Source organism: Harpia harpyja, chromosome Z (genome assembly GCF_026419915.1).
Source record: "Harpia harpyja isolate bHarHar1 chromosome Z, bHarHar1 primary haplotype, whole genome shotgun sequence".
In the NCBI taxonomy this organism is placed as follows: Eukaryota; Metazoa; Chordata; class Aves; order Accipitriformes; family Accipitridae; genus Harpia; species Harpia harpyja.
Window position 1 is genome coordinate 27,254,943 of NC_068969.1, and position 63,101 is coordinate 27,318,043.

At 56.9% G+C, this 63,101-nt stretch overlaps 1 protein-coding gene across 1 annotated transcript; it reads left to right on the forward strand.

Annotated features, from left to right (window-relative positions):
- The first annotated feature begins 25,353 nt into the window (after positions 1–25,353).
- LOC128136634 (endoplasmic reticulum aminopeptidase 1-like) lies at positions 25,354–38,435 on the forward strand. Its single transcript, XM_052776559.1, is given in 17 exon segments — positions 25,354–25,663; positions 26,311–26,321; positions 26,518–26,691; positions 28,452–28,604; positions 28,822–28,868; positions 29,792–29,882; positions 32,316–32,450; positions 33,033–33,159; positions 33,509–33,660; positions 34,231–34,344; positions 35,189–35,320; positions 35,857–35,988; positions 36,139–36,222; positions 37,247–37,404; positions 37,897–37,976; positions 38,259–38,316; positions 38,318–38,435. Coding segments are annotated over 17 exon segments (2,076 nt in total).
- Positions 38,436–63,101: the final 24,666 nt, after the last annotated feature.

Sequence of the window (63,101 nt, forward strand, 5' to 3'; positions counted from 1 at the left end):
GGGTGGAAATTGTAGAAGTCTTTGTAGGGGCATAGTGGTTCTGGTGGGCAAGTTTTAAAACTTGTGTTCCTAATTCTGATAATATTTTTATGCAAATGTTTTAGTAACTGGTGTATGAGAACTGTTAAGTGTGTGCTCTAGGGTCCCTTTTTGTGGTCATTTAAGTAACTGGGATGAAGAACAACTTCTGTCAGCTTTTGATGCTGGTATTGGAAGCGCTGCCTTCTTGTCTGCTGTAGATTTCCATGTCCACGGTGCCAGACAAGATCAACCAAGCTGACTATGCGTTGGATGCGGCAGTGAAACTTTTAGACTTGTACGAGGATTACTTCAGCATTCCATATCCTCTACCTAAGCAAGATAAGTGTTAAATAACTTAATGTATTTGAGAACATTATTAAGCATAGAGAGTAAAATAGCAGTAAAAATCAGTAATTTAGAGTGTTAAGACTGGGCAAAGTTTGGCTCACAGACTTTTAAACTGGCTGCTTCACAGAACTTAAGGACAGATTGAAAAGCTTCACTGAGAACTTCAAATCCTTGTGCTCTGTCTGGAGATTTTTTTAAAGTATGCTTTTGTGATTACATTTAAGAGAGCCCTTAGAAGTGTGTGTGATACATGTGCCTGTGTGGGAGCAATCAGGAAGTGGGATGAGCGAGCTCTTTATGGATTAAAATGATACTAGTACTATTTTAATGTTTTTTCTAGGTTTAGCAGCTATTCCTGACTGTCGGTCTGGTGCTATGGAAAACTGGGGATGGCCCACATACCAGGAATCTGTGTTGTTGTACAACCCTGAAAAGTCCTCAGCATCTTCTAAACTTTGGATTAGTAGTATGGTAATAGCCCATGAGCTGGTTCGTCAGGCGGGATCTGGGGAAGAATAAGGAGTTTGAATGGGCATGAGGAGGGGTCAGGGACGATGGATTCTGTGTGGGTAGGGGGATCTTGGAGCTATAAGCTGAAAATAGTTGCTTTGGCTTGAAGGTGCTCTTCTGTGAATCATGAGGACTGTTTCTGGTGAAGGAGTCCCGGCAGGCTGCATAGACGCGGAGGGCTGTAAACGTAAATGTGTTCAGTTCAGCGGCTGCAATGCTGCGGGGCCTTTGCACCACTGTCAGCCCTTGAAATTAATTGCAGGCCACCAAAATAGGCACATAAAAGTTTGGAAAGGTTAGCTGTTTCGTATGTGGCTCTCCTGCCAAAAGTGGTTTCTTTACAAGGTTTCTTGGAACGTGAGTGGAAGCCAGTGTTTTAGCGTATTACCATTAAAATGAGAAATGCAGTGGGAAGACGCCAGAGCAAGCTGTATCACTACAAAAAGTTCCTTAGAGGTCAATAGCATACTATAAATGCAGTTTCTTACAGGTCAGTAGCAGCTTTTAGGATAAATTGTGTATTTAATTTCAGAAGCTCTTCCCCCCTCCCTCCCGCAGGGGTTTGGCAACCTCGTTACCACGGAGCGGTGGCATGATCTGTGGTTAAATGTAGGGTTTGCAAAGTTTATGGAGTTCGTGTCAGTCAGCATTACCCATTGAGAACTGAGAGTTGTAAGCAGCAGTTATGGTATTTTTATTTTGTAACTGCCTTCTAAATCCACTAGTTAAGGATAAAGACCAAGCAGATTTTTGCTGTGAACTACTTTTAAATTTCTGTTTGTGAGGATTATCTGATGTTAACTCTGAAGAGTAGGGATGTTGATTTGCCTACATGTACATGTTTTCAGGAACTTATGATGGAATTTAATGATTGCAGTGAAAGTGTATTCTTTTTTCAAAGACATTTAGACTTCCAAAAGTGTAACGAAATTATTTTATCTTATTTCATCAAATAGGGTGAGAGTTGAAAAGACGAAAATCCTTCCACTAGCTTTATCAGAGATCCGATACATGAAATTTTCTACCAAAGTGAGAAGAACAATGCATCTGGGCAGAATTTTGCCATAGCACTGCAGTGGCATGATAATAGGGAAATTCACCATTTGGGGGGGGGGGGGGGGGGGGGGGGGAGTAATTTGTTTTGTGGTTACTGACCACTCTATCGGAATGTGCAGGTGTCTTTAAGTCTCACTAGCTCAACTAATTTTAGAATCACAGAATGATAGAATGGAATCACAGAATGGTTTGGGTTGGAAGGGACCTTTAAAGGTCATCTTGTCCAATGCCCCTCCGCAATGAGCAGGGACATCTTCAACTAGATCAGCTATTTAAGTTAGTTTAGAACACTGGGACTTATTTGGCTGTATTATTGTTGGGGGGGGGGATTATGCTCTGGAATAAAAGAAAGATATGGTTTGCTTTCTTTGTATGATTTAAAGATCACGTGGAATGGACTGAAAAGTGAATGAATAGGGGTTCAGTGGTCACTGAGCAAAATGTAGTAGTAATATTTGGTTTTGCCTCCTATTAGGAAGACTATTTCTTAAGGAGATGTTTTTATGCCATGGCAGTGGATGCATTAAATTCCTCACAACCTCTGTCTACTCCTGTGGAAGGTCCAGCTCAAATTTTAGAGATGTTTGATAATGTTTCTTATGAGAAGGTAAAATACAAAACTGTTACTGATTTCAGTTGTACTGCTTGTACTATACAGTTGTATTTTACTGATTTCGACCCTACATAGAATACCTGGCACACGGTATTAATGGGTTTATGACTTGAATAGTTCCTTGTCCAAAACACCTGGGTGGATTCAAATGGCAGTTGCCTTTTCGATTTCTAAAATGAGGAAGCCTTTACTTCTTCTATCTGTTCTGTAACAACTTAGTCTTAAACCATTCTGGGGGGCTCTTAACCCAAGGAGCATTTTTCACTGGAGCATTATACGGTGCTGGCTTGTATAGTAATTAGAAAAATAATAGCGTAACTTACTCAATCAGTGATATTTTTAAGAGTGACGATCACACAAACCCAAAGAAGTACTGTTTCAATATACATAAAACCCAATTACTTTTTAATCAGAGACACATACAAAAGTGTACCGTTATGCAGATGAGTGGCACGCTGAAATTCTTCTGAAGCAAGCCTCTTGCTAGCGAAGGAGTAGTTTTGTAAACACTTTGTCACTCTTTTTCTCAGGGATCTTGTATATTAAATATGCTGAGGGACTACCTGACTGCTGATGTGTTTAAAGCTGGACTTGTGCAGTACCTGCAGAAATACAGCTATTGAAATACAAAAAATGAAGATCTGTGGAACAGCATGATGAATGCAAGTATTCCTCATTTTCTTATTTGTTTTTTTAGATTTCATCACTTCTCGTGAATGATGTGTCTCTCTAATGTATTCCTGAAGACTGCGACCAGTACTTACGATTATGACATCAAAGAAAGATGACCAAAACTTTTTTTTCCCTTTCAGATTTGCCCTACAGGAGGTACTAACAAAAATGAACCACAAGGTGATGGCTGTTGCAGAAGAAGCCAACAGTCATCTTCATATGCAGTAAGCATCTAGTTTTTTATCCGTCAGTATTTAGGAATTTGACACGTATCTGTGCCCTCACGTTTATTCTGTGCTGTGGCATTGATACATGCACCTTCCAAAAGCATTCTTTGCCACTTAAGCATGGTTCTGGGGAGAGTGTAAGTTTCTTCAGTTCCATTGGAAATCTGTATTTTTCTGTGATTGGACAGAAATTCTGCTCCTGTGCCCAGGGCTGACTGAAAAACAGCAGTACTTCAGGAGTTGCCATTAACTCCATGAAAGTGTGCACAAGAAAACCAGATGGAGACGTCATGATATCCAGTCCAAACATACCTCTATAGAGCTTACAAATACCCAGCAGCTTGTACAGAGTTCTTACACACCCATTTCTGAGGCAAGGGGAGTCAAAAGAATCTCAGTAGACATAATAAGGGGGGATGAAGGATGATGTTTAGCGCTTACATTGTCGAAATTAGCTGAGGCAAAGACAGTCTTTGATAAGAAGAGCTAGTCCCAAGGACCAGCCAATGAGGTAAAGACAGCTCCCGATAAGAAGCAGGAGCAGGCCCCAAGAGCCAGCTAAGACTGGTCTTGCGGCTTGGGTGAACAGCAAGAAATGGCTGAGCCTGCGCAAGAAAAAAGGTTACTAGCGGTGACGAAGAGGAGTCATCTATCTTCATCTCTGCGACCACCAGACGACCACCATAAAGAGGCACTGCGTGAGCGCAGTTGAGAGGAGACTATGGAAATGACCTCTCGGAGCTAATTTTAATAGGAAGCGGGGATAGGTCATGCATATGTATAGGCGTATTGTGAATATGTAACACTTGACTGTATAAACTTGAGACAAACTGCCGAGTCGGGCGCGCACGACTTGGGTGGGACTACCCCCCGTGCGGCCCAACGCTGAATGAACATACCTACTTTACGATCTCACTGATTGCGGAGTCTGTTTTCTGCACGTCATTTCTGTTTCACTGTCAGTGTACTCCCGTCTTCCACTTCTTACTTGTCTGCTTTTTCCCTTGCTACTAAAAACAAGCACTGGACTAAAGGAGAAACTCTTGATGTGAGGGCAACGATGGGCACTTGGACACTGCAGAAAGGTTTTCCCCTGCTAACTCTCACAGTGAGAGGGAAGAATGTCCACCTGCAGCAAGAGTACTACGTGACAGGGGTAGATTCTCCTTCATCCACAGGGTAAACAAAATGGGGAAATCTCAGCACGCAAACGGAAGTACTCTCGAATGGCAGACAGTGATGTATGCTAAGAGCTTTTACTGTTGTTTCTTAAGGAACGCTCCCTGAGCTGTTTGGTTGTGAGTCTGTCCCTGTGTAGCTCAGGATCAGCAGCACTCGTAGGCGTCGTTGGACCCTGCGTGCCTGGCCGAGGTGCCAGCAGCTGCAGAGCTGCAGTGCCTGGGCTTCTGGGTGAGCCTGTGCTGGAGACGTGCTAGTGGAACTAGGCTGGAAAGTTCATATTGTGGCGGCTTCAGTGTCAGCGATCTGCCAGGCAAACTAAATGAAAGGTAGCGAGATGCACCTGGCACTGCACTGAAGTCAGAAGTGCGAGCGCAGCCTGTTGCTGCTACTGTGTGGGCAAAAGATTTTACTCGGTGGTTAGACTGGGACAAGTTGGAGAAACTTTTGCAAAGTTCTTCCATTAAACAAAGCACTTCTGTTTTGCAGTAGGTACCTGTGGCACATTCCACTAACCTCCACTACCAGTAAATCTGACACTGTTCAGAGATTTTTGATGACAACTAAAGCAGGTAATTTCTTTGACTAATTAGGCGATTAATTTATTCAAAGTTTGTTTGCAAGCCTTTTAGTTTTGCAGGTTTTTTTTCAGAATGCGGAACTGGAACAACTAGTCCCAGAGAAGCAAATACTTGTCAGCTCAATAATATCACTATAACGATCTCTTAATATTTTCAGAAACCGTGCTGCTGTGTTCTTTAAATCACTGAAATGAGAGTAACAGTATTACTGGGTATAGTACTAGGATGTGTTTGAATCACTAAGAAAAAAAGGAGTTACCCTTTTGTTTCCAGACGTTATTATCCTTCCGGAAGAGGTGGAGTGGGTTAAATTCAGGGGGGACATGAATGGGAATGGTGCACTATGAAGATGATGGGTGGGATCATCTGATCAACCTTTTGAAAGAGAACTATACAGTGATTAGCAGCAAAGACAGAGCAAGTCTCATTAACAGTGTATCCAGGTCGTGAGGTAAGGCCTTCTGTCCAAGTCTGAAAAACATACTAATTCTGTATTTGTGAGTATATACCACTGAAGAAGGAAGTGTTGATAATGTATATAGTATTCATTAAATCTGTTAAATAGACTGAGAGCATATTCTTTTCTTGCTTACAGCAGTGTAAACCCAGGATTTCTCTTGGTTACAGTGGACTTATCTAAGCCGGCTAAGTGAAACGTGTCGTCTTCAGTAAAGACATGTTAATGGAAGGATGCCAGTGTGAAGTGATGGACTAGGATAATGTTTTTGCACCTGGAAAGGTGCTGCTGCCGTTTCTCAGTTAGAAACAAGGCTATTACAGTCATAAAGATGTGACGCAATGGTGATTAGAGCTCAGCGCAACGACATGCTTTGTTGCCCATAATCTCACGGTCACAGTGGAGTACGTAGCACGCACAGCGTGCGGCGTCTGCGCTGGAGGAAGAAGCGATCGCTGCTACCAACTCCCAACTACGTTTTCAGAGCTCTGCCCCCCGAAATACACACTTGAAGCGTGACCTGTAGATTCTGCAATAACAGTTAATCCACACTCGCGTAAACACTAGAGCGGTTAGACAGACCGCACGCACCCGTTTGCGTTCACAGACCAAGCCTACCTGTTCCAATTGTTTCGTGCAATTCGTAGTACTTGAGAATTTCCCCACAGTCACCTGCAGACATTCCGAGAGGAACAGGGATCTGGCGATTCTTCTCAGCACCTGCAAGGAGAAAGCGGGAGCAGGCGTTCGCGCGTTTCCACTCCCAGCATGAGCGGCGGAACGCGCCTGGGGCAGCTCCGGTGGCCCGGGGAGGTGCCGCTTGCTACAACCCCAGCAGCAAACTCACTAAACGAACAACTCGGAAGGCCCAGAGGCCGAAGGCACGAAACGCCAGCGCCGTTCACCGGAGCTCCGCGGCGGGGGCCCTCCGGCGGCCGGGGCGGCCCGGCGAGACGCGTAGAGCGGGCACTGCCTGTCAGGGCACCGGCGAGAGGCCGCTGCTGCCGAGGAGGAGCGGGCACCGGGGGAGAGCAGCGCTCACCAGCTGGGCGGCCGCCGCCTGCGCGGCCGTTAGCGTTCAAATCTCCCCGCTTCCGGCCGGGGCCCCCCCCGCGGGGCCAATCAGCGCTCAGCGCTTGACCGGAGCTAGGCGGGGGCGCGGCGTGCATGACGGGAGGGAGGTCGAGACGGAGGGGAGGTGGTGTGAGCGCCGCCATGGCGGGAGGGTCTCCGCTGCCATCTCGTTGCCGACGGGGACGGCCTCGGCCGCGCCCGGCCCCGACAGAGACGGGGAGCAGCGCCCGCTCCCATCGGGAAGCCCGCTCCCCCGTACCGACGGCGGGGACTGGCGTGGGCTCCGCGCCGCCGGGTCTGCTGCCACGCACAGGATGGCCGCCCGGCCCGCCGCCCCGGGGAGACTACGTCTCCCAGCATGCTCCGCGGGTCCGGCCTTCCGTGACGGGAGGGCCCTTCCGCCGCCAGGCCCGGCCCGGCCCCCGGCCGCGCTGCAGGCCCCGCTCCGCCTCGGAGCAGCCCGGGGCAGGTGAAGGAAGCGAACAGAAACACGGGGTTTGCTCTCTTCAGGCAGGGGCTGGCGGTCTGCCTTTGCTGCGGCCGGCCGTTCCCCTGCCAGGCCGTTCGCCTCACAGCATACCAGAGGCCTCGGCCTACAGCCACAAGCAAAACCAGGAAAACGGGGCGGGGGGGGAAGGTTGGTGAACGTCTTAGTTCTGTAACCTGTCTCTCCTTTGGAATCCTCCCAGACAGGTTAAACCTTTCCTGAATGAAGACCCTGTCCTGCTTTCAGCTGGGGTAGAGTTAATTGTCTTCCTAGTAGCTGGTACAGTGCTATGTTTTCGCGCTAGGTATGAGAAGAATGCTGATAACACACTGATCTCTCCACTTGTTGCTAAGTCATGTTTAGTCTGAAGTCAGGGATTTTTCAGCTTCTGATGCCCAGCCAGCAAGAAGGCTGGAGGGGCACGAGAAGTTGGGGGGGGCCACAGCCAGGGCACCTGACCCAAACTGGCCACAGGGCTATTCCAGACCATGTGACCTCATGCCCAGTACATAAACTGGGGGGAGTGGGGGTGGGGGGATCGCCACTCAGGGTCTAACTGGGTGTCTGTTAGCGGGTGGTGAGCAATTGCATTGTGCATCACTTGTGTATTCCAGCCCTTTTAGGATTACTGTTGTCATTTTATTAGTGTTATCATTATCATTATTGTTTCTTCTTTTCTGTTCTATTAAACTGTTCTTATCTCAACCCACGAATTTTACTTTTTTTTTTCCAATTCTTTCCCCCATCTCACTGGGGGGGGGGGAAGTGAGTGAGCGGCTGCGTGGTCCTTAGTTGCTGGCTGGGGTTAAACCACGACAGACCCTCATTTTTGAGAGTAAGGTTTGATTCTCTCCTGAATAAAAAAGAGGAAGAAGGATGTTTTGGGGAGAGAGAATGGAGCCCTTCCTTGCGGGCAAGACAAGTGGTGTCTTTTCTAGATGGGGTGTCACCTTCTGTTCTTCATCAGCCAATTAACGGTTCCTTGCGTCCCCATTCATACAGTCACCCACATCAAAAACCATTGACTAATTTCACTCCTGTATTTTCCGTCATCTCCTACATGGCTATCGCAGGTGGAAGACACTGAACGGGAGAGGTGAGTGTGGCTCATTACCGGTGTTGACTGACAGAAGGCAGAAGACCTTGGTGCTGAGGGTTAACCCCGGCAGGCTGCGAAGCTCCAGGCAGCAGCTGGCTTGGATTGGGGGAAGAGGAAAGGGAGGGTAAAAGCAAGCAGCCTGGTGAGTCAGGATGAAAACAGTTTCACAAGCAAAGGAGAAGTGGAAGAAGAGAGAAAGAAAAGAAAACAAAGCAAGTAATGCAAAGGCAAGAGGCAAGCACCTACCACCACCCGTGGGGTAGACCTGTGCCCAACCACTTGCCAAGCAAAAGCTGGCTAACCTCCCGAAAACCCCTCCCCTCCCTTTTGACTGCTGAGGGCGGCGTGATGTGGCACGGAATATCTCTTTGGGTAGCTGGGGTCGTCTGCCCGGTTGTGTGCCGTCCCCACCTATTCACTGGGGCGGCAGAGCGAGGTGTGGAGAAGTCCTTGAGGCCGTGCAAGCACTGCTCGGCGGCAGCCAAACCATCAGTGCGTTATCAGCGCTGTTATGGTCACAAGTCTAAACCACAGCGACACGGGAGCTGCTGCAAAGAAAATGACCTCGATCCCGTGCACTTGGGAAAACAGGCGACGACCTTTGAACATCTCACTTCTGCCGTACACCCCAGAGATGTGTGTGAACATTGTCTAGTTGTCCGGGCGGTAACGCTTCTGGGGTGTAGCCACAGGCTCAACGCCTGTCAAGTGCTCATCGTGTTTGAGTATTACTAGTCTTAACGGACATGCCGAAACATGGCAATGAAAAGAACGAAACCACGTTGCTCTGAGCTTCCGGCACTGAGCATTTCCGAAACACTGATAAAACTGAACTTCGCAGTAATTGTAAAAAGAACTGAAAATGTAAGCATTTTAAGCGGATGAGAATGTCTGGCGATAGTGATGGAGCAGCTGGGCCTGCACCTGCCATTGAAGCGTTGTGGGCAATTGCTAGCCTGCTGGCAGTCGCCAGCTCTGCTTGACGTGCCTTCTCGAGAAGGTGTTTTGGGAACAGTTGGCTTTCTCTGAGCTGCAGCTCCTGAGAACTCATGGTGTCTAGCTGTGGTCTGACCCTGCAGGGTCCCGTCCCTGTCCCCCTGAGGGTCCAGATCCCATCCCCCTGGGGGGCCCTGTCCCGTCCCAGGGACAATGGACAGCGAGGTATTGTCTGACATCGAGAGGCTGCTGTCATGGCGGGCCACAGGCATGGCTGACTATGGCTCCATTTCGTATTGGGGGCCTCCACCCCTGCCCACACTCCCACTGGTGGGGCCCACTCTCCACACGTCGAGCACCCCATGGGTGCCTGGGGAAGCAATGCCGCTCAGGTGAGAAGAAGGTGGAGAAGCAACGGGCACCAACATGCACAATTTCCTACATGTACAGAGCTAGCGGGCTTGCCCGGGACATGGTCAGGGACCTGCTGCCGAACACAGAAGGCCAGGGCATCTCACAGCCCTAGCAGGGGCACGCGTGGGGCCAAGCACACCCTCCAGAGAAGCCCAGGGTTTCTCCAGAACCTCTCAGGGGCACTCGTAGAGCCAAGCAGACCCTCCAGAGAAGGCCAGGGTTTCTCCAGAACCTCTCAGGGGCACTCGTAGGGCCTAGCAGACCATCCAGAGAAGCTCTGCATTGCTCCAAGCCCTCTCAGGGGCAAGCGTGGGGCCAAGCAGACCCTCCAGAAAAGCCCAGGGTTTCTGCAGAACCTGTCAAGGGCACACGTAGGGAGAAGCAGACCCTCCAGAAAAGGCCAGGGCCTCTCACAGCCCTCTCAGGGGCACGCATGGGGCCAAGCAGACCCGTCAGGGAAGCGGCAGAGTTTTCCAGAACCACTCATGGGCACACATAGGGCCAAGCAGACCCTCCAGAGAAGCTCTGCATTGCTCCAAGCCCTCTCGAGGTCACGCATGGGGCCAAGCAGCCCTCCAGAGAAGCCCAGGGTTTCTGCAGAACCTGTCAAGGGCACACGTAGGGAGAAGCAGACCCTCCAGAAAAGGCCACAGGGCCTCTCACAACCCTCTCAGGGGCCCGCACGGGGCCAAGCAGACCCTCCAGAGAAGGCCAGGGTTTCTCAAATCCCTCGTAAGGGTACGAGTCAGGGCAAGCAAGCCCTCCAGAAAAGGCCAGGACCTCCCACAGCCCTTGTACGGGCACGTGTGGGGCCAAGCAGACCCTCCAGAAAAGGCCAGGGTTTCTCCAGAACCTCTCAGGAGCACTCGTAGGGCCAAGCAGACCCTCCAGAGAAGCCCAAGGGTTCTCACATCCCTCGCAATGACACGCGTGGGGCCAAGCAGACCCTCCAGAGAAGCCTATGGTTTCTCCAAACCTACTCAGGGCTACACGTAGGGCCAAGCAGACCCTCCAGAGAAGCCTGTGGTTTCTCACAGCCTTTATAGGTGTACGCGTGCGGCCAAGCAGACCCTCCAGAGAGGGCCAGGGCCTCTCACAGCCCTCGCAGGGATAAAGCCTGAGCGAAGCAGATCCTCCAAAAGTCCCAGGGCCTGTGCAGCACCTCTCAGGGACACGCGTGGGGCCAAGCAGACCCTCCAGAGAAGCCTGTGGTTTCTCACAGCCTTTATAGGTGTACATGTTGGGCCAAGCAGACCCTCCAGAGAAGCCCGTGGTTTCTCACAGCCTTTATAGGTGTACACGTGGGGCCAAGCAGACCCTCGAGAGAAGCCCAAGGGTTCTCACAGCCCTCGCAATGGCACGCGTGGGGCCAAGCAGATCCTCCAGAGAAGCCTAGGGTTTCTCCAAACCTACTCAGGGCTACACGTAGGGCCAAGCAGACCCTCCAGAGAAGGCCAGGGTTTCTCACAGCCTTTATAGTTGTACCTGTGGGGCCAAGCAGACCCTCCAGAGAGGACCAGAGCCTCTCACAGCCCTCAGAGGGGCAGTCGTAGGGCCAAGCAGACCCTCGAGAGAAGCCCGTGGTTTCTCACAGCCTTTATAGGTGTACGTGTGGGGCCAAGCAGACCCTCGAGAGAAGCCCGTGGTTTCTCACAGCCTTTATAGGTGTACATGTGGGGCCAAGCAGACCCTCGAGAGAAGCCCGTGGTTTCTCACAGCCTTTATAGGTGTACGTGTGGGACCAAGCAGATCCTCCAGAGAAGCCCGTGGTTTCTCACAGCCTCTATAGGTGTACATGTGGGACCAAGCAGACCCTCCAGAGAAGCCTGTGGTTTCTCACAGCCTTTATAGGTGTACGCGTGGGGCCAAGCAGACCCTCCAGAGAAGCCCAAGGTTTCTCACAGCCCTTGCAGGGGCACGCGTGGGGGCAAGTAAACCCTCCAGAGAAGTCCAGAGCCTCTTACAGCCCTCGTAGGGGCAAGCATGGTGCCAAGCAGACCCTCCAGAGAAGCTCTGCATTGCTCCAAGCCCTCTCGACGTCGCGCATGGGGCCAAGCAGCCTTCCAGAGAAGCCCAGGGTTTCTGCAGAAGCTGTCAAGGGCACACGTAGGGAGAAGCAGACCCTCCAGAAAAGGCCACAGGGCCTCTCACAACCCTCTCAGGGGCCCGCACGGGGCCAAGCAGACCCTCCAGAGAAGCCCGTGATTTCTCACAGCCTTTATAGGTGTACGTGTGGGGCCAAGCAGACCCTCCAGAGAAGCCCGTGGTTTCTCACAGCCAAACCCTGTCAGGTGCACACGTAGGGAGAAGCAGACCCTCCAGACAAGCCCAGGGTTTCTGCAGAACCTCTCTCGGGCACACGCAGGGCAAAGCAGACCCTCCAAGAGAAGCTCAGGCCCTCTCCAAGACCTCGGAGGAGCACGCCTGGGGCCAAGCAGACCCTCCAGAGAAGGCCAGGGTTTCTGCAGAACCTGTCAAGGGCACACGTAGGGAGAAGCAGACCCTCCAGAAAAGCCCAGGGTTTCTGCAGAACCTCTCAGGGGCACACACAGGGCCAAGCAGACCCTCCAGAAAAGCCCAGGGTTTCTGCAGAACCTGTCAAGGGCACACGTAGGGAGAAGCAGACCCTCCAGAAAAGGCCAGGGCCTCTCACAGCCCTCTCAGGGGCACGCATGGGGCCAAGCAGACCCTTCAGGGAAGCGGCAGAGTTTTCCAGAACCACTCATGGGCACACGTAGGGCCAAGCAGACCCTCCAGAGGAGCCCAGGGCCTCTCACAGCCCTAGCAGGGGCATGCGTGGGGCCAAGCAGACCCTCCAGAGAAGCTCTGCATTGCTCCAAGCCCTCTCGACGTCGCGCATGGGGCCAAGCAGCCTTCCAGAGAAGCCCAGGGTTTCTGCAGAAGCTGTCAAGGGCACACGTAGGGAGAAGCAGACCCTCCAGAAAAGGCCACAGGGCCTCTCACAACCCTCTCAGGGGCCCGCACGGGGCCAAGCAGACCCTCCAGAGAAGCCCGTGATTTCTCACAGCCTTTATAGGTGTACGTGTGGGGCCAAGCAGACCCTCCAGAGAAGCCCGTGGTTTCTCACAGCCCTCGCAGGGGCACACGTGGGGGCAAGTAAACCCTCCAGAGAAGTCCATGGTCTCTCACAGCCCTCATAGTGGCAAGCATGGGGCCAAGCAGACCCTCCAGAAAAGCCCAGAATCTCTCCAAACCCTGTCAGGTGCACACATAGGGCCAAGCAGACCCTCCAGAGAAGACCAGGGTTTCACAAATCCCTCGCAGGGGCACACGTAGGGCCAAGCAGACGTTCCAAAGAAGCTCAGGGCCTCTCACAGCCCTCGCAGGTCACCTGCAAGGTTCTATAGGGACGCCGCAAGGGTCTGGGGAGAAGCCTGGCTCCACAGGGCCATGTGCGGGCCCTGCTGGGGCTCTTGTGGGGGCCTGTGGGACAGCAGGGCTCCCCAGGGGTGCAAGTGGGATCCAATGCGGTCCCTCCATCCGTCTGGGTGGCAGCAGGGCTCCACGGCTCCTCGTGCGGGGCTGGCGGAGTAGGTCTCCTACGGGTGCCTGAAGGGTGACAGGGAGGTGGCGGTACGGCGGAGAAGAGCTCAAACAGCACGTGAAGTTCCACAGTCTCTTTATCAATGGCGGGGAGACACGCGGGCTGGCTGCGCTCGGGGCTCTACTTGTGCCCTGCAGGATGCGCGTTTTCTTCCTGGGTCGCAGTCCAAAGCGCCACCGCACGTGGCTGCTGCTTGCGGCTTCACAGCCAGCACGCCCACGGGAGCCGCGGGCCGTGGCCCTCCCGTCCGCTTCCCCATGAAACGGGAGTGCTGGGGAGTGCGGGCGCCCATCCAGGCCGGGATCTGGAGAGGGCTGGGCAACGCAGGGTGCGGTGGTGTGTCCTGCACGGCCCTGGGCTGCTGGCAAGCGGGCAGCTCCAGCTGCTCAGGTGGAGCCAGCGTGCAGAGCACCCCGGGCTCAGCTCTGCACACAGCTCCGGCAGCACAGCCAGCCATCTCCCAGGGTACGGGTCATCCTCCTCCATGCGCTCCGGAACCGGTAGCGCAGCGCTCGCAGGCTGAATCCGGAGGGAGGCTCTTCCACCGCAGTGCCCAGCATCCGCAGGGTTTGAAGCGCCAGGGAAGAGACCGAGGGGCTGCTGTCGTTCGCCTTGCCTTGAAGGGCTGGGACGAAAAGGAACGGAGCCGAGGTCAGAGCCCGGATCTGCGGGGACCTAAGGAGCCCCTCCAGCCAGGGCCACCCCCGCCCCCGCAGCTCTTGCCAAGACCAGCAGGGAGGCAGGGGCACCGGCGTCGGCCAGGGCCAGCAGGGAGGCAGGGGCACCGGCATCGGCCAGAAGGGGCTGCCCACCGCTGCCCCACGTGCCCCTGCAATCTCCCCCGGCTATGTCCACGCCACCCCTCACCCGCGCAGGGAGCAGAGCCCTCCCCGGCCGGGGCAGGGATTTGAGCTCCCTACCCAGGGTCTTTCCTCCTCCCTGCCAGCCCCCACTCACCCTCGTAGATGACCTGCAGCTTCTCCTGGTGCCCATCCCTCAGCCGCTGCCCAGCGAGCCCTAGGCACACGCAGCCCATCACAGATCCCGCTGGCCTGCCCGCCCCAGTGGCCCAGCTCCCCCCCACTGGCCCCACAGGCCTGGCCACGCGCCCTCCTCCCCTTGGGCAAGGCTGACCCCAGGGCGGTCCCCTGAGCGTGGAGCCCAGGAAGGCTGCCAGGGACCCGATGAGGCTCCCGCCAGCCCCCCCTGCGTGGGCAGGAGTGGGAGAGGGCGGCAGGAAGCCCCGTGGACGCCCAGCCCCGCATCGGGCAGCCGGGGCTCTGCAGCCGCCCGGCGGATTCGTCAGCAGCCGTGGCTGGGGCTAAGCCACCGGCGGGCAGGGAGGGACCCTCGGCGGGCTCGTGGCTCACCAAGGAACCTGACGGCTGCCTCGCGCAAGGGTTCCTGTGGGCTCTGCAGGTACGGCAGGCTCTGGTCCAGGTACTCCTCCGCTCTGCTGCTGTTCTCCGCCGGCTGGTGAGAGCACCAGGGGACAGGGTTGGCGCAGAGCCTCCCCTGAGGCCCAGGCTGGCCTCCCCGACCTTCCCGTGCCCGGACACCCACAATGTCCGCCAGCAGTGGGCTGGTGCTGGGCTTTGGAGGGAGCAGAGGACAGGGTGCTCCCCAGGGTGCTGCGGTGCCACCCTGCCGCCAAGGCCCAGCGGGGCACCCCTGGGCTCTGGGGGGGGAAAGGGAGCCTGTGTGCGGTGCAGGCAAGCGGCGCAGGGGCACGGCTGCCAGCAGCGCAGGGGCACGGCTGCCAGCCCCACGCGCTGGGCACCGGGGGAGAGGGGCTTCTCCAGGCTGGCTGTGGGGCTTCGGGGCCGTCCTTACCAGGCACTCAGCAACCCTCCAGGTCTGCTCCGTCTCCAGCAGCTTCCGGAGCTGCCTCCGCTTCAGGAGCTTGGCAGCTCCAAGGAGGGCTTCCCGAGAGGCCTGCAGAGCACCAGAGACTGGGAGATGGCACCGCCGCCCAGGGGCCAGGACCTGGCGGTCCCTGGGCAGAGCGAGAGCGGGGGGGCTGGCAAGGGGTGGGGGTCCACACCCTGGCCTTAGACACCTGCAGCACGCTGGGAAGCCCACAGGGGCTCCGGGGCGTAGGTCTTTGTGGCTGCGCACTGCTGCCAAGCTCTGCTGCGTCAGGCAGGGCAGGGGTAGGAAGAGCCCCTGCCCGCCTTCTCAGCTGCTGCCAGCTCTGCGGCCGCAGGCAGGGAGGGGCTCTGAGCCCTCCCCAGGGACTCCGGAGGTTGGGCCCCGACTGAGGCACATTCCAAGCGCTTGGAAATGCCCACCTGAGCTACGCTGTGGTCCTCGTCGTGCAGGTGGAAGAACAGGGGCATCAGGCTCCTCCGCACCTCCTTGCTCATCTGCTTCGCGTGGGTGCCGACTGCGACCTCCACCGCATCTCTGCAGAGGAGGATGGAGTGCTCGCGCACGGAGCTGGACTCCTAGGAGGAGAGAAGGAGGAGGGGAGGACCTCAGTCCTGGCTCCTCCAAGCCCACGGTGAGGAGACGAACGCTTGTGGCCCTCCCTCTGCGGCGAGGAGAGGAACTCGCAGGCCGGCGGGCACGTGCGGAGAGGGATGCACCGGCCCCGGGCCGCGCACGCGAGCCCCCCCCTGCAGGCATGCTAACTGAGCCTCTGTTCTCCCGCCGCCTTACATTTTCAAAGAGCGGCAGGAGCGCCGCCAGCAGCTGCAGAGCGATGGGGACAGCCGTCTGCCTGTCCACCAGGCCGAGCGTGTTCCTGAGGACAGTCAGGGCCGCCGTCCTGATGCCGCAGTCATCGTCCTGCAGTCGCTGCGTGACCTCTGGCAGCAGGCCTTGCAGAGTCGTCGCCTACGCCAAACAGGCGATCTCATTTTGTGGCCGCAAAATGAAACCGCGCTGGCAAACCCGCTCTGTGTGTAGAGGGTGCGGCGCCGGTCGGGCAGACGTCCGTGTGCGGCACAGCCCAGGACCTGGCCTGAAGCGCTCGGGGGGCCGCCCGACGGGGGACGGGGGACGGGGGACGAGGGGGGCAGCGGTCACCCTTCCTGCCGCTCCCACCGCTCCCACCGCTCCCGCCGCTCCCGCTTCCCGGCACAGCCCGAGCAAGCTGCTGCACACACCACCACCCGCAGCCCAGCCCCAGGCGGAGACCCTCGCTGTGCCCGGCTGCCCCTGCTCACCTTCTCGGGTCTCCCAGACAGCATGGCGAGGCCCGTGACTGCCATCCTGCGCAGCACCAAGCTCTCGCTCCGCAGGTGGAACTGGAGGATGTGCAGGGCGTCGCCATCGACACGCTCAAAGTCGTCGTCGTCCAGGAGCTGAAACGCACCAGGCAGCGGAGTGAGAGCCTGGCACGGCCAGCAGCAGAGCTCCCGGGTGGCTTGGGGCAAGGCCCTCACCGCCTCGCCTCTGCCCTCTGCCTCATGCCCGCAGCCCAGCTTTCCCCCGCCTGCCCTCAGAGAGGCAGCACTCGCCACCAGGCCCACCTCGATGAAGACGGCCATGGTGCCGATGTCCTGGCAGGCCCAGAGGCCTCGGAGCACCTGTGCGGACAGGGAGGCGCAGCAGGCCAGTGCTTCACGCCGCAGCACCCTGGCCGGGGGGAAGAAAGGCATTGGCGGCAGCCAGCTGGGCAGGCAAACCTCTCTGGGACTGTGCCGCCAGCCCCAGCCATTCACCCCCAGGCCAGGCCAGGCCAGGCCAGGCCAGGCCAGACGGGGCAAGGCTGCCTTCGTGCCTTGCCTTGGCTGCTTGTGCCCCACCGCCCGTGAGGAAGGCGATTGTTGCGGGGGGGTCCTTCAGCCCGAGGGTAGAAACGCCGGGGGAGACGAGGACAACTGAGAAGGCTCTCACCTGGTCAGCACGGCGATACCGCTGGAGTAGGTCTCGGGGCTCAGGAGCGCGTCCCAGGCGCCCTGCCTCCCGACGTCTTCGGCCAGGGAGGCGCCGCCCAGGCAGTGGAACAGAGCTCGCATGGTGCTCACCGTGCTCCTGCACGCAGAGCAAACCACGGTCACCCGTGGAGCCCCGGCCCCAGCTCTGGGCCCGGGGCAGAGACCAGGGAGCGGGGACAGAGCACCTGATGGGGCGGACTGGAGGATGGCTGGCCTCCCTGCTCCGGCTGCCAGCGGTGCAGCAGCCCCGCCCCGGGCTCTTCAAGCTGAGGGAGGTCTGGAGGACCACGGCCATGAAGAGCTCGTCGACAAGTGCACGCACGCAGTCTCGGCTGGAGGGCACCAGGAAGATCTCGTGCATGGCACCAGCTACCTACGGAAAACAACCAGGGAGCGCTCTCGCCGCAGAGATGTCCCGCGGCACTGCCTGGGGCTGGGGGCCTCAGGCGCTGCCCTGAGCTGAAGGAGATAGATGCCAGGGCAGAGCCCGGAGGCCAGCCGTGGGGGGCTCTCGGGGCTCGGCTCCCTTTCGTAGCGCAGGCACGCAAGCCGAGCCTTCGTGCTCCAGAGGGAAGGGCCCAGCCGGCCCCACGGGCCCTGCTGGCTGCCCGGGGCTCGCCCTCCCCAGCGCCACAGCCTGCTCTACCCAGGCAGCCCCCCCGCCCCGGGCTTCCCGGCGGCCGAGCAGGCAGGTGGCGGCGGCGAGGAGGGAGGAGAGCTGCCGAGGGCAGCAGAGGCAGGGGCAGGCTGCCTGCCCGTGTGCTGCGGGGCCGAGCAGCACGTGCTGCCCTGCCCGGCTGTGGCCCCGAGGCCCCTGGCCCAGGCGCCCCTGGGGAGGTCCGGGTTTGGGGGCAGGCGGAGAGGGGGGGACAGGCTGGAGAGGGGCACGCAGCCCCGGGCGGGGGGAGCCCGCCTCATCCAGACACTCACAGCCAGGAAAGGCCAGCGGCTGCATTCTTCCGTGTGGCCGCGCTGGCTGGCGTCTTCCTGCTGGAGCAGCAGCCTCCTCAGCACGCTCTCCACCAGGCAGGGCTCAGAGGCCAACATCCTCCACATGGCCCTGGCAGTGCTGCAGAGACCGAGCGTGCCGTCAGGGGGGCCGCCTCGGCCACCTGCCCTTCTGCCCGGGCAGGCCCCAGAGGTCCTGAGCTGCCCCCGAGGCTGACGGGCCACCTACCTGTCACAGTGCGGGGAAGCCCGCAGCAGGCCGGCGGTCACCTTCCAAGGGTTCAGGTGGGCCACCTGGACGAGGGTCGTCCTCAGGATGTCCTGGAGCGGCTTCTCGCTGAGGTGCACCAGCTGCACGTGGATGGTCTGCGTGATCTCTTCCACCTGGCGGAGGCAGTGGGGTGCAGCGGGGTGGAGCGCAGCCACGGGCCCAGCTGCCACCGAGAACCGCTTCCCTCCCGTCGCTCCTTGCTGGCCGCAGAGGCCGCTCGCCCGCCCGCCCGCCCACCCGCCCGCCCGTCGGGCGCTCCCGAGCCCGGGACTTGGGGTGGGGGAAACGGCCCCCGCAGGGCACGCGCACAGGGCGACCCGGCCGCACGCTGCCTACCTCCACCAGCTCCGAGCACGAGTGTCTCAAGACCACCTCCAGCACGTTGGCAACCGTCTGGGTGTCAGAGACCCTGGGGTGCCCCATGTTGCTCAAGACCGTCAGGAGGAAGTCGCTCCTCTCCTTCGGGAGGAGGAAGCTCCCAAACACCTGAGGGAGGGAGGGAGGGAGGGAGGGAGGGAAGAGGTGTCGCAGTGAGTGCCCTGCTGGCGGGGCACGGCTGAGCAGCGGGGGTGGCTGTGGAGCGAGGAAGCGGGGGCGGCGCTGGCCTCCTGCCCCAGGACAAGGGCCGGCAGCAGGGGCTGCTCCGGAGGGATTGCAGCCATGGGGTGTGTGGAGAGGAGAGGGAGCTGCCCTGTGGGCCGAAGGAGGGGCACGGGGGGGGCGAGGTCACGGTGCGCTAGCTCTGCTGGCCACCAGAGCTCGCGGTGGCCAGGGCAGCTGGAGCTGCTGCACTGATGCTGGGTTAAAGCCTCAGGAAAGCTCCTCCCTGCGGAGAGGCGGTGGGACCCCACAGCCCGATCGGCGGGAGGCCGTGCCGTTCCCCGCGACGGCTGACGCAGCGGTTCGCCCGAGCAAGGAGAGAAGCGCGGGAGAAGCTCGTTACCGTCGTCTCATCAGCGGGCTCCTTGGGCCAAAAAGTGCTAGCGCTTTCCCGCTGCATCGGTAGCTCTCGATCCTCCCGTGCTGCCTGGCAGCCTGGGCAGGAGGGGAAACACACGGTGAGCTGGAGGCAGCAGGCGAGGGTGCGAGGGAGAGCTCTGCGCCTGGCTCTCCGTTCCGTGGGGAGCCAGACACGTGGCAGTGCGCCCGCTTCCAGGGGGAGGAGGGGAAACCCTCCCTCTTAGGCTGCAGAAGGGCACGAGAGCTGGGTCTGGCTGCCTGCTCGGGAGGAGGAGAGAAGCCCGGGAGGCTGCTGCCGCAGGGTCTCCAGCCCAAGGGTTCTCGGGACGGGCCCCAAGCCGCCCGTCCGAGGCGGGCTGCCTAGGCCCTGGGCTTGGCGCAGCACGGCTGCTCCCCTGCTCCAGCCTCGCAGGAGTTTGCCGCTCCTTCCTCTAGCAGAGGAGGGGGGCTGAGGCGGTGCGGCGCCTCGCCTGGGCCCGTGTGGCTGGAAGGCCCCAGCATCTCTCACCCTGTCGCAGCAGAATGAAGCTGTGCAAGGCACCGAGCGCCTCCGCAGCCGCGCAGCTGATCTCCTGGTCCTCCTCGGCACAGCACAGAGTGACGTGCCCCATCAGCTGCCCCAGGATTTCCACAGGCTCCTCTTTGAAGAGGAAGAAGTCGCTTTTTCTGAAGGGCACGGCCTGTGGGAGAGAGGAAGGAGCGGTAGCAGGGCCAAGCTGCAGCCGATGGGACGAAAGCCCTCGCCCCTGTGAGCGGGCCCCGGGCCGAGTGCCGCGTGAGCCAGAGCTCTGGAGGGCTCTGCCCTGCGCTGCGCCCCGCGGAGGCACGGCCTGCGGCAGCTGTGGCAGGGCAAGGAGCGTGCTGCCTCCCCACGCAGGGAGCCCTGGAAGGGTTTTGCCTTCCCTCCCCGTGAGCCCGTGGGACTGGGGTGCCTGCTGGAGACTTGAGACCCTGGCTCTGCTGGTCCTCCACACCCCCATTCAGCTGCGGGAGCCCTCCTTCCCCACCTGCGGGACTGCCCACCTCTGCAAAAGTGTGCAGCCACGCACCCTCTCCTCCTGCCGGGTCCTTCTGGCAGGCTGTCTCAAGGCCTGGCACCGTCCTTCCCGGGAAGGGAAGGGGAGGCAAAGCGAGGCAAGGCAAGGCAAGGGAAGGCAAGGCAAGGCGAGGCGAGGCAAGGCAAGGCAAGGCAAGGCAAGGCAAGGCAAGGCAAGGGAGCACCTGCGGGGCTGCAGCAGGAGCCCCGGGGCCAGGGGGCCGGGAGCGGGCAGTGGCAGTGGGGAGGGGAAGGGCCTGAGCGCCCCGCAGGCCTTCCACGCTGAAGCAGCTGGGCAGCAGCCCAGGGGAAGGAGGGCTGCCGGAGCTGGGCCTGCAAAACGCTCCCACGGCCCGGGACGGAGCTGGCTCCCGAGAGAAAAGGCACGGGAGAGAGCAGCTCCCAGGGAGAGGGGCAAAGAGGCTGGCACACGGCTGAGCCTTACCGAATGCCCTGCCCTGCGGCCAGGCTTCCCTTGCAGGCAGCCCAGAGCTACCGGCTACTCTGGGGCACCGGGGAGGGGCGAGGGGTGCCAAGAGGTGGCCTGCGCCACAGGCCCCTTACCTCCAGCATCAAAGAGGACATCCAGATCTGGCTCAGGCGGACAACCCTCCCCACAGCCCTCTGGCGCCTAGCCACTTCCTGGGACGCCATGAAGGGCAGCAGGACCTGAGAAGGGAAAAGCTGTTGGCCTTGGGAAACGACGGCGGCTCCTGGAGCGGTGGCTCTGCCAAGCACCTGGCGGGGCTTCGGCAATGTGCTGCCAAGGCTTCCCCCGGGCAGGAGGAAGGCCTGGAACGCGGCGCGGCCGCCCCGCCACCTCAGGGACCGCTGCCGACCATTGGTGACCTGCTGCGCTCAGGGAGGCAGCCGGATCCCCAGCCGCCTCTGTCCCCTTCCATGCGCTACCCCAAAAATAGCCGCGTGTCCCTTCTCCAGGAGGACGGGAACCTGCAGGGGGGCCTGCGCCAGGGAGGCCGGGCCACGGCCCCTGGGGAGGCCAGAAGAAGAGAGCTTCAGGGCCGGGCTCCCCTTGCACCGCGGCCACGTCCTGGCAGACCTCCGGCCTGCTGCTGTCTGGGGAGGAGAGCGTGAAGGGGGTGGGCAGCAAGGGCAGTGGCTCGGCGGTGCCAGCTGCCGGAGCAGGGGGCCTGGGAAGGACGCTCAAGACTCTTTCCGCTGCTTTGGCTCGGGGCTGGGGCACGCACGCTCCAGAAGGTCGCGTCGCTGCAGGGTAAGGCAAGCGAGAGAGCCCGCGAGCTCTGCTCTCGGCAAGCGCCTGACCTGCAGGATCCTCTCCGCTGTCACCTCGCTGGAGCTCAGCCAAGCGCCGTACGTCAGCACCTCCAGCACGCTGTCCAGAGTTCTTAGGATCTGTGAGGGGGCACAGCGGGTGAGGTGCTTGCACCGGCCCTTCTTCCTTGCAGGAAGCTGGCTCGAGTTGCTTGCATCTGAAGCGGGCCTCAGCCCAGGACAGGCCTCCGGGTCTCCCTGCTCTTCCTTCTTCTCCTGTCGTCTTCCAGCAGCCAAAGCCAACTCGGAAGACGAGCACAGGGACTGACCGGCGGGCTCTCCGTAGCTCAGCCCACGCTCACCTCAGCATCGAGCGAAGCATGTTCGCTGTCCATCTGCTGCGCTGGAGGAAGATGGCAGATGCTGTGGATGCAGGGGCCGAGGTGCTGTGCCAGCAGGCCTTCCGTCTCTTTGCTGCAAGGAGAGAAGGTGCCGGGTGGACGCCGAGGCTTCCACGTCCGGCAAGGTGGCCGCAGCCATCGGGGCTGGCAGTCCCCAGGGTGGTACCCATACGAGGCGGTGAAGGGACGCGTGGAGGCAATCTCCTCCCTCCCCTCTGCCGCTAAGCCGGGGACAGAGGGCAGTCCCGGCCGGCGGAGCCCGAACGCAGCCTCTCAAGCCGAGAGGCACCAGGGAGCCCCGGAGCACCCTCCGCCCTCCCACCTGGCCCACCGACAGGCCGAGCGCAAGGGAGAGCGCCGGCCCCAAGACAGTGCCGCCGGGGTCCTGCCAGGAGAGGGGATGCCTGGTGCCATCGGGCCCACGCCGTGGGGAGGCCCTGGCCCGGCCAGAGTCTGGGGTAGGTACCTCACGGCAGCGACGGCAAGCCCGGCTTGCTGCCACATCACGGCGTCTGTGCTGCGAGGGGCCTCCTTTCGCCGTAGCACCTGGGGAGGGAGAGCACGGCCGGGATGGGGCACGGGAGCTGCCGGTGCCCGGCCCCAGTCCGCAGCCGGCACCGGCACCCGGAGCGGTGGCCCCGTGGCAGGCAGGGCTGTCGCCACGGAGGCCTGTCTCGCCCTCTCCCTGTGCCCAGATGCCCGAGTGCTGGCTGCCCTTAGCGCCGGGCCGGTGCTCGGCCAGCTTTGCCCCCCTCCCTCAGCCCCACGGGGCGCTCCCTCACCTCTATTTTCTCCAGCAGCTCACGTGCTGCCGAGGAACTGGGCCGGTACCTGCCCTGCAGCCAGGCTCCGCAGAGCGTGCGGATGGCGGCCAGAAACCTCCGCTTCGAGGCCTCTTCCTGACAGCGAGGGAGAAGAGAGACAGAGAGGGAGGGTGAGGGGGCAGAAGCACGGCCAGCAGGAGCAGGGGCTCAAGGGGCTGCAGGGATGGTGGCGGGGGCCGGCAGGGGAGCAGCTCTGCCCGGCCAGCAGCCCTCCGAGAGCCCGCGCGCAGGCAGCAGGCACGGCAGCACCCAGCTGGGAGCTGCCGGCAGAGCTTCGCTGCTGACAAAGTCTGCAGTTACCCTGCCGGTGCTGTGGAGAAAGGCCAAGAAGCAGTCGAGGGCTTCCTTCTCCTCGCCCTCCAGCTGGCAGCAGGAGGCGGTAGCAGCTGCACCTGATGAAGAACAAGAGCGGGGAGAGCTGTAGGCAGGGGCAGGAGGCAGAGGGAAGAGAGCGGCTCTCTCTCCGGCCCTGCGCCCGCTGCCCGGCACGCAGCGAGACTCGGGCCAGGGTGCCGATGCCCCTGGCGTCTCCCCCAGGACGCCGCTAGCAGCAGGGCAGGAAAGTTCCCAGCCCTGCAGCTGCGCTGCCTCCTGCCAGCCTGGCTGCCTCTCCCTGCCCTGCTCTGGGTCCTGAGGCAGGAGTTGGTCCCCCGGGGTCCTGTCGATGCTCACTTGTGGCGGGGATGCTGGAGCTCTCGTCCTCCTCCGCACGTGCGGCAGGGCTAGTGGAGCCCAAGTCCTTGCTGTGCAGCTCACGCTGCCCAGGCCTTTCTGACCGCCGCCGCTCCTCTGCGGCCACCCTAGCCCTTTCACCCTCTGCCGCCCTGGGTGCACGGCTCCTGCGGGGGGAACGTCTGTGGGGAGACAGAGGAAGGGGCTGAGGGTGGGGAGGGGGCAGCCCACGGCGAGCGGCCCCATCCCAGCGCTGCCTGGCTGGAGCAGGCAGGTGGTGGGGCGGAGGAGCCGGGCAGGGACGGGGGGGATCTCCTGCAGCATGCCGTCTGCCAGCAGGCACCACCCCAGCCCTGGCGCCGGCTCTCCTGCCCCCAGCCCCTTCTGGAAGGGCCTCCCTGCTGGGCCCCAGCCCCTTGGGGTCCCTGTGGCGCTGGCCCCGCCCCAGCCCTGCATTCTTACCTGGTGGAGACGGCGGAACCTTGGGGAAACCCCCGGTGCGCCAGGGGCCGAAGGGAACCACGTGCTCTGTGCATAGAGCCTCTCGCACGAGCTGCGGGACTCATGTCCTGTCCTCGGCAGAGTCCCGGACGCTGTGGGGCTGCCGCGCCGGCGCTGGGCATCACTAGCTGCCGCAAGAGGAGGTCACAAAGGGCCCTATTACCCGCCAACCGGGGCAGGGCGTCCCCCCCGTGACACGGGCTCTCCCAGGGGAGTTGACCCGCCGCTGTCTCCGGCCGCAGCCTCCGGTCCCTCTGCGCGCCTCCCCTGCCACAGGCGGGACTCCCCAGCGCTGGCGCTCCCCCTTTGGATGGAGGCCTTGTGACGGTCTGACAAATTAGAGTCAATGTCTCAAACGTTCGTTCAAGAGCTTTGGTGGAGAAGGCGGTCTCTGTAAAAACGCCGGAGGTTTGGCAACAGGACAATGTGGCCGGAGGAGAGGGCCCTGCGGACCGCGCTTCTCCCGAGCCGCAATTCCTTGTCTTAAGGGACCAGGAGAAGGAGCACAGCATATGCGCCTGGAGGAGGGGGCCCCACGGAGGATGGGACTGTGCTTCTAGCTTAAGCGGTCATGCCAGCAGGGAAAGAGAGGCAACGCCCCAATGAACCCCCCGCAAAGCTCACCGACTAATTCCAGAGAACGACAGGAACGGGAACTGCGCGTGTCGAGACCACCGACTAACACCCTATAAAAGAAGGGAGAACGAGTTCTCAGTGCGCTCCCTCGGGAACTGGATCTCTACGCTGGCTGGACCAGCGCTGGACCTGGGACTGGTGAAACCCTTTTCTTCTCTTTCTTTCTTCCTTCCTTCCTTCCTTTCTTCCCTTCTCTCTTTCTCTCTCTCCTTCTTTTTCTTCTCTCTTTTCCACAGTCCCTACGCCTCATCCTTTCAAACATAAACCGTTGACCGAGTCTGAGACTAGGAGCGGATCCAGCCGCCCCTGGGCTCCTCTTTGAGAAGGAGGCCAGAAAGCAAGGCGGTCTGCTCTGAACCTCGTGACTCAACGGGAGGGCTCTCCTTCTGACACAGTTTCACGTTCCTTTGTCCACTTCTTTTTCTACACCTCCCTTCTCTTTTCAAACAGCGGCTTAATGACATGATGCAAGGTTCATGTTGATGAGTTCACTTGTACTTGGGCAAGGTTAGCTCGGCTGAATCAATGTTGATTGTTGTTTGAACTCCCCTGGTGTTGTTTCACCTTAATTCTGACAAAGGAAATCCACAAACCTGAGACGCTCCAACTTTGGGACGCAACATCTTAGTTGGCGTCACGGACAGGATTTCCCTTGTTGGAAGGGAGTTTCTAACGGGATAGCAGACCTCCACCCGGAGAACGGGTGGGGAGGATCTGGGAAGGATCTCTCAACAATAAGTCGGGAGGGATGCGAGCAGTGGCAGGCATAGAGACCCGGGAAACATCTGTGTCTGACCGTTCCCCTGCTTTAGACAGCCTAACTGGGCCGTGTCCCTCAGAGTGTTCCCAGCGCTGCCAGGGAGTCTCTGAAGGCAGCGGTGGATCTCCGAGCTGCAAGTGTGCCCAGCTGGAAGAACTCTCCAAACAAGTAGCTCTGTCACAAGAGGAGCTCAACAGGCAGCGCAGCCTCTGGAAACGTGAGCAGGAGATCGATCCGTGGTATCGCGCGCTGTCCCAAGCTGAGCGACAGCCCTGCCTCGGGGCTTTACAAGGGGAAGGTTAGCCTGAATTCAGCCTCGAGCTGACTGACCCAACGTGTATGGAAGGGTTAAAAGATGGAATTTTGGTCCGTGGATGAACACCGAGTAAGAAATAGATACCTAAAGACGCAGTCAGCACAGGGAACAGATAGTTTATTGCCTATTGTTTGAAATGCTGACCATAGGGATAAGAAAGTAGAGCAAGGTTAGGGGAGGTAGTACGTGCAATAATGGAGGAATACAAGGCACCACACGTAATTTTGCTTCCCTTGCAAAAGCCCTGCTATTGGTTAGAGCATAGTGGACGTGACTGATGGATTATGGTAATTTGCCGCGTGCACAGAGCCCATGAACCAATAGAAGGGATGACTATGGCACGTGCAGCGTGCCTGGCCAGCGGGCGCATGTGCCATAGGCTTCCTATGTTGCAATCGAGGCATGTTTCAACACTCATTGGCCGCGAGTGTCGACACCCGTTCCTCTGCAAATGTATAAAATACCGGAGTTTTCCAAAGAGCAGTGGGCTGGTGTATGGCAGGGTCACCATTGCCTCCGTGGGGACACCCACGTAAAGCTGGCACCTACGGACTGCTGGACTGGGCTCGCGGCGCAAGACGGCACAAGAATGTACGGAATGTACGGATGGTTCATCTTCTTCTTCACAGTCCTTGGGTCGGTATGTTAATAGTTTTTTCGCTTTGTAAAACACCCGTAGCATAACACACGTGCGTAGTTAATAAAAAGCTTGCTTTTTCCCTTATAGTCAGTGTGTGTGTATTACCTTCTTGGGAATCCTCAAAACCACCCTAAAACACCCAAGTAACTCACAAGGCAAAGGAGACTGGACCCTTCCTTGTCTCTGCTGCGAGCAGAGGGAAGAACCTTCCCCTGAAGTGCCCCTGCGTAATAGATTCAGTGCTCTTGGGGCGGAGGATGAAGACCGCACGAGTAAGAGACAGGATCCAGGAGAAGCCGACCACACAGAGCTGATCCACCCATCCAGCCGCACGAGAACCCCTGCCACCAGAAAAGCACATCAAGTACGAGTAACTGGAGATTCCTTACCGAGGGGCACTCGGCAAGCACCCGCTTGCCGTCCAGACAACTTCTCCCGAGGGCTTTGCTGCCTAGCAGGGGCTCGCATTCGCAATGTCACCGAGGGGCTGCCGAGCCTGGTGAACCCCACGGATTGTCATCCGCTCCTACTTTTCCAGGTAGGGTGCAGCAACGCTGCGACGAGGCAACTTGGAACAAAACAAGACTGTATGTGCCTTGGAGCAATGTGAAAGTGAGCTGGAGCACAGGTGGTGTTTTCACCTGTCCTCCCAGTGAAAGGAATGGGTTTAGGAAGGAAGAGATGAAGCGAAAAGGTGAATGCCTGGCTGTGTGGCTGATGCCATACTCAAGGTTTTGGCTTCTATGACAATGGATCTGCCTTTGAGAAGCTGGGTCTGTTGGGAGCTGATGGGATTCACCTGACCGAGTGGGGCAAGAGGGTCTTTGCCAACAAGCTGGCCAGACTGATAAGGAGAGCTTTAAACTAGAGTTAGCAGGGGAAGGGGATGGAGTTTTGAGCGACAGAGGAGCCGGGTGCTGCTGATGGATTAGGAGGCAGCAGGGGAACACCTGTGAGGCGCCTCCGAGGAATTAGGGCACGCTCCTCTAGGAAGGTGACATGGTCAACAGCCCATCAGAAGTGCCTCTGCACTGACGCACGCAGCACGGGTAACAAACAGGAGGAGCTGGAAGCCGTGCTGCAGATAACAAGCTACAATCTAGTCGCCGTCACTGAAACGTGCTGAGAGGAATCACACGACTGGAGCATTGCAGACGATGGCTATAAAGTGTTCAGAAGGGACGGGCAAGGAAGGAGAGGTGGGAGAGTTGCCCTCGATATAAAAAGTGGATTGACTACACAGAGCTGCCAAGCAGCGTGGGGCCAAGCACATCCTCCAGAGAAGGCCAGGGCCTCTCCAAGACCTCTCAGGGGCACACGTGGGCAAAGCAGGCCCACCGGAGAAGCCCAGAGCCTCTCACAGCCCTCGGAAGGGCACTCATGGGGCCAAGCAGACCTTCCAAGGAAGGCCAGTGCCTGTCCAGGTCGTCGCAGAGGCACACGTGGGGCCAAGTAGCCCCTGCCGAAAAGCCCAGGGCCTCTCACAGCCCTAGCAGGAGCAGGTGTGGGGCGAAGCAGACCCTGCAGAGAAGCCCAGGGTTTCTCAAATCCCTCATAAGGGCACGCATGGGGCTAAGCAGACCCTCCAGAAAAGCCCAGGATTTCTCCAAACCCTGTCAGGGGCACACGTAGGGAGAAGCAAACCCTCCACAGAAGGCCAGGGCCTTTCACAGCCCTCGGAGGGGCACGCGTGGGGCCAAGCAGACCCTCCAGAAAAGCCCAGGGTCCCTCCAAACCCTGTCAGGGGCACACGCAGGGAGGAGCAGACCCTCCACAGAAGCCCAGGGCCTCTCACAGCCCTCACAGGCATAAACCTTGAGCGAAGCAGATCCTCCAAAAATTTCAGGGCCTCTCCAACCCCTCTCAGGGGCACACGTGGGGCCAAGCAGACCCTCCAGAGTAGCCCAGGGTTTCTCAAATCCCTCGTCAGGGTACGAGTCAGGGCAAGTAGACCCTCCAGAGAAGCCCAGGGTCTCTCGCAGCCCTTGGAGGTGCACTCATGGGGCCAGGCAGACCCTCTAGAGAAGCTTGGCGGTGCCAGGGGCGGCAGCAGGCCTTTGCCCTGGGACGCAGTGAGTCTTCCCCGAGCACGTCGTCCCGCTGCGTTACCTCCTCCTCGTCCATGCAAAGCTCACCACCCCGGCCTTCGCCGGGACCACCACCGCAGCGGTTCCAGCTGTGCGGCACAGCCAGGGCCCGCGCATCAGCCAGGCTGCCGTCCAGGCTGGGAGTGCCTGCGCGGCGCGGCAGGCGTCGGGAATGAAGCAGCAGCCCTTGGAGCAGGTGGCCTTCCTCGGCGGGCACTGCTGCGGTCTCGGCATCCAGCACCTGGCAGAGTTCTGGGATGGAGCGCTCGCGTAATCCTTGACACGCAAAAGTTTTTGGGAGTACCTCTGGTTATTTCGTAGGTGGGAAACGGCTCTGTTTTCACACCTCGGGGGAGCGAGCACTGCACCTACAAAGGTCTGTGACTGAAACCCTTTGTTTTTCCCCTGCTTAGAGTGCTTGCAGCAACACAGTTGAGCCGACAGCTGCACGAATGGCCTTCCCGTTGTGACGGAAAAGGACTTAACTGCAAGGTTCAAGCAAACGACTTGAACTTCACTCACAGACTTAACTGCAAGGTTCAAACAAACAACTTATTTGAACTTCACTTACAGACTTAACACGCCACTATTACAGGTTTATACAGATACAATGGAGGAATGCACTACTGCAATTTTTTAAGGCAGGAGTAGTACATTATTACAACCACAAGCAATTCACAACCACAAACGCATTTACAAACTTAAAGCATGAACAATATTCACTTACCCCTGCAGGTAACGGCTCTCAATCCCAGGGAAGTTACCTTGACCGGCGTCCCGATCAAGGGGGTGGGAGGGGGGGGTGTATGTGTGTTTCCTTCGCAAGCCAACTGCATAGTTGGAGAAGTGACTCCCCCCATTTCCAACCTGAATCTTAGAGTTTTAATCCCCCGACTTGTGGAATGGTGTGTATAACCATGTCTGAGTGGATTATGATAGATGCCTAAATGGATTATGTGTATCTGAGTGGAGTTTCCCCTTTCCTTCATTGGTCTGTGATTGTTTGAATACACAAGGTTGTCATTTGAAACTGAAGCTGAAACCCTCCGGTATTGGGGGTTTTTTGCCTTGCTTCCTCAGCAACTGAATAGTGGTTGGATTGAGACTCAGGGCATACTGTTTGTTAAGGGATTTCAAGGCTCAGTTCAGGTTTTGGTTCTTTGAATGGTGCGGCCACTGCCCTGTTTACTTTAGGGTTTATCAGACAACCCAGGGCTAAGCTGTCTACACAGCTCCCCGTGAGTCGTCTCTGCAGAGAGACAGGGCCTCAAGGCAACCCAAGGCTGGGTCGCTTTTGTAACCCCCCCGCCCCCCCATGAGTCGCCTGTGTGCACTAGACATGGTGAAACTCGTTTGTGAACTATGAGCTGGACAATCCACACCCCCATGTTTCGACGAACCAGCCTTCCAAGCCAGGTTTTCAATTAAGGTGAGGAGGGAACCAAAGCACCTCGCACTGTCCAATACCCCAGTTGTAGGTGGATACTTTTAATGGTGTGCTGTTAATTGATGACCATTGAAAGGAGAAAGCAAAAGGAGAACGGAATATCCAGGCAGTTGCTGTTAATGGGAATGGTGATCTGAACGTTACCGCAGGTCTTTTATGGGAGTGTGTGGTGCTGCTGCTGGTGGTCTTGGCACAAGGTTGAAAAGGAATGAATAAAATAATGCGTGTGGCTTCCTGCTTCTCAGCAGAGGTGCAAGAATGATCAGCACAATGTGTGTCTATAATCTTTATTTTACTCACAAAATGCTTTCCATGTTGATCTTATATTTTAAGATTAATGATGAAATACATATGAATAAGTACACGATTCATGTGTATTAACTTACTTGTCAGATAAGCAGGAGTGTCTCTGTGAAAAAAAAAACCAAACTTTGGAGTTCAACAAAAATCTCGGCACGAAAGTGCCATATATGTAATAGCAACAAATATTGTTTGCCATTATAAATATGTATGCCTATAGAGGGTGAACTACATTTTGTACATTTGATCTTACTTTGGGTGTAAGAGATTCTTCATAATTTCTTCTGTACTACTAGTTGCTAGTTTGCAAGGAAACTAAGCCTTATAGCTGAGGGAACAGCACCACCACCACCCCCGCCCGGTACTTTTCAGATATGAAACACTTTGAAAGTTGGTATAAGAAATCAATTCTTTTGTAGAGAAATGGATAAAATAATGAATAAGGAGTGGGTGCCAGTGTTACAGTTCAGTGTGGCTAAACAGGTTCCAGGTCTAAGTTAGTTAGCTAAGGCCCTCTGTAACCAAGAGGCGAAAATGGATACCTCCACCACACGACCCATTTTATGCTTAACTAGATATCTGCGGTACCTGATTCACGATCTGGAGAAGTTCACTTCTCTCGTGTAAGAACGTCTGCTGAGATTTATACCGCTTCTACTCAGCTGAAGTTGTGTGAGATTAATTCAGTCAGTGCGCTGGCAGACACTGAGGATAACTGAAGCAGTGAACAGTATTTTTGTTTTTCTAGTTTTGCCAATGTAGAACTAAGTAATGCTTACGAATGAAACTGCCTGTATATACACATGTGTATTGGCTTTGTGTGGCAAGGTTTTGCTAGCAGGGGCGGTTACAGGGGTGGATTCTGTAAGAAGCTGCTGGAAGCTTCCCCTATGTCCGACAGAGCCAACACCAGCCGGCTCTAAGATGGACCCACTGCCAGCCAAGGCCGAGCCCATCAGCGGTAGTGGTAATGCCTCTGTGATAACATTTTTAAGAAGGAAAAAAAGGTTGCGGGACAGACACAGAAACAGCAACCAGAGAGAGAGTGAGAACATGTAAGAGAAACAGCCCCGCAGACGCCCAGGTCAGTGCAGAAGGAGGGGGAGGAGATGCTCCAGGCGCCGGAGCAGAGATTCCCCTGTAGCCCGTGGGGAAGACCATGGTGAGGCAGGTTGTCCCCCTGCAGCCCATGGAGGTCCACGCTGGAGCAGATCTCCACCTGCAGCCCATGGAGGACCCCACAGTGGAGCAGGTGGGTGCCCGAAGGAGGCTGTGACCCCGTGGGAAGCCCGCGCTGGAGCAGGCTCCTGGCAGGACCTGCGGATCTGTGGAGAGAGGAGCCCACGGAGCAGGTTTTTTGGCAGGACTTGTGACCCCTGTGGGGGACCCACGCTGGAGCAGTGTGCTCCTGAAGGACTGCACGCCGTGGAAAAGACCCATGCTGGAGCGGTTTGTGAAGAACTGCAGCCCGTGGGAAGGACCCACGTTGGAGAAGTTCATGGAGGACTGTCTCCCATGTGAGGGACCCCACGCTGGAGCAGGGGAAGAGTGTGATGAGTCCTGCCCCTGAGGAGGATGAAGCGGCAGAAAATAACGTGTGATGAACTGACCGTAAACCCCATTCCCCGTCCCCCTGCGCCGCTGGGGGGTTTGGTAGAGAATCCGGGAGTGAAGCTGTGCCCAGGAAGAAGGGAGGGGTGGAGGGAAGGTGTTCTGAGATTTGGTTTTATTTCTCATTACCCTACTCTGGTTGCTTGGTAAGAAATTGAGTTAATTTTCCCCAAGCTGAGTCTGTTTTGCCCGTGACGGTAATCGGTGAGTGATCTCTCCTGTCCTTATCTCGACCCACAAGCCCTTTGTTATATTTTCTCTCCCCTGTCCAGCTGAGGAGGGGGGAGTGATAGAAGAGCTTTGGTGGGCACCTGGTGTTCAGCCAGGGTCAACCCGCCACAACATGTGTGTGTTTTTGTTCTCTGTGTGGGGAAGAATAGCCACGGGGATGACTCATTTCCAATGTATCTTTGAAATGTAATGTAGTCTCTTTAAAATGTAGTCTCTTTAAAAGGTAGTCCCTTTAAACTGAGGAGAAACACAACAATTGGTGGCGCCAAGGTCCTCACAGGTGGTGCTACTGGGTGATGAGCTGTGCCTGTTCTTTAGGTGAAGTCTGTGAATATAATGCCCCGGCTTGTTAAGGACCATTTTGATACCACCGTCAAGATGACTACGTACCTTGTGGCCTTTATTGTTTCAGATTTTAAATCCATCAGCAAAATAACCGGTCATGGAGCTAAGGTAACTGTGTCTCATTTTGTAAGAGCTTTTTTGTGTTTAAGTCTGTGTGAATACATAATGGTTTCCTTTTCAGTTAAATCATTGGATTTATGTATCTCGATGTTTTACAGGAATGAAAGGAGAGAATTAAATTGGTTTTGTAATTGGATGATGAGTTTGCACACTGAGCTTTGTTAGTTGCAGAAGATTTTGGTAACGGGCTTGCTTTTTGTATCGTTATATGCATTGGTAACATAGTTTGTTTCATGTAAGATTATATAATCAAGGGCAAATGAAATACAGTTTTCATGGAGAATCAGCACTAAAATAAACCTGTGTCAGTTGAACGACTCTAACGTGGTAGGGGTGGAAATTGTAGAAGTCTTTGTAGGGGCATAGTGGTTCTGGTGGGCAAGTTTTAAAACTTGTGTTCCTAATTCTGATAATATTTTTATGCAAATGTTTTAGTAACTGGTGTATGAGAACTGTTAAGTGTGTGCTCTAGGGTCCCTTTTTGTGGTCATTTAAGTAACTGGGATGAAGAACAACTTCTGTCAGCTTTTGATGCTGGTATTGGAAGCGCTGCCTTCTTGTCTGCTGTAGATTTCCATGTCCACGGTGCCAGACAAGATCAACCAAGCTGACTATGCGTTGGATGCGGCAGTGAAACTTTTAGACTTGTACGAGGATTACTTCAGCATTCCATATCCTCTACCTAAGCAAGATAAGTGTTAAATAACTTAATGTATTTGAGAACATTATTAAGCATAGAGAGTAAAATAGCAGTAAAAATCAGTAATTTAGAGTGTTAAGACTGGGCAAAGTTTGGCTCACAGACTTTTAAACTGGCTGCTTCACAGAACTTAAGGACAGATTGAAAAGCTTCACTGAGAACTTCAAATCCTTGTGCTCTGTCTGGAGATTTTTTTAAAGTATGCTTTTGTGATTACATTTAAGAGAGCCCTTAGAAGTGTGTGTGATACATGTGCCTGTGTGGGAGCAATCAGGAAGTGGGATGAGCGAGCTCTTTATGGATTAAAATGATACTAGTACTATTTTAATGTTTTTTCTAGGTTTAGCAGCTATTCCTGACTGTCGGTCTGGTGCTATGGAAAACTGGGGATGGCCCACATACCAGGAATCTGTGTTGTTGTACAACCCTGAAAAGTCCTCAGCATCTTCTAAACTTTGGATTAGTAGTATGGTAATAGCCCATGAGCTGGTTCGTCAGGCGGGATCTGGGGAAGAATAAGGAGTTTGAATGGGCATGAGGAGGGGTCAGGGACGATGGATTCTGTGTGGGTAGGGGGATCTTGGAGCTATAAGCTGAAAATAGTTGCTTTGGCTTGAAGGTGCTCTTCTGTGAATCATGAGGACTGTTTCTGGTGAAGGAGTCCCGGCAGGCTGCATAGACGCGGAGGGCTGTAAACGTAAATGTGTTCAGTTCAGCGGCTGCAATGCTGCGGGGCCTTTGCACCACTGTCAGCCCTTGAAATTAATTGCAGGCCACCAAAATAGGCACATAAAAGTTTGGAAAGGTTAGCTGTTTCGTATGTGGCTCTCCTGCCAAAAGTGGTTTCTTTACAAGGTTTCTTGGAACGTGAGTGGAAGCCAGTGTTTTAGCGTATTACCATTAAAATGAGAAATGCAATGGGAAGACGCCAGAGCAAGCTGTATCACTACAAAAAGTTCCTTAGAGGTCAATAGCATACTATAAATGCAGTTTCTTACAGGTCAGTAGCAGCTTTTAGGATAAATTGTGTATTTAATTTCAGAAGCTCTTCCCCCCTCCCTCCCGCAGGGGTTTGGCAACCTCGTTACCACGGAGCGGTGGCATGATCTGTGGTTAAATGTAGGGTTTGCAAAGTTTATGGAGTTCGTGTCAGTCAGCATTACTCATTGAGAACTGAGAGTTGTAAGCAGCAGTTATGGTATTTTTATTTTGTAACTGCCTTCTAAATCCACTAGTTAAGGATAAAGATCAAGCAGATTTTTGCTGTGAACAACTTTTAAATTTCTGTTTGTGAGGATTATCTGATGTTAACTCTGAAGAGTAGGGATGTTGATTTGCCTACATGTACATGTTTTCAGGAACTTATGATGGAATTTAATGATTGCAGTGAAAGTGTATTCTTTTTTCAAAGACATTTAGACTTCCAAAAGTGTAACGAAATTATTTTATCTTATTTCATCAAATAGGGTGAGAGTTGAAAAGACGAAAATCCTTCCACTAGCTTTATCAGAGGTCCGATACATGAAATTTTCTACCAAAGTGAGAAGAACAATGCATCTGGGCAGAATTTTGCCATAGCACTGCAGTGGCATGATAATAGGGAAATTCACCATTTGGGGGGGGGGGAGTAATTTGTTTTGTGGTTACTGACCACTCTGTCGGAATGTGCAGGTGTCTTTAAGTCTCACTAGCTCAACTAATTTTAGAATCACAGAATGATAGAATGGAATCACAGAATGGTTTGGGTTGGAAGGGACCTTTAAAGGTCATCTTGTCCAATGCCCCTCCGCAATGAGCAGGGACATCTTCAACTAGATCAGCTATTTAAGTTAGTTTAGAACACTGGGACTTATTTGGCTGTATTATTGTTGGGGGGGGGATTATGCTCTGGAATAAAAGAAAGATATGGTTTGCTTTCTTTGTATGATTTAAAGATCACGTGGAATGGACTGAAAAGTGAATGAATAGGGGTTCAGTGGTCACTGAGCAAAATGTAGTAGTAATATTTGGTTTTGCCTCCTATTAGGAAGACTATTTCTTAAGGAGATGTTTTTATGCCATGGCAGTGGATGCATTAAATTCCTCACAACCTCTGTCTACTCCTGTGGAAGGTCCAGCTCAAATTTTAGAGATGTTTGATAATGTTTCTTATGAGAAGGTAAAATACAAAACTGTTACTGATTTCAGTTGTACTGCTTGTACTATACAGTTGTATTTTACTGATTTCGACCCTACATAGAATACCTGGCACACGGTATTAATGGGTTTATGACTTGAATAGTTCCTTGTCCAAAACACCTGGGTGGATTCAAATGGCAGTTGCCTTTTCGATTTCTAAAATGAGGAAGCCTTTACTTCTTCTATCTGTTCTGTAACAACTTAGTCTTAAACCATTCTGGGGGGCTCTTAACCCAAGGAGCATTTTTCACTGGAGCATTATACGGTGCTGGCTTGTATAGTAATTAGAAAAATAATAGCGTAACTTACTCAATCAGTGATATTTTTAAGAGTGACGATCACACAAACCCAAAGAAGTACTGTTTCAATATACATAAAACCCAATTACTTTTTAATCAGAGACACATACAAAAGTGTACCGTTATGCAGATGAGTGGCATGCTGAAATTCTTCTGAAGCAAGCCTCTTGCTAGCGAAGGAGTAGTTTTGTAAACACTTTGTCACTCTTTTTCTCAGGGATCTTGTATATTAAATATGCTGAGGGACTACCTGACTGCTGATGTGTTTAAAGCTGGACTTGTGCAGTACCTGCAGAAATACAGCTATTGAAATACAAAAAATGAAGATCTGTGGAACAGCATGATGAATGCAAGTATTCTTCATTTTCTTATTTGTGTTTTTAGATTTCATCACTTCTCGTGAATGATGTGTCTCTCTAATATATTCCTGAAGACTGCGACCAGTACTTACGATTATGACATCAAAGAAAGATGACCAAAACTTTTTTTTCCCTTTCAGATTTGCCCTACAGGAGGTACTAACAAAAATGAACCACAAGGTGATGGCTGTTGCAGAAGAAGCCAACAGTCATCTTCATATGCAGTAAGCATCTAGTTTTTTATCCGTCAGTATTTAGGAATTTGACACGTATCTGTGCCCTCACGTTTATTCTGTGCTGTGGCATTGATACATGCACCTTCCAAAAGCATTCTTTGCCACTTAAGCATGGTTCTGGGGAGAGTGTAAGTTTCTTCAGTTCCATTGGAAATCTGTATTTTTCTGTGATTGGACAGAAATTCTGCTCCTGTGCCCAGGGCTGACTGAAAAACAGCAGTACTTCAGGAGTTGCCATTAACTCCATGAAAGTGTGCACAAGAAAACCAGATGGAGACGTCATGATATCCAGTCCAAACATACCTCTATAGAGCTTACAAATACCCAGCAGCTTGTACAGAGTTCTTACACACCCATTTCTGAGGCAAGGGGAGTCAAAAGAATCTCAGTAGACATAATAAGGGGGGATGAAGGATGATGTTTAGCGCTTACATTGTCGAAATTAGCTGAGGCAAAGACAGTCTTTGATAAGAAGAGCTAGTCCCAAGGACCAGCCAATGAGGTAAAGACAGCTCCCGATAAGAAGCAGGAGCAGGCCCCAAGAGCCAGCTAAGACTGGTCTTGCAGCTTGGGTGAATAGCAAGAAATGGCTGAGCCTGCGCAAGAAAAAAGGTTACTAGCGGTGACGAAGAGGAGTCATCTATCTTCATCTCTGCGACCACCAGACGACCACCATAAAGAGGCACTGCGTGAGCGCAGTTGAGAGGAGACTATGGAAATGACCTCTCGGAGCTAATTTTAATAGGAAGCGGGGATAGGTCATGCATATGTATAGGCGTATTGTGAATATGTAACACTTGACTGTATAAACTTGAGACAAACTGCCGAGTCGGGCGCGCACGACTTGGGTGGGACTACCCCCCGTGCGGCCCAACGCTGAATGAACATACCTACTTTACGATCTCACTGATTGCGGAGTCTGTTTTCTGCACGTCATTTCTGTTTCACTGTCAGTGTACTCCCGTCTTCCACTTCTTACTTGTCTGCTTTTTCCCTTGCTACTAAAAACAAGCACTGGACTAAAGGAGAAACTCTTGATGTGAGGGCAACGATGGGCACTTGGACACTGCAGAAAGGTTTTCCCCTGCTAACTCTCACAGTGAGAGGGAAGAATGTCCACCTGCAGCAAGAGTACTACGTGACAGGGGTAGATTCTCCTTCATCCACAGGGTAAACAAAATGGGGAAATCTCAGCACGCAAACGGAAGTACTCTCGAATGGCAGACAGTGATGTATGCTAAGAGCTTTTACTGTTGTTTCTTAAGGAACGCTCCCTGAGCTGTTTGGTTGTGAGTCTGTCCCTGTGTAGCTCAGGATCAGCAGCACTCGTAGGCGTCGTTGGACCCTGCGTGCCTGGCCGAGGTGCCAGCAGCTGCAGAGCTGCAGTGCCTGGGCTTCTGGGTGAGCCTGTGCTGGAGACGTGCTAGTGGAACTAGGCTGGAAAGTTCATATTGTGGCGGCTTCAGTGTCAGCGATCTGCCAGGCAAACTAAATGAAAGGTAGCGAGATGCACCTGGCACTGCACTGAAGTCAGAAGTGCGAGCGCAGCCTGTTGCTGCTACTGTGTGGGCAAAAGATTTTACTCGGTGGTTAGACTGGGACAAGTTGGAGAAACTTTTGCAAAGTTCTTCCATTAAACAAAGCACTTCTGTTTTGCAGTAGGTACCTGTGGCACATTCCACTAACCTCCACTACCAGTAAATCTGACACTGTTCAGAGATTTTTGATGACAACTAAAGCAGGTAATTTCTTTGACTAATTAGGCGATTAATTTATTCAAAGTTTGTTTGCAAGCCTTTTAGTTTTGCAGGTTTTTTTTCAGAATGCGGAACTGGAACAACTAGTCCCAGAGAAGCAAATACTTGTCAGCTCAATAATATCACTATAACGATCTCTTAATATTTTCAGAAACCGTGCTGCTGTGTTCTTTAAATCACTGAAATGAGAGTAACAGTATTACTGGGTATAGTACTAGGATGTGTTTGAATCACTAAGAAAAAAAGGAGTTACCCTTTTGTTTCCAGACGTTATTATCCTTCCGGAAGAGGTGGAGTGGGTTAAATTCAGGGGGGACATGAATGGGAATGGTGCACTATGAAGATGATGGGTGGGATCATCTGATCAACCTTTTGAAAGAGAACTATACAGTGATTAGCAGCAAAGACAGAGCAAGTCTCATTAACAGTGTATCCAGGTCGTGAGGTAAGGCCTTCTGTCCAAGTCTGAAAAACATACTAATTCTGTATTTGTGAGTATATACCACTGAAGAAGGAAGTGTTGATAATGTATATAGTATTCATTAAATCTGTTAAATAGACTGAGAGCATATTCTTTTCTTGCTTACAGCAGTGTAAACCCAGGATTTCTCTTGGTTACAGTGGACTTATCTAAGCCGGCTAAGTGAAACGTGTCGTCTTCAGTAAAGACATGTTAATGGAAGGATGCCAGTGTGAAGTGATGGACTAGGATAATGTTTTTGCACCTGGAAAGGTGCTGCTGCCGTTTCTCAGTTAGAAACAAGGCTATTACAGTCATAAAGATGTGACGCAATGGTGATTAGAGCTCAGCGCAACGACATGCTTTGTTGCCCATAATCTCACGGTCACAGTGGAGTACGTAGCATGCACAGCGTGCGGCGTCTGCGCTGGAGGAAGAAGCGATCGCTGCTACCAACTCCCAACTACGTTTTCAGAGCTCTGCCCCCCGAAATACACACTTGAAGCGTGACCTGTAGATTCTGCAATAACAGTTAATCCACACTCGCGTAAACACTAGAGCGGTTAGACAGACCGCACGCACCCGTTTGCGTTCACAGACCAAGCCTACCTGTTCCAATTGTTTCGTGCAATTCGTAGTACTTGAGAATTTCCCCACAGTCACCTGCAGACATTCCGAGAGGAACAGGGATCTGGCGATTCTTCTCAGCACCTGCAAGGAGAAAGCGGGAGCAGGCGTTCGCGCGTTTCCACTCCCAGCATGAGCGGCGGAACGCGCCTGGGGCAGCTCCGGTGGCCCGGGGAGGTGCCGCTTGCTACAACCCCAGCAGCAAACTCACTAAACGAACAACTCGGAAGGCCCAGAGGCCGAAGGCACGAAACGCCAGCGCCGTTCACCGGAGCTCCGCGGCGGGGGCCCTCCGGCGGCCGGGGCGGCCCGGCGAGACGCGTAGAGCGGGCACTGCCTGTCAGGGCACCGGCGAGAGGCCGCTGCTGCCGAGGAGGAGCGGGCACCGGGGGAGAGCAGCGCTCACCAGCTGGGCAGCCGCCGCCTGCGCGGCCGTTAGCGTTCAAATCTCCCCGCTTCCGGCCGGGGCCCCCCCCGCGGGGCCAATCAGCGCTCAGCGCTTGACCGGAGCTAGGCGGGGACGCGGCGTGCATGACGGGAGGGAGGTCGAGACGGAGGGGAGGTGGTGTGAGCGCCGCCATGGCGGGAGGGTCTCCGCTGCCATCTCGTTGCCGACGGGGACGGCCTCGGCCGCGCCCGGCCCCGACAGAGATGGGGAGCAGCGCCCGCTCCCATCGGGAAGCCCGCTCCCCCGTACCGACGGCGGGGACTGGCGTGGGCTCCGCGCCGCCGGGTCTGCTGCCACGCACAGGATGGCCGCCCGGCCCGCCGCCCCGGGGAGACTACGTCTCCCAGCATGCTCCGCGGGTCCGGCCTTCCGTGACGGGAGGGCCCTTCCGCCGCCAGGCCCGGCCCGGCCCCCGGCCGCGCTGCAGGCCCCGCTCCGCCTCGGAGCAGCCCGGGGCAGGTGAAGGAAGCGAACAGAAACACGGGGTTTGCTCTCTTCAGGCAGGGGCTGGCGGTCTGCCTTTGCTGCGGCCGGCCGTTCCCCTGCCAGGCCGTTCGCCTCACAGCATACCAGAGGCCTCGGCCTACAGCCACAAGCAAAACCAGGAAAACGGGGCGGGGGGGGAAGGTTGGTGAACGTCTTAGTTCTGTAACCTGTCTCTCCTTTGGAATCCTCCCAGACAGGTTAAACCTTTCCTGAATGAAGACCCTGTCCTGCTTTCAGCTGGGGTAGAGTTAATTGTCTTCCTAGTAGCTGGTACAGTGCTATGTTTTCGCGCTAGGTATGAGAAGAATGCTGATAACACACTGATCTCTCCACTTGTTGCTAAGTCATGTTTAGTCTGAAGTCAGGGATTTTTCAGCTTCTGATGCCCAGCCAGCAAGAAGGCTGGAGGGGCACGAGAAGTTGGGGGGGGCCACAGCCAGGGCACCTGACCCAAACTGGCCACAGGGCTATTCCAGACCATGTGACCTCATGCCCAGTACATAAACTGGGGGGAGTGGGGGTGGGGGGATCGCCACTCAGGGTCTAACTGGGTGTCTGTTAGCGGGTGGTGAGCAATTGCATTGTGCATCACTTGTGTATTCCAGCCCTTTTAGGATTACTGTTGTCATTTTATTAGTGTTATCATTATCATTATTGTTTCTTCTTTTCTGTTCTATTAAACTGTTCTTATCTCAACCCACGAATTTTACTTTTTTTTTTCCAATTCTTTCCCCCATCTCACTGGGGGGGGGGGAAGTGAGTGAGCGGCTGCGTGGTCCTTAGTTGCTGGCTGGGGTTAAACCACGACAGACCCTCATTTTTGAGAGTAAGGTTTGATTCTCTCCTGAATAAAAAAGAGGAAGAAGGATGTTTTGGGGAGAGAGAATGGAGCCCTTCCTTGCGGGCAAGACAAGTGGTGTCTTTTCTAGATGGGGTGTCACCTTCTGTTCTTCATCAGCCAATTAACGGTTCCTTGCGTCCCCATTCATACAGTCACCCACATCAAAAACCATTGACTAATTTCACTCCTGTATTTTCCGTCATCTCCTACATGGCTATCGCAGGTGGAAGACACTGAACGGGAGAGGTGAGTGTGGCTCATTACCGGTGTTGACTGACAGAAGGCAGAAGACCTTGGTGCTGAGGGTTAACCCCGGCAGGCTGCGAAGCTCCAGGCAGCAGCTGGCTTGGATTGGGGGAAGAGGAAAGGGAGGGTAAAAGCAAGCAGCCTGGTGAGTCAGGATGAAAACAGTTTCACAAGCAAAGGAGAAGTGGAAGAAGAGAGAAAGAAAAGAAAACAAAGCAAGTAATGCAAAGGCAAGAGGCAAGCACCTACCACCACCCGTGGGGTAGACCTGTGCCCAACCACTTGCCAAGCAAAAGCTGGCTAACCTCCCGAAAACCCCTCCCCTCCCTTTTGACTGCTGAGGGCGGCGTGATGTGGCACGGAATATCTCTTTGGGTAGCTGGGGTCGTCTGCCCGGTTGTGTGCCGTCCCCACCTATTCACTGGGGCGGCAGAGCGAGGTGTGGAGAAGTCCTTGAGGCCGTGCAAGCACTGCTCGGCGGCAGCCAAACCATCAGTGCGTTATCAGCGCTGTTATGGTCACAAGTCTAAACCACAGCGACACGGGAGCTGCTGCAAAGAAAATGACCTCGATCCCGTGCACTTGGGAAAACAGGCGACGACCTTTGAACATCTCACTTCTGCCGTACACCCCAGAGATGTGTGTGAACATTGTCTAGTTGTCCGGGCGGTAACGCTTCTGGGGTGTAGCCACAGGCTCAACGCCTGTCAAGTGCTCATCGTGTTTGAGTATTACTAGTCTTAACGGACATGCCGAAACATGGCAATGAAAAGAACGAAACCACGTTGCTCTGAGCTTCCGGCACTGAGCATTTCCGAAACACTGATAAAACTGAACTTCGCAGTAATTGTAAAAAGAACTGAAAATGTAAGCATTTTAAGCGGATGAGAATGTCTGGCGATAGTGATGGAGCAGCTGGGCCTGCACCTGCCATTGAAGCGTTGTGGGCAATTGCTAGCCTGCTGGCAGTCGCCAGCTCTGCTTGACGTGCCTTCTCGAGAAGGTGTTTTGGGAACAGTTGGCTTTCTCTGAGCTGCAGCTCCTGAGAACTCATGGTGTCTAGCTGTGGTCTGACCCTGCAGGGTCCCGTCCCTGTCCCCCTGAGGGTCCAGATCCCATCCCCCTGGGGGGCCCTGTCCCGTCCCAGGGACAATGGACAGCGAGGTATTGTCTGACATCGAGAGGCTGCTGTCATGGCGGGCCACAGGCATGGCTGACTATGGCTCCATTTCGTATTGGGGGCCTCCACCCCTGCCCACACTCCCACTGGTGGGGCCCACTCTCCACACGTCGAGCACCCCATGGGTGCCTGGGGAAGCAATGCCGCTCAGGTGAGAAGAAGGTGGAGAAGCAACGGGCACCAACATGCACAATTTCCTACATGTACAGAGCTAGCGGGCTTGCCCGGGACATGGTCAGGGACCTGCTGCCGAACACAGAAGCCCAGGGCATCTCACAGCCCTAGCAGGGGCACGCGTGGGGCCAAGCACACCCTCCAGAGAAGCCCAGGGTTTCTCCAGAACCTCTCAGGGGCACTCGTAGAGCCAAGCAGACCCTCCAGAGAAGGCCAGGGTTTCTCCAGAACCTCTCAGGGGCACTCGTAGGGCCTAGCAGACCATCCAGAGAAGCTCTGCATTGCTCCAAGCCCTCTCAGGGGCAAGCGTGGGGCCAAGCAGACCCTCCAGAAAAGCCCAGGGTTTCTGCAGAACCTGTCAAGGGCACACGTAGGGAGAAGCAGACCCTCCAGAAAAGGCCAGGGCCTCTCACAGCCCTCTCAGGGGCACGCATGGGGCCAAGCAGACCCTTCAGGGAAGCGGCAGAGTTTTCCAGAACCACTCATGGGCACACATAGGGCCAAGCAGACCCTCCAGAGAAGCTCTGCATTGCTCCAAGCCCTCTCGAGGTCGCGCATGGGGCCAAGCAGCCCTCCAGAGAAGCCCAGGGTTTCTGCAGAACCTGTCAAGGGCACACGTAGGGAGAAGCAGACCCTCCAGAAAAGGCCACAGGGCCTCTCACAACCCTCTCAGGGGCCCGCACGGGGCCAAGCAGACCCTCCAGAGAAGGCCAGGGTTTCTCAAATCCCTCGTAAGGGTACGAGTCAGGGCAAGCAAGCCCTCCAGAAAAGGCCAGGACCTCCCACAGCCCTTGTACGGGCACGTGTGGGGCCAAGCAGACCCTCCAGAAAAGGCCAGGGTTTCTCCAGAACCTCTCAGGAGCACTCGTAGGGCCAAGCAGACCCTCCAGAGAAGCCCAAGGGTTCTCACAGCCCTCGCAATGACACGCGTGGGGCCAAGCAGATCCTTCAGAGAAGCCTAGGGTTTCTCCAAACCTACTCAGGGCTACACGTAGGGCCAAGCAGACCCTCCAGAGAAGGACAGGGTTTCTCACAGCCTTTATAGTTGTACCTGTGGGGCCAAGCAGACCCTACAGAGAGGACCAGAGCCTCTCACAGCCCTCAGAGGGGCAGTTGTAGGGCCAAGCAGACCCTCGAGAGAAGCCCGTGGTTTCTCACAGCCTTTATAAGTGTACGTGTGGGGCCAAGCAGACCCTCGAGAGAAGCCCGTGGTTTCTCACAGCCTTTATAGGTGTACGCGTGGGGCCAAGCAGACCCTCGAGAGAAGCCCGTGGTTTCTCACAGCCTTTATAGGTGTACGTGTGGGGCCAAGCAGATCCTCCAGAGAAGCCCGTGGTTTCTCACAGCCTCTATAGGTGTACATGTGGGACCAAGCAGACCCTCCAGAGAAGCCTGTGGTTTCTCACAGCCTTTATAGGTGTACGCGTGGGGCCAAGCAGACCCTCCAGAGAAGCCCAAGGTTTCTCACAGCCCTCGCAGGGGCACGCGTGGGGGCAAGTAAACCCTCCAGAGAAGTCCAGAGCCTCTCACAGCCCTCGTAGGGGCAAGCATGGTGCCAAGCAGACCCTCCAGAAAAGCCCAGGATCTCTCCAAACCCTGTCAGGTGCACACGTAGGGAGAAGCAGACCCTCCAGAGAAGCCCAGGGTTTCTGCAGAACCTCTCTCGGGCACATGCAGGGCAAAGCAGACCCTCAAAGAGAAGCTCAGGCCCTCTCCAAGACCTCGGAGGAGCACGCCTGGGGCCAAGCAGACCCTCCAGAGAAGGCCAGGGTTTCTGCAGAACCTGTCAAGGGCACACGTAGGGAGAAGCAGACCCTCCAGAAAAGCCCAGGGTTTCTCCAGAACCTCTCAGGGGCACACACAGGGCCAAGCAGACCCTCCAGAAAAGCCCAGGGTTTCTGCAGAACCTGTCAAGGGCACACGTAGGGAGAAGCAGACCCTCCAGAAAAGGCCAGGGCCTCTCACAGCCCTCTCAGGGGCACGCATGGGGCCAAGCAGACCCTTCAGGGAAGCGGCAGAGTTTTCCAGAACCACTCATGGGCACACGTAGGGCCAAGCAGACCCTCCAGAGGAGCCCAGGGCCTCTCACAGCCCTAGCAGGGGCATGCGTGGGGCCAAGCAGACCCTCCAGAGAAGCTCTGCATTGCTCCAAGCCCTCTCGAGGTCGCGCATGGGGCCAAGCAGCCCTCCAGAGAAGCCCAGGGTTTCTGCAGAACCTGTCAAGGGCACACGTAGGGAGAAGCAGACCCTCCAGAAAAGGCCACAGGGCCTCTCACAACCCTCTCAGGGGCCCGCACGGGGCCAAGCAGACCCTCCAGAGAAGGCCAGGGTTTCTCAAATCCCTCGTAAGGGTACGAGTCAGGGCAAGCAGGCCCTCCAGAAAAGGCCAGGACCTCCCACAGCCCTTGTACGGGCACGTGTGGGGCCAAGCAGACCCTCCAGAAAAGCCCAGGGTTTCTCCAGAACCTCTCAGGGGCACTCGTAGGGCCAAGCAGACCCTCCAGAGAAGGCCAGGGTTTCTCACAGCCTTTATAGGTGTACGCGTGGGGCCAAGCAGACCCTCCAGAGAAGCCCGTGGTTTCTCACAGCCTTTATAGGTGTACGCGTGGGGCCAAGCAGACCCTCGAGAGAAGCCCAAGGGTTCTCACAGCCCTCGCAATGGCACGCGTGGGGCCAAGCAGACCCTCCAGAGAAGCCTATGGTTTCTCCAAACCTACTCAGGGCTACACGTAGAGCCAAGCAGACCCTCCAGAGAAGGCCAGGGTTTCTCACAGCCTTTATAGGTGTACACGTAGGGCCAAGCAGACCCTCCAAAGAAGCCTGTGGTTTCTCACAGCCTTTATAGCTGTACGCGTGCGGCCAAGCAGACCCTCCAGAGAGGGCCAGGGCCTCTCACAGCCCTCGCAGGGATAAATCTTGAGCGAAGCAGATCCTCCAAAAGTCCCAGGGCCTGTGCAGCACCTCTCAGGGGCACGCGTGGGGCCAAGCAGACCCTCCAGAGATGCTCTGCATTTCACCAAGCCCTGTCAAAGGCACACGTAGGGAGAAGCAGACCCTCCAGAGAAGCCCAGGGTTTCTCCAGAACCTCTCCGGGGCAAACATAGGGCCAAGCAGACCCTCCAGAGAGGACCAGAGCCTCTCACAGCCCTCAGAGGGGCACTCGTAGGGCCAAGCAGAACCTCGAGGGAAGCCCGTGGTTTCTCACAGCCTTTATAGGTGTACGTGTTGGGCCAAGCAGACCCTCCAGAGAAGGCCAGGGTTTCTGCAGAACCTCTCAGGGGCACACACAGGGCCAAGCAGACCCTCCAGAAAAGCCCAGGGTTTCTGCAGAACCTGTCAAGGGCACACGTAGGGAGAAGCAGACCCTCCAGAAAAGGCCAGGGCCTCTCACAGCCCTCTCAGGGGCACGCATGGGGCCAAGCAGACCCTTCAGGGAAGCGGCAGAGTTTTCCAGAACCACTCATGGGCACACGTAGGGCCAAGCAGACCCTCCAGAGGAGCCCAGGGCCTCTCACAGCCCTAGCAGGGGCATGCGTGGGGCCAAGCAGACCCTCCAGAGAAGCTCTGCATTGCTCCAAGCCCTCTCGAGGTCGCGCATGGGGCCAAGCAGCCCTCCAGAGAAGCCCAGGGTTTCTGCAGAACCTGTCAAGGGCACACGTAGGGAGAAGCAGACCCTCCAGAAAAGGGCAGGGCCTCTCACAGCCCTTTCAGGGACATGCTTGGGGCCAAGCAGACCCTCCAGAGAAGCCAGCGCCTCTCACAGCCCTCGGAGGGGCACGCATGGGGCAAAGCAGACCCTCCAGAGAAGCCCAGGGATTCTGCAGAACCTCTCACGGGCAGACATAGGGCCAAGCAGACCCTCCAAGAGAAGCTCAGGCCCTCTCCAAGACCTCAGAGGGGCACGCGTGGGGCCAAGGAGACCCTCCAAGAGAAGTTCAGGCCCTCTCCAAGACCTCAGAGGGGCATGCGTGGGGCCAAGCAGACGCTCCAGAGAAAGCCAGGGCCTCTCACAGCCCTGGCAGGGATAAATCTTGAGCGAAGCAGATCCTCCAAAAATCCCAGGGCCTGTGCAGCCCCTCTCAGGGGCATGCGTGGGGCCAAGCAGACCCTCGACAGAAGCCCAGGGTTTCTCCAGAACCTCTCAGGGGCACACACAGGGCCAAGCAGACCCTCCAGAGAAGGCCAGGGTTTCTCACAGCCTTTATAGGTGTACGCGTGGGGCCAGTCAGACCCTCCAGAGAAGCCCGTGGTTTCTCACAGCCTTTATAGGTGTACGTGTGGGGCCAAGCAGACCCTCCAGAGAAGCCCATGGTTTCTCACAGCCTTTATAGGTGTACGTGTGGGGCCAAGCAGACCCTCGAGAGAAGCCCGTGGTTTCTCACAGCCTTTATAGGTGTACGCATGGGGCCAAGCAGACCCTCCAGAGAAGGCCAGGGTTTCTCACAGCCTTTATAGGTGTACGCGTGCGGCCAAGCAGACCCTCCAGAGAAGCCTATGGTTTCTCCAAACCTACTCAGGGCTACACGTAGAGCCAAGCAGACCCTCCAGAGAAGGCCAGGGTTTCTCACAGCCTTTATAGGTGTACACGTAGGGCCAAGCAGACCCTCCAAAGAAGCCTGTGGTTTCTCACAGCCTTTATAGCTGTACGCGTGCGGCCAAGCAGACCCTCCAGAGAGGGCCAGGGCCTCTCACAGCCCTCGCAGGGATAAATCTTGAGCGAAGCAGATCCTCCAAAAGTCCCAGGGCCTGTGCAGCACCTCTCAGGGGCACGCGTGGGGCCAAGCAGACCCTCCAGAGATGCTCTGCATTTCACCAAGCCCTGTCAAAGGCACACGTAGGGAGAAGCAGACCCTCCAGAGAAGCCCAGGGTTTCTCCAGAACCTCTCCGGGGCAAACATAGGGCCAAGCAGACCCTCCAGAGAGGACCAGAGCCTCTCACAGCCCTCAGAGGGGCACTCGTAGGGCCAAGCAGAACCTCGAGGGAAGCCCGTGGTTTCTCACAGCCTTTATAGGTGTACGTGTTGGGCCAAGCAGACCCTCCAGAGAAGGCCAGGGTTTCTGCAGAACCTCTCAGGGGCACACACAGGGCCAAGCAGACCCTCCAGAAAAGCCCAGGGTTTCTGCAGAACCTGTCAAGGGCACACGTAGGGAGAAGCAGACCCTCCAGAAAAGGCCAGGGCCTCTCACAGCCCTCTCAGGGGCACGCATGGGGCCAAGCAGACCCTTCAGGGAAGCGGCAGAGTTTTCCAGAACCACTCATGGGCACACGTAGGGCCAAGCAGACCCTCCAGAGGAGCCCAGGGCCTCTCACAGCCCTAGCAGGGGCATGCGTGGGGCCAAGCAGACCCTCCAGAGAAGCTCTGCATTGCTCCAAGCCCTCTCGAGGTCGCGCATGGGGCCAAGCAGCCCTCCAGAGAAGCCCAGGGTTTCTGCAGAACCTGTCAAGGGCACACGTAGGGAGAAGCAGACCCTCCAGAAAAGGGCAGGGCCTCTCACAGCCCTTTCAGGGACATGCTTGGGGCCAAGCAGACCCTCCAGAGAAGCCAGCGCCTCTCACAGCCCTCGGAGGGGCACGCATGGGGCAAAGCAGACCCTCCAGAGAAGCCCAGGGATTCTGCAGAACCTCTCACGGGCAGACATAGGGCCAAGCAGACCCTCCAAGAGAAGCTCAGGCCCTCTCCAAGACCTCAGAGGGGCACGCGTGGGGCCAAGGAGACCCTCCAAGAGAAGTTCAGGCCCTCTCCAAGACCTCAGAGGGGCATGCGTGGGGCCAAGCAGACGCTCCAGAGAAAGCCAGGGCCTCTCACAGCCCTGGCAGGGATAAATCTTGAGCGAAGCAGATCCTCCAAAAATCCCAGGGCCTGTGCAGCCCCTCTCAGGGGCATGCGTGGGGCCAAGCAGACCCTCGACAGAAGCCCAGGGTTTCTCCAGAACCTCTCAGGGGCACACACAGGGCCAAGCAGACCCTCCAGAGAAGGCCAGGGTTTCTCACAGCCTTTATAGGTGTACGCGTGGGGCCAGTCAGACCCTCCAGAGAAGCCCGTGGTTTCTCACAGCCTTTATAGGTGTACGTGTGGGGCCAAGCAGACCCTCCAGAGAAGCCCATGGTTTCTCACAGCCTTTATAGGTGTACGTGTGGGGCCAAGCAGACCCTCGAGAGAAGCCCGTGGTTTCTCACAGCCTTTATAGGTGTACGCATGGGGCCAAGCAGACCCTCCAGAGAAGGCCAGGGTTTCTCACAGCCTTTATAGGTGTACGCGTGCGGCCAAGCAGACCCTCCAGAGAAGCCTATGGTTTCTCCAAACCTACTCAGGGCTACACGTAGAGCCAAGCAGACCCTCCAGAGAAGGCCAGGGTTTCTCACAGCCTTTATAGGTGTACACGTAGGGCCAAGCAGACCCTCCAAAGAAGCCTGTGGTTTCTCACAGCCTTTATAGCTGTACGCGTGCGGCCAAGCAGACCCTCCAGAGAGGGCCAGGGCCTCTCACAGCCCTCGCAGGGATAAATCTTGAGCGAAGCAGATCCTCCAAAAGTCCCAGGGCCTGTGCAGCACCTCTCAGGGGCACGCGTGGGGCCAAGCAGACCCTCCAGAGATGCCCTGCATTTCACCAAGCCCTGTCAAAGGCACACGTAGGGAGAAGCAGACCCTCCAGAGAAGCCCAGGGTTTCTCCAGAACCTCTCCGGGGCAAACATAGGGCCAAGCAGACCCTCCAGAGAGGACCAGAGCCTCTCACAGCCCTCAGAGGGGCACTCGTAGGGCCAAGCAGAACCTCGAGGGAAGCCCGTGGTTTCTCACAGCCTTTATAGGTGTACGTGTTGGGCCAAGCAGACCCTCCAGAGAAGGCCAGGGTTTCTGCAGAACCTCTCAGGGGCACACACAGGGCCAAGCAGACCCTCCAGAAAAGCCCAGGGTTTCTGCAGAACCTGTCAAGGGCACACGTAGGGAGAAGCAGACCCTCCAGAAAAGGCCAGGGCCTCTCACAGCCCTCTCAGGGGCACGCATGGGGCCAAGCAGACCCTTCAGGGAAGCGGCAGAGTTTTCCAGAACCACTCATGGGCACACGTAGGGCCAAGCAGACCCTCCAGAGGAGCCCAGGGCCTCTCACAGCCCTAGCAGGGGCATGCGTGGGGCCAAGCAGACCCTCCAGAGAAGCTCTGCATTGCTCCAAGCCCTCTCGAGGTCGCGCATGGGGCCAAGCAGCCCTCCAGAGAAGCCCAGGGTTTCTGCAGAACCTGTCAAGGGCACACGTAGGGAGAAGCAGACCCTCCAGAAAAGGCCACAGGGCCTCTCACAACCCTCTCAGGGGCCCGCACGGGGCCAAGCAGACCCTCCAGAGAAGGCCAGGGTTTCTCAAATCCCTCGTAAGGGTACGAGTCAGGGCAAGCAGGCCCTCCAGAAAAGGCCAGGACCTCCCACAGCCCTTGTACGGGCACGTGTGGGGCCAAGCAGACCCTGCAGAAAAGCCCAGGGTTTCTCCAGAACCTCTCAGGGGCACTCGTAGGGCCAAGCAGACCCTCCAGAGAAGGCCAGGGTTTCTCACAGCCTTTATAGGTGTACGCGTGGGGCCAAGCAGACCCTCCAGAGAAGCCCGTGGTTTCTCACAGCCTTTATAGGTGGACATGTGGGGCCAAGCAGACCCTCGAGAGAAGCCCAAGGGTTCTCACAGCCCTCGCAATGGCAAGTGTGGGGCCAAGCAGACCCTCCAGAGAAGCCTATGGTTTCTCCAAACCTACTCAGGGCTACACGTAGAGCCAAGCAGACCCTCCAGAGAAGGCCAGGGTTTCTCACAGCCTTTATAGGTGTACACGTAGGGCCAAGCAGACCCTCCAAAGAAGCCTGTGGTTTCTCACAGCCTTTATAGCTGTACGCGTGCGGCCAAGCAGACCCTCCAGAGAGGGCCAGGGCCTCTCACAGCCCTCGCAGGGATAAATCTTGAGCGAAGCAGATCCTCCAAAAGTCCCAGGGCCTGTGCAGCACCTCTCAGGGGCACGCGTGGGGCCAAGCAGACCCTCCAGAGATGCTCTGCATTTCACCAAGCCCTGTCAAAGGCACACGTAGGGAGAAGCAGACCCTCCAGAGAAGCCCAGGGTTTCTCCAGAACCTCTCCGGGGCAAACATAGGGCCAAGCAGACCCTCCAGAGAGGACCAGAGCCTCTCACAGCCCTCAGAGGGGCACTCGTAGGGCCAAGCAGAACCTCGAGGGAAGCCCGTGGTTTCTCACAGCCTTTATAGGTGTACGTGTTGGGCCAAGCAGACCCTCCAGAGAAGGCCAGGGTTTCTGCAGAACCTCTCAGGGGCACACACAGGGCCAAGCAGACCCTCCAGAAAAGCCCAGGGTTTCTGCAGAACCTGTCAAGGGCACACGTAGGGAGAAGCAGACCCTCCAGAAAAGGCCAGGGCCTCTCACAGCCCTCTCAGGGGCACGCATGGGGCCAAGCAGACCCTTCAGGGAAGCGGCAGAGTTTTCCAGAACCACTCATGGGCACACGTAGGGCCAAGCAGACCCTCCAGAGGAGCCCAGGGCCTCTCACAGCCCTAGCAGGGGCATGCGTGGGGCCAAGCAGACCCTCCAGAGAAGCTCTGCATTGCTCCAAGCCCTCTCGAGGTCGCGCATGGGGCCAAGCAGCCCTCCAGAGAAGCCCAGGGTTTCTGCAGAACCTGTCAAGGGCACACGTAGGGAGAAGCAGACCCTCCAGAAAAGGGCAGGGCCTCTCACAGCCCTTTCAGGGACATGCTTGGGGCCAAGCAGACCCTCCAGAGAAGCCAGCGCCTCTCACAGCCCTCGGAGGGGCACGCATGGGGCAAAGCAGACCCTCCAGAGAAGCCCAGGGATTCTGCAGAACCTCTCACGGGCAGACATAGGGCCAAGCAGACCCTCCAAGAGAAGCTCAGGCCCTCTCCAAGACCTCAGAGGGGCACGCGTGGGGCCAAGGAGACCCTCCAAGAGAAGTTCAGGCCCTCTCCAAGACCTCAGAGGGGCATGCGTGGGGCCAAGCAGACGCTCCAGAGAAAGCCAGGGCCTCTCACAGCCCTGGCAGGGATAAATCTTGAGCGAAGCAGATCCTCCAAAAATCCCAGGGCCTGTGCAGCCCCTCTCAGGGGCATGCGTGGGGCCAAGCAGACCCTCGACAGAAGCCCAGGGTTTCTCCAGAACCTCTCAGGGGCACACACAGGGCCAAGCAGACCCTCCAGAGAAGGCCAGGGTTTCTCACAGCCTTTATAGGTGTACGCGTGGGGCCAGTCAGACCCTCCAGAGAAGCCCGTGGTTTCTCACAGCCTTTATAGGTGTACGTGTGGGGCCAAGCAGACCCTCCAGAGAAGCCCATGGTTTCTCACAGCCTTTATAGGTGTACGTGTGGGGCCAAGCAGACCCTCGAGAGAAGCCCGTGGTTTCTCACAGCCTTTATAGGTGTACGCGTGGGGCCAAGCAGACCCTCCAGAGAAGGCCAGGGTTTCTCACAGCCTTTATAGGTGTACGCGTGCGGCCAAGCAGACCCTCCAGAGAAGCCTATGGTTTCTCCAAACCTACTCAGGGCTACACGTAGAGCCAAGCAGACCCTCCAGAGAAGGCCAGGGTTTCTCACAGCCTTTATAGGTGTACACGTAGGGCCAAGCAGACCCTCCAAAGAAGCCTGTGGTTTCTCACAGCCTTTATAGCTGTACGCGTGCGGCCAAGCAGACCCTCCAGAGAGGGCCAGGGCCTCTCACAGCCCTCGCAGGGATAAATCTTGAGCGAAGCAGATCCTCCAAAAGTCCCAGGGCCTGTGCAGCACCTCTCAGGGGCACGCGTGGGGCCAAGCAGACCCTCCAGAGATGCCCTGCATTTCACCAAGCCCTGTCAAAGGCACACGTAGGGAGAAGCAGACCCTCCAGAGAAGCCCAGGGTTTCTCCAGAACCTCTCCGGGGCAAACATAGGGCCAAGCAGACCCTCCAGAGAGGACCAGAGCCTCTCACAGCCCTCAGAGGGGCACTCGTAGGGCCAAGCAGAACCTCGAGGGAAGCCCGTGGTTTCTCACAGCCTTTATAGGTGTACGTGTTGGGCCAAGCAGACCCTCCAGAGAAGGCCAGGGTTTCTGCAGAACCTCTCAGGGGCACACACAGGGCCAAGCAGACCCTCCAGAAAAGCCCAGGGTTTCTGCAGAACCTGTCAAGGGCACACGTAGGGAGAAGCAGACCCTCCAGAAAAGGCCAGGGCCTCTCACAGCCCTCTCAGGGGCACGCATGGGGCCAAGCAGACCCTTCAGGGAAGCGGCAGAGTTTTCCAGAACCACTCATGGGCACACGTAGGGCCAAGCAGACCCTCCAGAGGAGCCCAGGGCCTCTCACAGCCCTAGCAGGGGCATGCGTGGGGCCAAGCAGACCCTCCAGAGAAGCTCTGCATTGCTCCAAGCCCTCTCGAGGTCGCGCATGGGGCCAAGCAGCCCTCCAGAGAAGCCCAGGGTTTCTGCAGAACCTGTCAAGGGCACACGTAGGGAGAAGCAGACCCTCCAGAAAAGGCCACAGGGCCTCTCACAACCCTCTCAGGGGCCCGCACGGGGCCAAGCAGACCCTCCAGAGAAGGCCAGGGTTTCTCAAATCCCTCGTAAGGGTACGAGTCAGGGCGAGCAGGCCCTCCAGAAAAGGCCAGGACCTCCCACAGCCCTTGTACGGGCACGTGTGGGGCCAAGCAGACCCTGCAGAAAAGCCCAGGGTTTCTCCAGAACCTCTCAGGGGCACTCGTAGGGCCAAGCAGACCCTCCAGAGAAGGCCAGGGTTTCTCACAGCCTTTATAGGTGTACGCGTGGGGCCAAGCAGACCCTCCAGAGAAGCCCGTGGTTTCTCACAGCCTTTATAGGTGGACATGTGGGGCCAAGCAGACCCTCGAGAGAAGCCCAAGGGTTCTCACAGCCCTCGCAATGGCAAGTGTGGGGCCAAGCAGACCCTCCAGAGAAGCCTATGGTTTCTCCAAACCTACTCAGGGCTACACGTAGAGCCAAGCAGACCCTCCAGAGAAGGCCAGGGTTTCTCACAGCCTTTATAGGTGTACACGTAGGGCCAAGCAGACCCTCCAAAGAAGCCTGTGGTTTCTCACAGCCTTTATAGCTGTACGCGTGCGGCCAAGCAGACCCTCCAGAGAGGGCCAGGGCCTCTCACAGCCCTCGCAGGGATAAATCTTGAGCGAAGCAGATCCTCCAAAAGTCCCAGGGCCTGTGCAGCACCTCTCAGGGGCACGCGTGGGGCCAAGCAGACCCTCCAGAGATGCTCTGCATTTCACCAAGCCCTGTCAAAGGCACACGTAGGGAGAAGCAGACCCTCCAGAGAAGCCCAGGGTTTCTCCAGAACCTCTCCGGGGCAAACATAGGGCCAAGCAGACCCTCCAGAGAGGACCAGAGCCTCTCACAGCCCTCAGAGGGGCACTCGTAGGGCCAAGCAGAACCTCGAGGGAAGCCCGTGGTTTCTCACAGCCTTTATAGGTGTACGTGTTGGGCCAAGCAGACCCTCCAGAGAAGGCCAGGGTTTCTGCAGAACCTCTCAGGGGCACACACAGGGCCAAGCAGACCCTCCAGAAAAGCCCAGGGTTTCTGCAGAACCTGTCAAGGGCACACGTAGGGAGAAGCAGACCCTCCAGAAAAGGCCAGGGCCTCTCACAGCCCTCTCAGGGGCACGCATGGGGCCAAGCAGACCCTTCAGGGAAGCGGCAGAGTTTTCCAGAACCACTCATGGGCACACGTAGGGCCAAGCAGACCCTCCAGAGGAGCCCAGGGCCTCTCACAGCCCTAGCAGGGGCATGCGTGGGGCCAAGCAGACCCTCCAGAGAAGCTCTGCATTGCTCCAAGCCCTCTCGAGGTCGCGCATGGGGCCAAGCAGCCCTCCAGAGAAGCCCAGGGTTTCTGCAGAACCTGTCAAGGGCACACGTAGGGAGAAGCAGACCCTCCAGAAAAGGGCAGGGCCTCTCACAGCCCTTTCAGGGACATGCTTGGGGCCAAGCAGACCCTCCAGAGAAGCCAGCGCCTCTCACAGCCCTCGGAGGGGCACGCATGGGGCAAAGCAGACCCTCCAGAGAAGCCCAGGGATTCTGCAGAACCTCTCACGGGCAGACATAGGGCCAAGCAGACCCTCCAAGAGAAGCTCAGGCCCTCTCCAAGACCTCAGAGGGGCACGCGTGGGGCCAAGGAGACCCTCCAAGAGAAGTTCAGGCCCTCTCCAAGACCTCAGAGGGGCATGCGTGGGGCCAAGCAGACGCTCCAGAGAAAGCCAGGGCCTCTCACAGCCCTGGCAGGGATAAATCTTGAGCGAAGCAGATCCTCCAAAAATCCCAGGGCCTGTGCAGCCCCTCTCAGGGGCATGCGTGGGGCCAAGCAGACCCTCGACAGAAGCCCAGGGTTTCTCCAGAACCTCTCAGGGGCACACACAGGGCCAAGCAGACCCTCCAGAGAAGGCCAGGGTTTCTCACAGCCTTTATAGGTGTACGCGTGGGGCCAGTCAGACCCTCCAGAGAAGCCCGTGGTTTCTCACAGCCTTTATAGGTGTACGTGTGGGGCCAAGCAGACCCTCCAGAGAAGCCCATGGTTTCTCACAGCCTTTATAGGTGTACGTGTGGGGCCAAGCAGACCCTCGAGAGAAGCCCGTGGTTTCTCACAGCCTTTATAGGTGTACGCGTGGGGCCAAGCAGACCCTCCAGAGAAGGCCAGGGTTTCTCACAGCCTTTATAGGTGTACGCGTGCGGCCAAGCAGACCCTCCAGAGAAGCCTATGGTTTCTCCAAACCTACTCAGGGCTACACGTAGAGCCAAGCAGACCCTCCAGAGAAGGCCAGGGTTTCTCACAGCCTTTATAGGTGTACACGTAGGGCCAAGCAGACCCTCCAAAGAAGCCTGTGGTTTCTCACAGCCTTTATAGCTGTACGCGTGCGGCCAAGCAGACCCTCCAGAGAGGGCCAGGGCCTCTCACAGCCCTCGCAGGGATAAATCTTGAGCGAAGCAGATCCTCCAAAAGTCCCAGGGCCTGTGCAGCACCTCTCAGGGGCACGCGTGGGGCCAAGCAGACCCTCCAGAGATGCCCTGCATTTCACCAAGCCCTGTCAAAGGCACACGTAGGGAGAAGCAGACCCTCCAGAGAAGCCCAGGGTTTCTCCAGAACCTCTCCGGGGCAAACATAGGGCCAAGCAGACCCTCCAGAGAGGACCAGAGCCTCTCACAGCCCTCAGAGGGGCACTCGTAGGGCCAAGCAGAACCTCGAGGGAAGCCCGTGGTTTCTCACAGCCTTTATAGGTGTACGTGTTGGGCCAAGCAGACCCTCCAGAGAAGGCCAGGGTTTCTGCAGAACCTCTCAGGGGCACACACAGGGCCAAGCAGACCCTCCAGAAAAGCCCAGGGTTTCTGCAGAACCTGTCAAGGGCACACGTAGGGAGAAGCAGACCCTCCAGAAAAGGCCAGGGCCTCTCACAGCCCTCTCAGGGGCACGCATGGGGCCAAGCAGACCCTTCAGGGAAGCGGCAGAGTTTTCCAGAACCACTCATGGGCACACGTAGGGCCAAGCAGACCCTCCAGAGGAGCCCAGGGCCTCTCACAGCCCTAGCAGGGGCATGCGTGGGGCCAAGCAGACCCTCCAGAGAAGCTCTGCATTGCTCCAAGCCCTCTCGAGGTCGCGCATGGGGCCAAGCAGCCCTCCAGAGAAGCCCAGGGTTTCTGCAGAACCTGTCAAGGGCACACGTAGGGAGAAGCAGACCCTCCAGAAAAGGCCACAGGGCCTCTCACAACCCTCTCAGGGGCCCGCACGGGGCCAAGCAGACCCTCCAGAGAAGGCCAGGGTTTCTCAAATCCCTCGTAAGGGTACGAGTCAGGGCAAGCAGGCCCTCCAGAAAAGGCCAGGACCTCCCACAGCCCTTGTACGGGCACGTGTGGGGCCAAGCAGACCCTGCAGAAAAGCCCAGGGTTTCTCCAGAACCTCTCAGGGGCACTCGTAGGGCCAAGCAGACCCTCCAGAGAAGGCCAGGGTTTCTCACAGCCTTTATAGGTGTACGCGTGGGGCCAAGCAGACCCTCCAGAGAAGCCCGTGGTTTCTCACAGCCTTTATAGGTGGACATGTGGGGCCAAGCAGACCCTCGAGAGAAGCCCAAGGGTTCTCACAGCCCTCGCAATGGCAAGTGTGGGGCCAAGCAGACCCTCCAGAGAAGCCTATGGTTTCTCCAAACCTACTCAGGGCTACACGTAGAGCCAAGCAGACCCTCCAGAGAAGGCCAGGGTTTCTCACAGCCTTTATAGGTGTACACGTAGGGCCAAGCAGACCCTCCAAAGAAGCCTGTGGTTTCTCACAGCCTTTATAGCTGTACGCGTGCGGCCAAGCAGACCCTCCAGAGAGGGCCAGGGCCTCTCACAGCCCTCGCAGGGATAAATCTTGAGCGAAGCAGATCCTCCAAAAGTCCCAGGGCCTGTGCAGCACCTCTCAGGGGCACGCGTGGGGCCAAGCAGACCCTCCAGAGATGCTCTGCATTTCACCAAGCCCTGTCAAAGGCACACGTAGGGAGAAGCAGACCCTCCAGAGAAGCCCAGGGTTTCTCCAGAACCTCTCCGGGGCAAACATAGGGCCAAGCAGACCCTCCAGAGAGGACCAGAGCCTCTCACAGCCCTCAGAGGGGCACTCGTAGGGCCAAGCAGAACCTCGAGGGAAGCCCGTGGTTTCTCACAGCCTTTATAGGTGTACGTGTTGGGCCAAGCAGACCCTCCAGAGAAGGCCAGGGTTTCTGCAGAACCTCTCAGGGGCACACACAGGGCCAAGCAGACCCTCCAGAAAAGCCCAGGGTTTCTGCAGAACCTGTCAAGGGCACACGTAGGGAGAAGCAGACCCTCCAGAAAAGGCCAGGGCCTCTCACAGCCCTCTCAGGGGCACGCATGGGGCCAAGCAGACCCTTCAGGGAAGCGGCAGAGTTTTCCAGAACCACTCATGGGCACACGTAGGGCCAAGCAGACCCTCCAGAGGAGCCCAGGGCCTCTCACAGCCCTAGCAGGGGCATGCGTGGGGCCAAGCAGACCCTCCAGAGAAGCTCTGCATTGCTCCAAGCCCTCTCGAGGTCGCGCATGGGGCCAAGCAGCCCTCCAGAGAAGCCCAGGGTTTCTGCAGAACCTGTCAAGGGCACACGTAGGGAGAAGCAGACCCTCCAGAAAAGGGCAGGGCCTCTCACAGCCCTTTCAGGGACATGCTTGGGGCCAAGCAGACCCTCCAGAGAAGCCAGCGCCTCTCACAGCCCTCGGAGGGGCACGCATGGGGCAAAGCAGACCCTCCAGAGAAGCCCAGGGATTCTGCAGAACCTCTCACGGGCAGACATAGGGCCAAGCAGACCCTCCAAGAGAAGCTCAGGCCCTCTCCAAGACCTCAGAGGGGCACGCGTGGGGCCAAGGAGACCCTCCAAGAGAAGTTCAGGCCCTCTCCAAGACCTCAGAGGGGCATGCGTGGGGCCAAGCAGATGCTCCAGAGAAAGCCAGGGCCTCTCACAGCCCTGGCAGGGATAAATCTTGAGCGAAGCAGATCCTCCAAAAATCCCAGGGCCTGTGCAGCCCCTCTCAGGGGCATGCGTGGGGCCAAGCAGACCCTCGACAGAAGCCCAGGGTTTCTCCAGAACCTCTCAGGGGCACACACAGGGCCAAGCAGACCCTCCAGAGAAGGCCAGGGTTTCTCACAGCCTTTATAGGTGTACGCGTGGGGCCAGTCAGACCCTCCAGAGAAGCCCGTGGTTTCTCACAGCCTTTATAGGTGTACGTGTGGGGCCAAGCAGACCCTCCAGAGAAGCCCATGGTTTCTCACAGCCTTTATAGGTGTACGTGTGGGGCCAAGCAGACCCTCGAGAGAAGCCCGTGGTTTCTCACAGCCTTTATAGGTGTACGCGTGGGGCCAAGCAGACCCTCCAGAGAAGGCCAGGGTTTCTCACAGCCTTTATAGGTGTACGCGTGCGGCCAAGCAGACCCTCCAGAGAAGCCTATGGTTTCTCCAAACCTACTCAGGGCTACACGTAGAGCCAAGCAGACCCTCCAGAGAAGGCCAGGGTTTCTCACAGCCTTTATAGGTGTACACGTAGGGCCAAGCAGACCCTCCAAAGAAGCCTGTGGTTTCTCACAGCCTTTATAGCTGTACGCGTGCGGCCAAGCAGACCCTCCAGAGAGGGCCAGGGCCTCTCACAGCCCTCGCAGGGATAAATCTTGAGCGAAGCAGATCCTCCAAAAGTCCCAGGGCCTGTGCAGCACCTCTCAGGGGCACGCGTGGGGCCAAGCAGACCCTCCAGAGATGCCCTGCATTTCACCAAGCCCTGTCAAAGGCACACGTAGGGAGAAGCAGACCCTCCAGAGAAGCCCAGGGTTTCTCCAGAACCTCTCCGGGGCAAACATAGGGCCAAGCAGACCCTCCAGAGAGGACCAGAGCCTCTCACAGCCCTCAGAGGGGCACTCGTAGGGCCAAGCAGAACCTCGAGGGAAGCCCGTGGTTTCTCACAGCCTTTATAGGTGTACGTGTTGGGCCAAGCAGACCCTCCAGAGAAGGCCAGGGTTTCTGCAGAACCTCTCAGGGGCACACACAGGGCCAAGCAGACCCTCCAGAAAAGCCCAGGGTTTCTGCAGAACCTGTCAAGGGCACACGTAGGGAGAAGCAGACCCTCCAGAAAAGGCCAGGGCCTCTCACAGCCCTCTCAGGGGCACGCATGGGGCCAAGCAGACCCTTCAGGGAAGCGGCAGAGTTTTCCAGAACCACTCATGGGCACACGTAGGGCCAAGCAGACCCTCCAGAGGAGCCCAGGGCCTCTCACAGCCCTAGCAGGGGCATGCGTGGGGCCAAGCAGACCCTCCAGAGAAGCTCTGCATTGCTCCAAGCCCTCTCGAGGTCGCGCATGGGGCCAAGCAGCCCTCCAGAGAAGCCCAGGGTTTCTGCAGAACCTGTCAAGGGCACACGTAGGGAGAAGCAGACCCTCCAGAAAAGGCCACAGGGCCTCTCACAACCCTCTCAGGGGCCCGCACGGGGCCAAGCAGACCCTCCAGAGAAGGCCAGGGTTTCTCAAATCCCTCGTAAGGGTACGAGTCAGGGCAAGCAGGCCCTCCAGAAAAGGCCAGGACCTCCCACAGCCCTTGTACGGGCACGTGTGGGGCCAAGCAGACCCTGCAGAAAAGCCCAGGGTTTCTCCAGAACCTCTCAGGGGCACTCGTAGGGCCAAGCAGACCCTCCAGAGAAGGCCAGGGTTTCTCACAGCCTTTATAGGTGTACGCGTGGGGCCAAGCAGACCCTCCAGAGAAGCCCGTGGTTTCTCACAGCCTTTATAGGTGTACATGTGGGGCCAAGCAGACCCTCGAGAGAAGCCCAAGGGTTCTCACAGCCCTCGCAATGGCAAGTGTGGGGCCAAGCAGACCCTCCAGAGAAGCCTATGGTTTCTCCAAACCTACTCAGGGCTACACGTAGAGCCAAGCAGACCCTCCAGAGAAGGCCAGGGTTTCTCACAGCCTTTATAGGTGTACACGTAGGGCCAAGCAGACCCTCCAAAGAAGCCTGTGGTTTCTCACAGCCTTTATAGCTGTACGCGTGCGGCCAAGCAGACCCTCCAGAGAGGGCCAGGGCCTCTCACAGCCCTCGCAGGGATAAATCTTGAGCGAAGCAGATCCTCCAAAAGTCCCAGGGCCTGTGCAGCACCTCTCAGGGGCACGCGTGGGGCCAAGCAGACCCTCCAGAGATGCTCTGCATTTCACCAAGCCCTGTCAAAGGCACACGTAGGGAGAAGCAGACCCTCCAGAGAAGCCCAGGGTTTCTCCAGAACCTCTCCGGGGCAAACATAGGGCCAAGCAGACCCTCCAGAGAGGACCAGAGCCTCTCACAGCCCTCAGAGGGGCACTCGTAGGGCCAAGCAGAACCTCGAGGGAAGCCCGTGGTTTCTCACAGCCTTTATAGGTGTACGTGTTGGGCCAAGCAGACCCTCCAGAGAAGGCCAGGGTTTCTGCAGAACCTCTCAGGGGCACACACAGGGCCAAGCAGACCCTCCAGAAAAGCCCAGGGTTTCTGCAGAACCTGTCAAGGGCACACGTAGGGAGAAGCAGACCCTCCAGAAAAGGCCAGGGCCTCTCACAGCCCTCTCAGGGGCACGCATGGGGCCAAGCAGACCCTTCAGGGAAGCGGCAGAGTTTTCCAGAACCACTCATGGGCACACGTAGGGCCAAGCAGACCCTCCAGAGGAGCCCAGGGCCTCTCACAGCCCTAGCAGGGGCATGCGTGGGGCCAAGCAGACCCTCCAGAGAAGCTCTGCATTGCTCCAAGCCCTCTCGAGGTCGCGCATGGGGCCAAGCAGCCCTCCAGAGAAGCCCAGGGTTTCTGCAGAACCTGTCAAGGGCACACGTAGGGAGAAGCAGACCCTCCAGAAAAGGCCACAGGGCCTCTCACAACCCTCTCAGGGGCCCGCACGGGGCCAAGCAGACCCTCCAGAGAAGGCCAGGGTTTCTCAAATCCCTCGTAAGGGTACGAGTCAGGGCAAGCAGGCCCTCCAGAAAAGGCCAGGACCTCCCACAGCCCTTGTACGGGCACGTGTGGGGCCAAGCAGACCCTGCAGAAAAGCCCAGGGTTTCTCCAGAACCTCTCAGGGGCACTCGTAGGGCCAAGCAGACCCTCCAGAGAAGGCCAGGGTTTCTCACAGCCTTTATAGGTGTACGCGTGGGGCCAAGCAGACCCTCCAGAGAAGCCCGTGGTTTCTCACAGCCTTTATAGGTGTACATGTGGGGCCAAGCAGACCCTCGAGAGAAGCCCAAGGGTTCTCACAGCCCTCGCAATGGCAAGTGTGGGGCCAAGCAGACCCTCCAGAGAAGCCTATGGTTTCTCCAAACCTACTCAGGGCTACACGTAGAGCCAAGCAGACCCTCCAGAGAAGGCCAGGGTTTCTCACAGCCTTTATAGGTGTACACGTAGGGCCAAGCAGACCCTCCAAAGAAGCCTGTGGTTTCTCACAGCCTTTATAGCTGTACGCGTGCGGCCAAGCAGACCCTCCAGAGAGGGCCAGGGCCTCTCACAGCCCTCGCAGGGATAAATCTTGAGCGAAGCAGATCCTCCAAAAGTCCCAGGGCCTGTGCAGCACCTCTCAGGGGCACGCGTGGGGCCAAGCAGACCCTCCAGAGATGCCCTGCATTTCACCAAGCCCTGTCAAAGGCACACGTAGGGAGAAGCAGACCCTCCAGAGAAGCCCAGGGTTTCTCCAGAACCTCTCCGGGGCAAACATAGGGCCAAGCAGACCCTCCAGAGAGGACCAGAGCCTCTCACAGCCCTCAGAGGGGCACTCGTAGGGCCAAGCAGAACCTCGAGGGAAGCCCGTGGTTTCTCACAGCCTTTATAGGTGTACGTGTTGGGCCAAGCAGACCCTCCAGAGAAGGCCAGGGTTTCTGCAGAACCTCTCAGGGGCACACACAGGGCCAAGCAGACCCTCCAGAAAAGCCCAGGGTTTCTGCAGAACCTGTCAAGGGCACACGTAGGGAGAAGCAGACCCTCCAGAAAAGGCCAGGGCCTCTCACAGCCCTCTCAGGGGCACGCATGGGGCCAAGCAGACCCTTCAGGGAAGCGGCAGAGTTTTCCAGAACCACTCATGGGCACACGTAGGGCCAAGCAGACCCTCCAGAGGAGCCCAGGGCCTCTCACAGCCCTAGCAGGGGCATGCGTGGGGCCAAGCAGACCCTCCAGAGAAGCTCTGCATTGCTCCAAGCCCTCTCGAGGTCGCGCATGGGGCCAAGCAGCCCTCCAGAGAAGCCCAGGGTTTCTGCAGAACCTGTCAAGGGCACACGTAGGGAGAAGCAGACCCTCCAGAAAAGGCCACAGGGCCTCTCACAACCCTCTCAGGGGCCCGCACGGGGCCAAGCAGACCCTCCAGAGAAGGCCAGGGTTTCTCAAATCCCTCGTAAGGGTACGAGTCAGGGCAAGCAGGCCCTCCAGAAAAGGCCAGGACCTCCCACAGCCCTTGTACGGGCACGTGTGGGGCCAAGCAGACCCTGCAGAAAAGCCCAGGGTTTCTCCAGAACCTCTCAGGGGCACTCGTAGGGCCAAGCAGACCCTCCAGAGAAGGCCAGGGTTTCTCACAGCCTTTATAGGTGTACGCGTGGGGCCAAGCAGACCCTCCAGAGAAGCCCGTGGTTTCTCACAGCCTTTATAGGTGGACATGTGGGGCCAAGCAGACCCTCGAGAGAAGCCCAAGGGTTCTCACAGCCCTCGCAATGGCAAGTGTGGGGCCAAGCAGACCCTCCAGAGAAGCCTATGGTTTCTCCAAACCTACTCAGGGCTACACGTAGAGCCAAGCAGACCCTCCAGAGAAGGCCAGGGTTTCTCACAGCCTTTATAGGTGTACACGTAGGGCCAAGCAGACCCTCCAAAGAAGCCTGTGGTTTCTCACAGCCTTTATAGCTGTACGCGTGCGGCCAAGCAGACCCTCCAGAGAGGGCCAGGGCCTCTCACAGCCCTCGCAGGGATAAATCTTGAGCGAAGCAGATCCTCCAAAAGTCCCAGGGCCTGTGCAGCACCTCTCAGGGGCACGCGTGGGGCCAAGCAGACCCTCCAGAGATGCCCTGCATTTCACCAAGCCCTGTCAAAGGCACACGTAGGGAGAAGCAGACCCTCCAGAGAAGCCCAGGGTTTCTCCAGAACCTCTCCGGGGCAAACATAGGGCCAAGC